Source organism: Thalia democratica, chromosome 4, assembly GCF_965202585.1.
Source record: "Thalia democratica chromosome 4, ktThaDemo2.hap1.1, whole genome shotgun sequence".
NCBI classification, from domain to species: domain Eukaryota; kingdom Metazoa; phylum Chordata; class Thaliacea; order Salpida; family Salpidae; genus Thalia; species Thalia democratica.
The window spans coordinates 42,448,662-42,519,426 of NC_139168.1; the positions used below are offsets into that span (position 1 = coordinate 42,448,662).

General features: G+C 24.2%; 3 protein-coding genes across 4 annotated transcripts in view; all 3 read right to left on the reverse strand.

Annotated features, from left to right (window-relative positions):
• The window catches only part of LOC145833872 (coiled-coil domain-containing protein 39-like), a 14,912-nt gene extending 8,394 nt beyond the window's left edge, over window positions 1-6,518 (reverse strand). Inside the window, exons 1-9 of the mRNA XM_082941108.1 lie at window positions 6,370-6,518; window positions 6,192-6,311; window positions 5,316-5,462; window positions 4,761-4,897; window positions 3,678-3,792; window positions 3,089-3,217; window positions 1,789-1,840; window positions 358-497; window positions 1-7 (exon numbers count right to left, since the gene is read on the reverse strand). The exon at window positions 1-7 is cut by the window's left edge and continues 97 nt beyond it. Coding sequence (XP_082797234.1) covers window positions 1-7; window positions 358-497; window positions 1,789-1,840; window positions 3,089-3,217; window positions 3,678-3,792; window positions 4,761-4,897; window positions 5,316-5,462; window positions 6,192-6,311; window positions 6,370-6,486 — 964 coding nt within the window. The 5' untranslated portion in view covers window positions 6,487-6,518. The remainder of the gene's footprint in view (window positions 8-357; window positions 498-1,788; window positions 1,841-3,088; window positions 3,218-3,677; window positions 3,793-4,760; window positions 4,898-5,315; window positions 5,463-6,191; window positions 6,312-6,369) is intronic.
• Window positions 6,519-15,866: 9,348 nt separating this feature from the next.
• Window positions 15,867-19,011, reverse strand: LOC145833371 (claudin-7-like). The gene is made up of 3 exons (XM_082940550.1): window positions 18,789-19,011; window positions 16,606-16,889; window positions 15,867-15,992 (listed from the first exon to the last, which is right to left on the reverse strand). The coding sequence occupies exons 1-3, from the start codon at window positions 19,009-19,011 to the stop codon at window positions 15,867-15,869; spliced, it is 633 nt and encodes a 210-aa protein (XP_082796676.1).
• A 12,128-nt stretch (window positions 19,012-31,139) lies between these two features.
• LOC145834118 (growth factor receptor-bound protein 14-like) lies at window positions 31,140-58,633 on the reverse strand. 2 transcript variants are annotated; one of them, XM_082941472.1, is made up of 16 exons: window positions 58,510-58,633; window positions 57,645-57,731; window positions 56,709-56,805; window positions 54,174-54,267; window positions 46,085-46,253; window positions 45,703-45,824; window positions 43,631-43,729; window positions 42,609-42,755; window positions 41,372-41,494; window positions 40,854-40,949; window positions 40,296-40,391; window positions 38,720-38,894; window positions 36,569-36,640; window positions 33,791-33,869; window positions 33,401-33,491; window positions 31,140-33,175 (listed from the first exon to the last, which is right to left on the reverse strand). In XM_082941472.1, the coding sequence occupies exons 1-16, from the start codon at window positions 58,547-58,549 to the stop codon at window positions 33,032-33,034; spliced, it is 1,731 nt and encodes a 576-aa protein (XP_082797598.1). In that variant the 5' UTR covers window positions 58,550-58,633; the 3' UTR covers window positions 31,140-33,031. The 2 variants fall into 2 exon arrangements, with proteins under 2 accessions (XP_082797598.1, XP_082797599.1); XM_082941473.1 differs by lacking the exons at window positions 54,174-54,267; window positions 56,709-56,805; window positions 57,645-57,731; window positions 58,510-58,633 and adding an exon at window positions 48,413-48,514.
• Between the last annotated feature and the right edge of the window lie 12,132 nt (window positions 58,634-70,765).

Here is a 70,765-nt window from a genome sequence, read left to right on the forward strand (position 1 = left end):
TGTCGAGCTGAAAATATTGAGAAAGTTGTTAATTAATGCAGCGGAAAATTTAGTAAAATTTATTAGATTATACAATTTTAATAAACCTACTAAAACATCTTAAAAACTTAAGTGTAGTTATAAATTCTTTACTAGTAAAAATACATCATTTCAAGTTATTGATTAGTAAATAGTTTTTTCAATGTAAAAAGTTTTATAGGTTTACCAAAAAACATTTGAATCTCATGTTTGTAAGCTTTAATGTATTTTTAGTAGTACTTAAAAAAAAAAAAATTATTAAAAATCACATCAAAGGATTATAAATAATATAAAAGGTTTGAACTATTTATATTTCATGAAAAAGAAGAAACAAAAAACCTCATCTTGCAACTGGTCTCTAGAATGCTCTTCATTTTGCAAGTCCTGTCTCAATTTTCCAACATGTCTCTCTTCATATGATATATTCCGTGATATTTCAGCGTTTTCAAGTCTTTCACGTTCTAGAAATGCTTGCTTTTCTGAAAGTTTAGAAAATTTAGTCAACAATTTGAATTTCCCGTAGCATGCATGATAATAATTCTATAATAAAGTTTTTTAACAAAATAAAAACAACCGAACGCAAAATTAACGTTATTCGTTAGTAATAAAGTGCTTCAATATCAAAAGGAGAAAATAAATATTTTTACAATATGTAAGTTTTTTGACTTTTTTTTTGCTTAAAAACAAGTATTTGTGCATAAGAAGTAGCAGTTCCGCTTTACTGTATAGTTTACTTAAAAGCTGGCTGTAGTATAGATTTGGGCCGCCCAACAAAAATTACAGCCCGTTATTCATATTTGGAATTAAAATTAGTTTAGTAAATAATTAATTTTAGTATTAACTAATTTTAATTTTAGTATCCGTGTAACATTTACATTAACAAATAAAAATAACAACTCATGGAAAAATCAATTGGCTTTCCAATAATATTTCTGTCAAAACAAAAAAATCTAGTTTAGACTCACAGATATTTGTAAAGAATCATGATGATAAGAACCTAACTTATATAAAAATGACTTAAGTTATCTAGTGTTTACGTTATAAGTACATTTATTTTAGTTCTCAAAGTAAACTTAACTTCATGCAATATATACAAGATTATATTAGAAAATAAAATAGAATGATTGTACCTAATCTTTACCAACTATGGGTTTGTGTAACTTTACTTCATATAAAATCTTTTAGGAAAGTATTTCCAATAAAAAACATGACAACAGCTTATATAAAAACTAAATGTTTTTTTGGTACTATAGCTAAGAAGTATAAAATTTTGCACTCGAAGTGTTTTTCTTTTTAACCCGAAAGAGAAGCACTAACATTAAAAAAAAAATTTAAACTTTGATATTTTAAAGAATTTATATAATTTTTCGATAAATATTATACAACCATATCGAAGAAAACTGATAAAAAGAATAGATAAACATAAATACTTAAGTTATTTATTGGTACTTTTTCGAGAGTATTTTCAAGAAATTTTTAAAACTTATGAAGAACCTTGAGTAATTATTGTAGTGAAAAGTAGCAAAAACCGGTTGCATTTATAATTATTTAAGTTCTGAAACTTTTGAAGCAGAAAGAAACAAAATTATTTTTAAAAACAACTAATCAATTTCTATCCAACTAAGTACAACACTTAGTTTGATTTTCTAGTCACCAAAACAGCTTAAGCTATAAACTATAATTAAATAGCGCTCTCTTTGTTCATATGAAATTTGACCAACGACTTTTTAAAGCCGACTAAAGCTATAAACTTTTTTTTAATTGACTCACCTCGAATTGTGATTTGTGCTGCTCGTGCTTCCTCTTTGACTTTTCCTAAATCCTAAGAATTGTATCACTAAACTATATTTGAATACAAATTTATTGTATTTTTTAAACTAACCACACTTTATAAAACATTTAATAGCATAAATTATTTAAAACAGACAAAAACGGTTTAAAATTTATAGCCTTATTTGGTATAACATGCACTCTATTATAACTTAACTATTTAAATGATTTAAAAATAATTAGTAATTAGTTATAGCAACAATAAAAATATGAATCAAAGTTAGTTTATAAGTTTTAACTGCAGATAAAATAGTCGAAATTAAATGTTTAATAATAAATAAAATAATAAATATTCTATTTAATAATACTATTATATTATTATATTAAAAAGCATTTTAACTATGATTTGATTTTTTACTATAAAACTAACAATTTATAGCCTAGTTTTAGCATCTTGTTTGTTTTAAATATATAAGGTCTTCCATTTATTTGTTAAACTTACAGTTTTCACATTTAAATTACAACTGAAAAGCCCTACAGGGTAAAACATTGCTGTAATTTTGAATTTATTAATACAAAACTGATAATTTGTCTTGAACTTTTATTGTTCATCTTAGAACTAAAACATACCATTTTTAATACATAAAGTAAGAAAATTATAAAATATATTTTTTATAAATTAAAAAAAAATATTTCAATTGTTTATATAAACAATAGTTTCTATGAAAAAAATGGTCTATAAGAAGTATTTAAGTCTAAAGCACGAAAATACCAATTAGAATGTTATTAATTCTTTGATAAAATATATTCCACTTCTATATCAATACTTTTTTTTAATTACATAAAAAAAAATGTTTTTTTTAAACGTGTGTCTTTAAGTTCTATTAATTTTTATTTATTTAGGTTTCACCATAAAAATTTAGTTCTTACAATTATCATTATTATAACAAAAAAGATAACCTCTTATATATTTTAAAATTGAACTTTTTTAGTGTTTTAATATGATAGTGCTTACAACTAATTTTACGAAACATTAAACTTCAAACAATTTTGTAAAAATTTTTAGATATAAACGAGCAAAAGGGAATGTGTAAAAGTTATATGAGCTTAAAAATGTATGTATGATTATCTGATCTTGGTACTTTTTATCTAATCTCTAAAAAAATCTAATACTTTAGTTTTTGAGTTGACGTTCTTAACAGTTTTAGATAAAGTTTTAAAATTTTACTCTAATGGAAAGATACTAAATAATAAATATACATTAATTTAAAAGATGAAAGTTTCTTCAAAAAAAACTCACAGCAGCTGCAGCATTGATTTCGCGGTCTCTTTTAAGCATGTGCTCAATTGTTTTCTCCCATTCTTCAATAAGACGTTTTCTGTCAGCATGTTCCAATCTGAACTCTTCTGCAGCTTTATCCAGCGCTTGCTAAAAATTTATGCACAAATTTAAATACTTTTTAAATAGCATAAAGCAAAAATTATTTAAATCCCATTTCTACGTTTCAATAACTTATAGTAACTTGACGTATTTAAAAGAAATATAGTAGTAAAAACTAATTGCAGCTTAGTCTCCAACAACATATGAAAACAAAAAATTTGTTAAATCAAAGTAATGAAACAAAACATCTAATTAATCAAATACTAAGGGATTTGGATTATAGATTTAAAAATTAAGTAAATATGGATTTTTGTTATTTTATCTTTAAGTGCCTTACAAATAATGAAATAAGTTAAATTTATTTCCAAACATATTTTATATTCAAAATCTTCAACACTTTTTCTACTTTATCAGCGTAATACTATTAAATTTAGAAGAATTCAGAAATATAAAAATTCTTTAAATTACTTTAAAAATAGTAATTTAAACTGTTGAAAGTTTTAATTACTTCATTACTGTGAGTTTCAGTGGCTTCCTGTTCAAGATACAATCGCTTTCTCTGGCATTCCTCTGTTAATTTGTCAATTTGTAGTGAAAGAGATTTTAATTTTGAGTTATCTGACCTGTTTAAGTTTTATTTTTATAATTTACCAGTAAATTATACACTAATTTATAGTTTGACTACAAATTTAAAGTTGAGTGAGTTTCTTTGTAATCTAGAGTAATTTAAGAAATTAAATTGTAATGAAGTTGATTTAAAAAAAACACTACAAGTTTACAGTTTTAACAATGCATCTACATTGACATTGAGCCTTAAAAAAATAAAAATTATTGCACAATTACTTAAAGCAAGACTGACTGTAGGTGGAGAAGTTTTCAAGGCAAATAAAAATAAAATTCAAAGGAAAAAAAATAAGTAAATTAAGTTTTTAAATTTATAAGCATGGTGTGTATAAGTAAATTTTCTTTTTCTTAACTTAATATTATAACATATTAGTTCAAGTGTAGGTTAAGTATACTGTAAACACTGTTTTTGCTAGGTTTAAAGTTATCAGCTAATTAAATGGTGTTTGACTGTAGCCCGTAGTAAATTACGATGTTTTAGAATAGTGTATAACTTACTTTGAAGACTTTCAAAACAAAGAATTTTCAAAACTAATAATTTAAGAAAGACTGTAGCAATCACATAATAAAATAATTAAACTGTTAAATGAGTTTAACAATTATAATATAAATTATCATTTACAAACACATTATTTTCAACAGAAGATTAAATTAAAACTAAAATTAGCTTGACTTAAAGAAAATATATATAGAGAAAAAGCTTGATTGAGCCTCAGTCAACACTATCTAAAATTTTGTTGAAAGAACATAATAATATTTTTATTTTTTTAATAACTCAGCTCTTCTAAAAATGTTGTAAATATATACATAAATTATTATTTATCACACAATTTTGATAAAAACTTAATTTTTATTTGACAAGCATCAACAGTAAAAAATGTAAAAATGGTTAGACAATATACTTTGTTTAATTAAACAGTTCTTTAAACTGAAAAAAAACTCTTAAACTTGACTATCAATAACAAACTTGGAATATTTTTTTAGTGTCAGAGCATCTTCATCTCTTCTTGCAGATTCTTCCAACCATGCTTCCAAAGCTTGTTGATCCCAACTAACTTGCTTTTTAACATCTTCTAACTGCTGGTTTAATCCAAATACTCTATTCTATGCACAAAATATACATTTATGCATAGTAAGTACAAAACTAAAATAAAATAGGTACCTTAAAAAGTATTCTTTATAATTTAATTTCAGAAAACTACAGTTTATTTTTATAACAAAGCTTTTGTTATAATTTTTTTTTTCTACTAAATCAATTAAGTTTAAAATGTTTAAATTAACTGGTAACTAAATAAAGCACAAGTTATTTCTTTTTAAGTAGTATTGAAATAAATTTTAAGCAAAACTAAACTGACTTACAAAATTTTTGATAAAAATAATAGTCTTAAAAAAATTATTCTTTTAATAATTTTCAAGTAATAAATGCATACAATTAATAACTTTGTTCAAACTACTACTACTTTTCTAAGCCTTATATTCTTTAAAAAAAACTAAAATAAGTATTTTAATGAAAAATAAGTACTTCTAGATTGTTTCTTATTTCATGAGTTAGTTCCATTTTTTTAAGAATTTTTAATTTTTCCTGCTTAAGTCTACCATCTTCTCGCTCAGCAATCATGAACATATGCTCCTCCGATGAAATTTCTTTACCATGAGCTTCTATGAGTGCCTAATTTAGTTGTATTAAATTTTCACAGCTAAGTTTAATTAAAACAGCATTTTAACAAATGGTATATGTTACAAATGAAAAAAATAACTACAACTTGTAAAAATTACAATGTAACTTTTTTTAAATCTAAAATATATAGCGAAGATCTTATAATCAGTTAAAAGTATTTTTGATTACAAAAATTAATTAGCATAATTCAAACTTTAAACATTACATGTATATGCTAGTATTAAAATGGATATATTTCTTGTGTTTAAGTTTATAAATTTTATGTTCTTTATCAAAGAAAACTATTAGTGTAAAAATACTATTTCATTATATACAAGTTGTGAAACAGATCTTTTTTGCAAAGAATAAATTTCTGGCGTGCAAAAAACTTTATATAAAGCTTGTTCATAGCAATGCTTTATATCCTTGTATCCTTAATGCGTTGTAAATAGCTTGTTCAAAACAAACAAAACTGTGATTTCTAGAATCAAATATTTAAATATATTTTCCTAATTTGATTATAACTAAACAGTGTGCTTGTAAATTGATCAATTATTAGAAACTTCTTTTTAATTAAGTTAAGTAGTTAAGTATTTTCTAATATAACTTTCAAATTTTCAGCAGCCTTCAAGGACTTTTTTATAACTCCAGGCGTAAAAGACTTAATCTAGTAAGTCTTGGCTGATTACTAATAAAATATTGCCAAACACTTATTTTAACAACAAAAATAAAATAACAAACTAGATTTTGCTTCAGTTCTTGCTCAACATTTTTCATATGATCTTTCATATGAGAAATTCTATCATCTAACATTTCTGAAGTTGAAGTGTTTGTTTGTAATTCTTTTTGTAATTTCATGAGCTACAGAAAAAAATATTACTTAACTTAAATTCCTTAATTAATTTTATAAAAATCCTACTTCTTGCTCAAGGGCTTTATTTTCTTCATTAGCAACAGGAACTTGTATCCCTTCATCCCAATCTAGATCTGACATTATACCAGGTGAAAACCCTGGTTGAGTAGCTAATGTGGCCATATTGTGCTTTTAAGTTGTTGTTTTTATATTTATTTTATACTCTGAATTTTTATAATAAATGCATTCTATTCAAAAAACTTTAATATTTGTCTTATTTATAAGAGCTACATATTAGAATATGTTTTAGTAAAGCTTGTTTATTTTTTAAAGTGATGTAGCATCTGATTTTAACTAACTATAAAATAAGTAAGTGTTCGATCTCACTCTACATGTGTTGTTGATTTAAAGTCTTACTTAATTTGTTATAAAGTTTCTTATTTTTCATTGATGATATTCTACAAACATTTAAAACTAATATACTAGTTAACTCTACCAATATCTTATATTACTAAACCTTTTTTAATATACAAAGCTGTGCAGTTCATGTCATAGTGTAAATAAACATTATCAAAGTTTAATTATTTTTTTTTAATTAAATTGTATACATGTATCTTTATAAAGTCATTTATTCATTTATCAGCACTAATAAGCTGTCAAGTTTTACAATATAACTAAAAAATCAAAATTTTATAGTTATCATATGATGATATATTGTTTTACGTAATTAAAGTAGAACAAATCAAACTTAAACTTAAAAAGCAAAGAATAGAAAAAATAAATCAGTGATAACTGACCAGAACATAAAAATGATACAAGTGATATTTTATCAGTTTAGTGCCATAACTTAACTAAATGGACTTGTACTAATTGAGAAAAGCAGATAAATTTGTGATGAGTTAATAAAACTGCATTAAGTTATTGAAGTTTTGTTTTAAAATTCAGCTATAATAATTCTTTTAAAACATAAATGTCATATAAAACAAAAATTTTGATTATAGTAATTAGAAAATAAGTAATAAATAAAGACTATAATACTATAACACACAAAATAAAAAAGATAACTTCGTTTCATTAAACTAGATGAAACTATTAAAAGTGGTATTTATTTCTATCTTAACTTATGAGTTCATCCATGTTAAAAGAAAGAAATAATAATACAGTGCTTCCACACTTATCCGGCTGATTTTGGTCAAGAAGTAGACTTATTTAATTTAGCTAAAATCAATGTTTTTGTGAATTTTTAAGTTATAAAGATTACAACAAAAGTTCCTAACTTGTAAGTAAAGAGAATAATATTCATAACATTAGATTCAATAGTTTCTATTAGATTAAATATTATTAAAAGCTGAAGATCTTGCTTAAATTGTTTAAACGAGTGAAACATTGTTTTGGTAGTAAAATTTCAAAATTTGAAGTTGAAATCAATGTTTTACTATAAATACACGATTATTTCAACTGTTATAACTAAGCAAGCAGTATATAGTAACATCTCCGCTCTAAAAATTTTCTCAAACTTAATGTTATAATTTATAGTTTTTGTGCTCAGTAAATTAAAAAGTTTTTTATTCTTCATTTCCAAACTTTCTGAGTTTCTTTTTGTTAAATTCTGGGTTGCTACTGGTTTTTGAGAAATTTCTTCCAGGTGTTCCAAATTTTTTTCAGGTTTTTGAAAGTAAATGTTTTTGGGTAAATTTCTAGTTTAAAATTTAGTTTAAGGTTAAAAACAGTGTTCAATAGTATAACAACACTGAAAAGATACTGTAAAGCTACTTTAAATATATTTTCTAATTAAAAAAAAGATTGATGATGAGAAAATTTTCTCGTCTATATGATAGATTTTTTGTGTTAAATCAAAATTTTACTACTTAACTGTAAAAGTTGTTTAAAATTCAAGGTTTTTTAGTAATTTTTGTTCAAATTTCAACGTTTTTTGTTCAAAATTCTAGGTTTTTTGAAAAATTTCTTAAAATCCAGGTTTTTTCAGATTTTTTTTGCTTAAATTGTCAAATTCCAGGTTTCCAGGTAAAGTGGCAACCCTAAAAATTACTTTTAAACTTTTTTAAGGTATAGTTTTTTTATTCGTTGATTGTATTAATATGTTGTTTGTATTGTTAAAAATAACTGAAACTTTAGTGTTTGTTTTTTTGTATGCATTGCATAATATAAAATAGGTAGGTGGTTAGAAAAAAAGTACAATGTTTGTGGTTATCTGGCAAAATGGCTTATCATGCAAAAATTACAAAAATGCTTGCCAAACACGGCTGGATAAATGAGGATGCACTGTATAATAAATATGCAAAAAATGTTTTAATAACATCACTATCACAGAAACATTAAAAAAATATTTTGAACATTTCAAAGCAATATTTCTCTATATAAAATTGGGACTTTAAACAAAACCAGGGTACAGAAAACATTAATGTTGTATGTAATAATATTAGCTATTTCTAAAATAAAACAATAATAAAAACTAAAATAGATAAATAAACATACAACCTCAGTACACAACAAGTATAAAACATTCATTAATTTATAAATATAAAATTTAGTCCAAATCTATTTTATAAATAATGACTATTACAAGTTGAGTAGCTTTTTATTATATGTTTGTAAAAGATTATCAGTTATATTTATTTTTTGAAACTAATTTCCCAAAAACTTTACAACTCATCAAAATAAATAAAAACTTAGATAGTTTAATTTTTATGCAGTAGTTTTATAATTACAAAAAAGGCTAACTATGTAGTAGTAAAATTTATAAACTTATTTTAAGTACTATTAATACTATACAAAACTATAAAGTACTATTAAAAGTTCATAAACTTATATATGTTATTACAAATGTTAAGTGTTTAAAGTAAAAATTGTATTTTTAAATTTAGAAAAATATCTAATAGTAAACAGAGGTAACATAAATTGATGTCATAGAGCAGCTGAATAATTCAATCTACTTTAAATATTATTTATCTGATTATAAAATTACAAAAACTTAAAAAATTGAAAACTTAGAAAAATAATAAAAGTCTTTTGTTTAAGTGTCTGTCCACTATTAGTTTTCAAAGTTTATGTCTGAGAGCTATTAAGTCTATCATAAGGATCCCTAAACCATCAGTTTACATATTTAAGGGAAAAGGAGGTCAAACATTTTTTTACAAAGAATAACACTGGCGCTTATATGAAGGCTTCGAGTATAAACCATATATTAGTTTTTATAGAATAAAAGAATTTTAATTAGTTTTTGGGACATGATGTTTTTGTAAAAAGATTCCAATTAAAACAAATGGACCACAATTTGCTCATTGTCAATTTTCTAGGAATTTTCAAAGTTCACTAAAAATCTATCTTCTACTTAATTTATTGAGCTAGAGACCTCAAGTTTTCATAAAATATTTCTTTTATATCTGTAAGAACTTTGAATTATGCAATCTTTAAAAATGTTATAATTTGAAAAATTTAGAAAAAACAAACAAAAAACGTAGGTACTTTTTTATTATTATTAATTTTATAACAAAATTTTTATATTTTTATATTAAAAGTTCCTGCATTCAATCAATTTAAATATTAGTTGTAGACTTACTGTAAATATTTGAAGAAGATTGGTTAAAAAATGAAGGAGAATATAGATTTTAGTAAAATGGTTTATTTTTGCGTTTTTGGTTTGTACCTTCTGGAGCTTATTGAGGTCACCAACTTTGATCGCTTATACCTCAAAAGTTACTTTGAACTTTTTTAGGCGGTCAAAAATATCTGATAGCTCAGATTAAACTCTACAAAACAAGATAAACTTGAAAAATCAAGAGAACCCCCCTATGCCCTTAATTTAGTTTATAGCTTGCATGTTCTATGAAGTTTTCAGAAAATACCACTGGTAGTTAAGACAACATAAAAATTTGTAGTATTTACAAATTGTAAATTAGCAATAGAAGCATTGATTTTTTATATAAATAAACAGCAAAGAAGCTCTCATAAAGTTTGGTTTAAGGACCTGGTATGCAAAAAAAACCTTTTGTTTATATAGTAGTACACCTTTTGTATACTTAAAGTTTAACATTATGTATCAACTAGCCTATTTCAATCTAAGAACATTGAACTACTAAAATTACATGCAGTGATTAGAAGCCCATACACGAAATTTCATATTTTAAGATATTTTTGATTTAAGTAAACTCAGTGAAAAGAAAAATAAAAAAGATACTTTGCTTACTAATAAAATAAAAAGCTATATATTTTTATATATAATAACTATTTTTACAACGTGTAGACACTAGCAACATAACGAATATTACTTATTTAGTTATGAAACTTTTTTTCTATATCTTAAATACTTTTTATTAGAAAACAATATTATTTAGAAAACTTCTGATATATTAATATAATTAGAAGACCATTTTGTACTATTTTGTTTGAAAGTAACCATAGGAATTTTCACAATATACTTTAATAACTAAACTTACCCTAAGTAGGAAGTACAAATTCTACGAAATTAGAGTTACTTATAAGTAGTTATAATTATAAAGTAATGCAGTATCTAGTGAACTTTTCGGTGTTAAAAAAAGTAATAAAAGAAGAAATATTTTTTTTAGTTTTTTATAATCCAGTCAAAACAATAAAATAAATGATTTTTTTTTCTTAAGTAGTTCTAAGAAAACTACTGTTTTTTAAAATTTAGTTAAATTAATAACGATTTAACACTTTTTTAACTTGTTTATTATAGTTTATTAAAGGACAAAAAATGACGCTCAAAACACTTAATCATAGGACTTGGTGCACGAAAGACCTTTCGGTTATCGAGTCGTACGCCACAGTCACGTCACGGTCCACGGATACCTTTTAACGTCTTGTCCAGAACTTTTTTTACGTTTTTGTTATAAAATTTAGCGATTGTTCGTCTTTTGTTTTTGCTAAAGTGCAGAATTTATTAAGATTTTTATTTAGTAAGACAAAAACTTAAAAATAATAGGCTAGTTATTAAGCTCATCTTTACAATTGAAAATTAAATAGTATAAAATGCCTTAAAACAGCTACAACTTTCGAGTGATAAAGCAAAATAAAGTAAAAAATAAATAGCTGGCAACCTTCTAATACAGTTTAAAATAATCTAACTAAAACTAATAAAGAAATGATAAATTAGTTTCGTTAATTTTGCTTAAACAGATTAAAAATTATATCAAATTTATATTCTTAGTATGTATTAAGTATTAAATTACTAGTTAAAACTTAACTTTATAACATTTTGGTAGCAGTCTTTGACTAAACTTACTGTTAAAAAAAGCTTATAATTTTATTGTACCAATTGCCAAGTTGTAAAAGAATTATGTGTATAGTAATAAAGAAAATAACAAGTTCAAAAACTATAACTTACTTTACCACAAAATATCTTAAGCAAATTTCTATAACTGGTCAAAACTAGTTTTATTTAATTATGTTAGGTTAGAAATTTATTACGTTTAACTACTAGGTATATATTCTAATACACTTCAAAAATATTTTTTAAATATATAAAATTTTACAAGGAAACAGTTTGGATCTGAATAAAAAAGCTTAGACACCTCATAAAAAATTAACATGTTATTAAAACAGGGGTCGGCAAACTGCGGCTCATTAAAGGTTAAAGTGCGGCCCGTGAGCCTCGTTATACTTTAAATGGGATGCGGCATTGCGGCCTACCTGTGGCTCATAAGCACGTAAATATCGTCAAAAAAAAATCTTAAAACTTACACTAGATATTGTTAACATCGATGAAAAGAGCAAAAATAAATTACAACTACTGCCGGGCAAAACTTTTATTTTCAAAATTCGTCACGCAAATACAAAATGCCTGCCGTTCCGACCCTTGTACTAAACAAATATATACAGTAACTATACGGTACGAAATTAACGCAAAAATATGTTACTTTAGTTTATTTTTATACTTAGTGATACTAAGTATTTATTCTTTAAAAGTTAACTTAAAAGAATAGCCTAACCGTTGATTGATTTTATTTTATTTTAACTTAAATAAGAAAAATATAACATTTGATTACCTGAACTACTAAGTGCATATGTGTATTCTAAATTGCTTTGAAACTTTTTTACTAGATATATTAGTTTACCTTAGACTTTAATGGTTCTATTTAAAAATAAATGTTATTATATATTAATATTAATTTTATATATTTATAATCAAAAATATGAATTCATCGTTCTATGTAACAGATACAGAATATAGTTTTATATAGTATAGGTCATAGAATGATACAGCAATCTAGTTTCGTTAAAAAAGCGTTTAAAAATAATAAAAACCTTCATTAAACATAAATACAAACACTAAATAAGTGCTGTTGTAAAACTTCCACGATAAGTTTTAACTTTGTATAACTTTTTTTTTCTTGTTTTTCCTTTACAAGATAGATCTTAAGATTCTAAAACTTAAATTAGAGCTGGGAAACTTCTCTAGTTAGAGGTGATTGTCTTTACAAAAAGGATCTAAATTATTAGACATAAGTTTTTACCGGTCGATTAAGTTTTCTAATGCTATATAAAAAAAAAACATTTGGTCACCAAGTTGTATCATAATAATAATGAAAATAGCTTGACAGCTTACTGGCATTCAAATTTATATCATACTGTATACATCTTTTTATCGACTAAATTTTTAGTAAACATATTTCTAACCAAAAAACTACCCGTATGTTGCCCTTCCACCTACTTTAGATAGCTATATTTTAAGATTACTTAATAAAAGCGTTAAACTGTAGTTCACAACTATGTTAGTTATTATGTTCGTTTTAATGTATATTGTTTATTTAACGATAAAAAAACGCTCAAAAAGTTTGGTCTAAGGACCTGGTGTACGAAAAAACCTTTCAGTTATCGAGTCGTACACCACATGCTTATAAAATTTCTTACGAGTTATTAGATTTAATTCGTTATCATTAAAATTTTTAAACTTTTAGTAAATAGATTTATGCAAATTGTATATTTTATTCGCGACCGGTTTCGGTGGCAAGAGATTGCGACCTTTTCAAGCAAAAATAAAATATGAAACTTGCCACCGAAACCGGTCGCAAATAAAATATACGATTTGCATAAATCTATTTAAATAAGCTCTTTACATCCAAGTAAATTGAGCATTCTTTTTTAGTTAAGGCAAATAACTATATAAATTTTTAGTAATAAAACAATTAGTTAAACGAAATGAAAAAAAAACAAAATGAAACTTAACTGAATTTTGTGTATAAATATGTACTTAAAAACTTGTTTAGTAACATAAGAACTAAAAATATATATAACTTTTAACAATTTATAAAAGGAGATAAAAAATACTTATAGTAAACATTTGAATACTTGAATGATAGGTTACGAACTCTTTAAAGAAAGTAAAAATGTAATACGCTAAAATATCTTTACGTTCAATTTTATCAGTATTTAGTGCTGAAAGTGCTAAAAGTGCTTAAAGTGATAATCTTAATTGAACAGTAAAATAAAATTCACATTTGAATAGACAGATAAAATATTGCAAAACTTTTTAATAACTTTAAAGAAATGAATTCTACCATAACTGAACTTAACTTTTATAAATGAAAATAAAAAGACAAGTAACATAAAATTTTAGCTTCTAATAAGAAAACAAAAAATATATAAAAATCATTAATAATATTAACAACAACAAATTTCTTTCTGTTTTAAAATATACTTTTTTATATTTTGAATACTTGTCAAAGTGTAAAGTTGAAATATAACAAGGCAAAAAATGTTTGTAAACATAAAAAAGAAGTTTTTTCTTTTTTCTGATTTTCTCAGAAAAAGATATTTTTCAACATAAGTTTTTAACATAAGCTTAAAACAGTTATCTCAGCGTACTTTTTAAATACTTAACTTTCTGTTAAATAATATACATCTATAACTTTTATTTTTACGTTGGCATGCTAAAAAAAAGTTGCAAGTATTCTGAACTTAATTCAAAATAGTAATTTAAAAAAATAATCTGCAGAATAACCAAATAGAAAATGCTGCAACCTAGACTAAACCACTGTTATTGTAACCGAACAGTTCAACTTTTCAGCATAAAAAAAAATAAATAAATAAAAATAAATAAAAAGTTGCTTATTAAATGACAAATACTATTAACTCCTTAAAAAAAAGTAAATAGACGAGTAGCAATGATCATTAATGACCTCGTCAATCACTTTTTAATAGACAACTTTAAAGTTTATCCTCGAACTTTCCAAAATGACTTATATTTTTTAAATATAATGGTAGCTCAGTCCAAAACTTACTTCTTTGGTAGGATAGTGATTTATGACCTATTTTGCTGTTGAATCTAGGAAGAAAAAGTTTGTTTCTGAAGACCTGGTATGATAATCATGGACATTTTTTACACTTATACAGTAATTTAAAAAGTTATCTGGTAACAGATTATTGTTAATTTTAAACATAAACAGACCTAATTCATATAGATACAGACTTTCAACATCTAGTATTTTTTCTGAGTTTATAATTCTGTTACACTATCATCATACTTCTTATAATGTATGCATATAAGTGCTCTGTTTATGAGAATATTGATATCATTTGTACATTTTTTATTTGCTCTTCCCCAGCACAACAAGTCATATCTAACATTGCTTATAAGCAAAGAATTAAAGATCAAATGTATTGCTTTTTCATTTAAGAAGTGTCTGGTACCCAATGTTTTTTGTAATTTTGTTTTTATAGTTTCTATGTGTTCTGATTATTTTAGTTTTCATTTTAAGTTTTTAAAAGACAATCGTCAAAAAAAGTTTCATAATTTATAATTAAGTTATAATCTTGTTATTACAACGATTGCTTTAAAATTTAAAAACATTTAGTTTAAAAAAACTTTTAAAACTACTACTTAAACTTTTTGATAGTGGTTCATAATTACTTCTATCTAAATTTTTTTTTAAAGTACTTGACTCTATTGTACACTTTTTGAAAAAAATAAGTCTTAAGCTTTTAATTTTACGCAGTACATGAATAATTAAAGTAGTTTACTTTTTACAAAATAATACACTAAAAATAAATTTACGTCAAATTTTAATACAAGTACAATACAAGTGTCACATACAAAATTGATAATAAAATGTTTTAGTTTTTGTTTTATTTTGTGCTTTAGTCAGTTTTTTGATTATCAGCTTGAAATTATGTGGCAAACGTAAGCGGAAAAGAAAAAAAATGCATTTAAATTTACTTACAAATCAATTAACACTACACTGAAATATTTTTCTAAATTGTTATTATACATGATTTTTAGCTATATATATTTTTGAAAAATTCTTTTATAAACAACCTTGTGCATCAGTTTTTTATCATATGTTAAAAGACAAATAACTTCCTTAATAGCAAACGAAATCACACAGGTCAAAAAACTTTAAAAAGATCATTGTTCAAAATAAGTTATCTCCTTGAACATTAAATAAACTAGTGAAGTTATGTTAAAATAAAAAAATCTGAATTAATAATTAGAGTTTTTAACTTTATGATACAATATTTAGACTTCTTTAGCAGCTCATACTTTTAGTCATGTACAATCAAATGCATTATATATAAGTTATAAATCAGACATATTCAATATCATTTTTAGGTTTTTTAAAATTTGATTGATAATCATAGCTGTAGACTTCGTTTTTTTCTACAATGCATGCGGTCTTTGCCATCAAAACTCCAACAATGACAGCTATAGTCTGAAAGTTTTGGTAAAGTTTAAAGTAAAAAAAAAATGTACAAAAAAGTATGAACTTCTTGAAATGAAAACATAAATGTTTAAGTTATTTAAGCACTCAAATAGTTGAATGGTCGACTTTATAATTTTTATTTAGTTGTTCAAACCTTTACCTAAATAACTAGAGTTGTTTAAATTAAAGTTGCATATCATTAAATCGTAATAATTCATATTAGCGTTTTTACCTTTTAGTATATATATAAGTATTTCTTAGAATCAAATAAAATTTTTATTTATTTCTATAAAAAACTAAAGCAATTCTCCTTATAACATGGATTCTACTTGAGTTTTAAAAAGACATAACTGTTTCAATAATTTAGTTTTGTTAATTATTCGACAAAATTAGATTTTTTCCCACCGAAACCGGTCACAAATAAAATAGTAGTAACACGTATATTATATAACTGATTTTATAAAAATTTGACTGAAGTTTTTTAGTATTAAGTTTATAAAAAGTCTTTTTTTGCTTATAAAAACGTTACTATTCCAGTCTTGTAGTTTTTTTTTAAGTTTTATTTTGTTGAATGTTATGTTAGTTATGATAAAAGTTTACAAAGTTTTATTCAAAAACTTACTGATGACACCCAGCCAACATACAAGGCAGCACCAAATTCAAAAACAATTGGAGCACGGATAATAATTTGTTTGTGGTAGTTTTGAACCACTTCAAAGGCGTACCATGACACCATTGACACTGTGAGCACTCCTGCTAAAAACGCCAACACCGAACTAACCATCCTTAATCTTTTATGTTCATCGAAAAGAGTGGAGCAAGGCAAAGATAAACCACACAAAATGAATGAAAAGAACATAAATATGCATGAAAATATCATCAATACTCGCTGCGTTGTCAAGCTCACTAAAAAAATAGTTAATTTAGAGATACTGTTTATAGTATAATTATAGTACTAAAATAGTATAATTAAAACACAACTTATAAAAATAGCATAGTAATAGAAATTTCAACGTTTAAGGTAAGTAATAAAGTTTTAATGCTCAACTATAACTTTATACCTTATTATAAGCTTTAACTGAAAAAATATTATTCTAAACGGTGTTTATTTCTTAATAGTGCTTCACTATTAAAACTATTAAAACACTAAATGATGAAATCTCCTACTAGTTAGTTTTTTAACTGACCTAGATTACTTTTTCAAAGGTTATTTATTTTACTAAAGAGTTCTAAACTTAGTTCAACTTAGACCTGATTTAAACTTCTTATTAAAAAACAACTTTTACTTGACAAACTTTTATGTAGAACATTATACGACTTTCAAGGTAAATTAGCAAAGTTTTTAGACCAAAACAAAAAAACAAAAAAAGAATAATAAAAAGTTTGTACATATATACTTTTTTAGTTAGGCGAACAAAGCAGTTATAGCAAAATTTATAAATATTTCAATTGTCGAAGCAAAGCATAAAAAGAAACATATGCAAACTAAAAGCCATATACGTAAATAAAATTTATATAGATTTTTAAATTAACTTTTTAACTTTTTTCTTCTTATAATTTATAAAAAAGTTCTAAAATTTTGTTGTACACATAAGGTATACTATGCATTAATATACATATTATTTGATAAGTATTTTAAAAAGAAATAACTATATATTGTTTATTGAATGATAAAAGACGCTCAAAAAGTTTGGTTTTCTAAAAAACTTTTCGGTTATTGAGTCGTACACCACCTATATGCTTTTTTTTATTTAGTTACAGTTTAAAAGTATTTCAAGGATGAATTGCAGCCATTTATATACTTAAAAATACTTCTTTTAACTCACTAAAATACTTAAAACTTCGGTAATAATACAAAACTCATTTCATTTTTAAAGTACATGATTAAAAAGTTTAAAATTTTCTATTAATCTATCATATTTTGCTTAAAATATAATTCACGATGATTTCGAGCTTTGATAAATGTGTCTTCCAACCTTATCAGTAAAGATATTAAAATATGTAGATGTTTATTTAGGTTAAAAAATATATTATGCTACTTGTAAAACTTTATTTAAAAAATTTTTACTTAATCAAAGAATTTAAAAGTTTTGTAATTAACTAAAAGATAACTTTTAAAAACAATTGTTTGATAAAAGTTTTTGTTTCACTCGTATTTAAGTCTAAAAAAACTTTTAAACAAAACACTACTGTTTGTTTTAGCATATAAATAAACTTTATTACTATAGTAAACAGCTAAGTAAACAAACAAAGTCTATATGTCGTTTAGTTTTATGTACACACAAGGAGTTTTCCAAAGTTTCGAATATCTTATAATGCTTAAAAAACTGCTAAAATATCTGAAGAAAATTAAATTACATAGAGTTATAATGAATTTACAAAAAAATCTTTATGAAGGTCCATTATAATAAAAAATTAGACTATTTTATAGTCACTAATAAAAAATCTATGTTTCAAGAATATTTGATATAAATAACTTTTAAGCATAAACTTTACAACATTATTTTAAGCTCAAGTTGAGAAAAGTATGTATATTTTATATATACAATATAATTAAGAAGTTTAAAATTTAAGTTGTAATAAACTACAGAAAAAATGCATTTTAGCTCATTATTTTACTTTTAAACGCAGTTTTTAAAACAGAACTTTCAACAATTTTTTTAATGATATTTAAAATAACTAAATGCTGTTTTATGCATCTGTTTAATTAACAGATTTTGTAAGATCAAATAAATTTCTTTTCTATAAAAAACATGTAATACTTTATAGTTAAAAACGCTTTCTTTTTTTTTTATTTAAAAAAACCTTCTAGTCCAAGAGTGGAGACGTCGTATTTATCGCAGTTGTAAATTCCATGTCTTGGAGATACACACCTCATCCAAAGACCCAAATAAGCGCGGATCTGACGCATGTTCGGTTGGGTGTCTTCGGCACTGCCTACTTGCCATTCGTTTGAGATGGTAGTGTACAAAATTCCAATTAACGCCAAGACACTTAACATCAATCCCGCATACGATGGAACTAACATTTTGTCAATTTAATCGGTAAAGTTTTATAAGTGTATGATTTTGAACTATAGTATAAAAATTGGTGTTACAGATTTGAAAACAATTACACTATTGTAGTAAAACTATTGTTTCAAAAGTTTATATATTAATGTTTATAGAAAATAAGCTAAGAAAGTTAGTTATTTTATTAAATGTTCGTAATGGAAACATTTTAAAACTCAATATATATAAAGAGCGTTAGTAAGTAGAAAGCTTTTTTCAAACACCAAATTAAGGTTCCATAAATTTAAAACTTTTAATTTTACAAAAATAAATTATAATATATAAATTTATTTTTTAAACTTTTAAAGCATTAAATAATTTATCGTGAAAACTAGAGTTTGTTTTGACATTTTTTTGTTTTTCTTCTTATCTAAACATTGAAACTAAAATTTTAAACTTTCAATTTAAAATTCTATAGTTTTTTCAATTTATTGTAACTTTATTCTTACGTTAATAAACCAATCTATTATATTTACTTTTAAAGCTAAGTAGATTTAAAAATATTTGATTTTATGTTTTTATGTATTTAGCAGGTTTAGAAACAAAACGAATCTGTTTAAAAACACTTTTATTAATAAAAATTTTTTAGAAAAAAAGTGTTTATTCAATTTTTAAACTTATGTATTTTTTTGAAGGCTTAATAAAACTTCTCTGTAAATGTAAAAAGAATTACAAACTTTAAAAAAAAGTTTACGTATTATACTACTTAGAAAACTTCATCAAAAAAATATGTTACGTTTTTTATTGTAGTAATTGTCAAAGAAAAACAGAACTTATGTCTATTTATTTTTATAACTAACTGTAAAACAATAACTTTAAACTCAAAAATATCTAGCATATTTTGATAACCCATTCTACATGTTTTTAAGAACATTTAAGTTTTAAGCACCGACACAAAAAATTACTATATACACTAAAGTAAACATTACCAAAAGCAGTTTGAGTTGTTTTATTTAAGCTACAATACAAAATTCTTTAGAAATACTTTAACTGCAAGGTAAATATTCAACAAAAACTAACAGCATATTATAAAAAAATTCTAACATTTCAAATTCGATACGTTTGAAATTAAAATTTAAATCGCTTCAAATATTAATTTATATGAAAATAAGTTTTACGACTAAAAACGCAAATGTTTATTTATTAAAACTATCATCTGCAAACAACCTCTACTTTTTACATGTGATTCAAGTAATTAAATATACCCTATATACTTTATAATTGACATATTCTTGAACATTTGTTTACTTTTTTTGTCCTTGAACTTTTGTTTGTTTAGTTAAAACACTTTGAAGAAGCTGTTGACATATTAGTATATTTTAGGAATTAAAAAAAATCTAATAGAAGATGCAAAGTTCCATAATAACGTTTTTGTTGTAAAATTTTTTCGATTTATTTTTACGATTCTCTTAGGTTTTACGACAAAAATTTTGTTTTCATAACTTAAGATATGTCGAGTTGAAACTTTCAAGTTTCTCTGTTTTATACTCCTTTTTGAATTGAACTTTGTTCATGAGTTTAATTTTTATCATGTAGGTAGCATTCGCCTAGTTTTAATAAAATAGAAAAATTTTAAATTAAGAAAAGTATTTTAAATCATATATTTATTTATACTTTGACATCTTCAAGTTTTAAAACCGATAAATTTTCCTATATTTAATTTTATAAAGCTTACATTTATAGCTATTCATCATGAAATAAGTTTTAAAACGCTGTTCTGTAATAGAAAAAGTTTGTAGGTTATAAAAAGTATTACACATGTTTTCTAAACTGGTTATAAAGTTTATGTAAAAAGTTTATTTATCAAGTTATTTTGTAAAAATTAAAAACAGAAAATAAAAAACTTAAAGTAAACAAAAAGTAAGCTGAAGTTTCGCAGACATCCAAAATCAGATATTCGCGTTTTTGAACACTTATTCGCAATAAAAATGTTTTCGTAAAATATTAATGGAGCTTACAATTCCTATCAAACTTAGACAAAAAACATCTTAAATGATTCGCCTTGCTTTGTAGATATGACATTTTTGGTTTAGATTAAATAAAAACATTAAAAATATAACTTTTTTTGACTTAAAAGTTCAACTTTTTTTTGTTTTTTATATAAAACAACTAAGTTTCGTAAAAAATTAATGGCGCTTACAATTCTTATTCAATATAGACAAAAATCACCTTAAACGATTTGTCTTGCTTTGTAAATATGACTTTTTTGGTTTAGATTAAAAAAACACAATATTTTTTTTTTTTTGATCTAAGGGTTCAACTAATTTTTCTTTTTTAAAGCGCTAAAAATATATAAAACTGCTAAAAAGTTAATTCTTTTTGACTAAAATACATAAGATACAAAGAGCTTTATTTCAGTTTGACGGAAGCTTTCTTTGTATTTCTAAGTTGATCAGACTCTATTGTTATTAAGAGATCCAAGATGTAGACTTTTTTAAATACTGAAAAAATTATTTCTTTTACATTAAGAACTGTATATAAATATTTGAACAAAACTGTTTACTTACATTACAAACAGTCTCCAGTGTTGGTAATTTGGTTGAAAAAATGACAATATTGCCTCGTGCATGTAGAGTTTTTTTTATGATTAAATGAATGTTTTTAATTTAAGATGTACATTTTTACTTTACTTTTAAAAAGTTTCTTACATAATTTATAAATTTAAGTTAATTTTTATCACAAGGAAGATCTAAAAATATATTTTTCGGTATAATCTCTTCAAAAATCCAATATTTTTTCAACTTTTTTTTCTATTAAGCGAATGAACGTGTTGTCAATAATCTACAAACATTTTATCAGTAAGCACTTATTTTAAAACATTTCACCAAATAAAAATAACCTACCGCGTTGTTTAAATAATAACTTATTGTTCAAAGATCTTATAACAAATTGTAAACTCCGTTAATTTTTTACGAAACTTAATTGTTTTATTTAGAATAAACAAGAAAAAAGTTAGTTTTACTTTTAGGTAAATTTTTTTTTAAATACTTTTATTTAATCTAAACCAAAAATGTCATATCTACAAAGCAAGACAAACCGTTTAAGATTTTTTTCTTTAAATTGAATAAGAATTGTTAGCTCCATTATTTTGTTACGAAACCAAGTTGTTTTATATAGAATAGACAAGAAAAAAATTAGTTGAACTTTGAGTTAAAAAAAATTTTTTGGTTCTTTTATTTAACTAGCATAAAGTTAATTTTATAAGCAAATTTATTAATTTTTCAAAAAACACAAAACTTTAATGTCAATTATTTTCCTTATTTTAAAAGCTATCTAAAAATTTTATTTTTTATTTTAGAGAACGCACCTTTGTGTTTAATTAAAAAAAAAATTGGTTTGGGGTTGGAATTATTTCAAAAAATTAATAAGAATGTGAATTACAACAAATTTAATTAAATCATTTTAGTTTAATTAAATTTGTTGTAATTCACATTCTTATTATTATTTTTTCTTTTTATCAGTTTTTTATCTAGGAAATGGCCAAGGCAAATGATAGTGTAATATACATCATTTTGCTTTGGGGCCAAATCGTAAAAGATATTAACATTATTTATAAAATAAACATTTAAGAGTTTAAATAACATGCAAACTAAGAAAAAAATATTTATTTTTGGTTCTAAAGCAATAATAATGAAAAAAAAAACCTTTAATTTTGGAGGGACCCCATGAAATAATTCCAATCCCAAACCAAGTTTTTTTTTTTAATTAAACACAAAGGTGCGTTCTCTAAAATAAAAAATTTAGATAGCTTTTAAGATAAGGAAAATAATTGACATTAAAGTTTTATGTTTTTTGAAAAATTAATAAATTTGCCTATAAAATTAACTTTATGCTCGTTTTTATTTAATCTAAACCAAAAATGTTACATCTACAAAGCAAGACAAATCGTTATTCATATTTTTGTCTGAATTGAATAAAAATTGTAAGGTCCATTAATCTTTTACGAAACTTAGTTGTAATATATAGAGTAAACAAGAAAAAATTATTTGAACTTTGAGTTAAAAAAAATTGATGTTTATATTTAATCTAAACCAAAAATGTCATATCTACAAAGCAAGACGAATCGTTTAAGATTTTTTTTTGTCTAAATTGAATAAAAATTGTAAGCTCCATTAATTTTTTACGAAAACTTGTTTATAGCGAATAAAAGTTAAAAAATGCGAAAATCTGATTTCGAACATCTGCGAAACTTCAGCCTCCCTAAACAAGATTAGAACTTTAATCTGACGAATAAAACGAATATTTTTTTAAATTTATGGTTTGCGATTAAAAACATAATTTAAAAATTTAAACTTAAGTTCTTGATCTTGTTTTTCTATTGAAAAAATGAATTTAAGTTTTTGTTAACAAAAGATCCTGGTGATTAACACACAAAAACATATGTCAGTGTAATAAAAGAAGGATACTGTATAATTCGATCTTGTTTTTCATGACTCGATAGTCGATAATTAATATTAGTAGATACCCGATTTTAGTCAAATAATTTCTTATGTATGCTTTATTTTATACAAAAAATGTATTGACTGTTAAAATTTTTTAATTTTTAGTTACTTAAATTAAAATTTATTGATCATGAAATAACAGTCTATCTCTCTTAATAAACATAACGATTAAAAACGATGCTCAAAATAAGTATGGTCAAAATAGACCTTTTTGAATTGAGCTAAATTATCATCTCTTTACTGTATGGTGTTGTTTTAATACAACCACATCAAAGAACAAAAATATCTTATGTTAAAAAATAAGTGTAATAAAATGATAGAAACTTTATTTCAGTCTAAATAAAATAAACTTGTACTGGTATTAAGTAATCTTTTTCCATGTATGCAAAAAATTTTTCAGCTATACGGTATTTTTGTTTTAAACGAAAACAAATTAAATAACTTTTCATGACTCGATAGTCGATACTAAAGAAAAGATATGAAAAAAATGTATCTTATAAATTGTTAGGAATTATCAACAAAAAATAAAAGAAGTTTCAAAAATATTCTGACTATGTGCAGAATCGTATAAAAATAAAAGTAGACAACTAATTACTGTATAATGTTATTATTCGTTTTTCTTTACTTTTTTGAATAATTTTGATAAAGATTTTTATTTAAAAATGTATGACTATCTATCACAAAAAGATGATTACAAGATAAACAGGTATAGTTTTAGCTAATATTTTATACCAGTTTTCAAACGAATTAGTTTCATAGTGACTAAATTTTAATAATTATACATAAAAAAGACTTAAAATATACTTGTTAATACTTTTTTTAAGTTGATATGTTAGTAAAACTACGTGTTCAAATTGACGATATCCATTGTATTTAAAGACATAAAAACGAAATAAAATTTTAGTTGTCTTAACTTGTATTAGATTAAGTACAACTTGTCCAAAACTGAAAGTACATTAATTCCTGATTAAGAAATGTATAGAATATACACCAGTAAAACTAGAGTAAAAAAAAAAGTTCTAAAGGACTCTTTAAAAAAAAATTGAACAGATAGATCCTTTGCAATAATGATTAAAACATTAGTGTCCTTCTTTTCTTTAAATTAACTATTTTTAGCTTTAGTAAAAATATTGAAAGCTCTAGTTTTATAAAGTGTATATTTTATCATTGTTTACTTACTTAAGGAATGTAATTTTTTGGCAGTTTACTACTATTTATAAAGTACACAACGTAAAACAAAAATACTTATTTTTTGCGAAATATTATTAAAAAAATTTATAAATGAATATGAAGATTGTTTTCGTACTACTTTGTAAGAGAACAAGGGTGTTGTTTTTCAGTATCTATTATCTAAAATAACACAACTTATATTTTACAAAGCTACGTGCGACTAGAACGTATCTAGTACACATACGAATTTTTCAAGATAAATGCGGTCTCAAATATTTCTGTATAATTTATTAAATTAACAAAAAACCAGCAGTAAACTTATTATTTTTAGGGACTTCATAGTTGCTTTAAAAGTAAACTTTTCAAAGTAGGTTTGTATTTTTTACAGCTCAATTTGACTTTAGTTAACTAAATTGAATAAATTTTGTTTAAAATAAAACAAAAAACCAAGATTTTGTCTTTTAATGTTTATAAACAATTATGCTTAACTTTAAATGTAGTAATTCCAAGTAACTTTATGATAAGAGCTCAAAAAAAAATATTTTGCTTATTCATACGTCATAATCTACTTAATGTAAAACTCTTACTAAATCTAGCATGGTAAATTGTATTACAACTGATAGTCTATTTAACTACAGAATATACAACCAACTACTAAAGCTTCAATAAAAGGTGAGTAAGTTTTATATTTTATTTAGTTAAATTTTCTCAAATAAATAGTTACATTGTTTAGAGTGTATAGCAAAATATAGTTAATAAAATTGCTTGTCATTAAGTTTATTTAAGTAGAAGACAAGTTTATATATAAAATTATTATTAGTTACTTATGCTACAGAATTTAAAGAAAGGATCAAAAAAAGATAACTATTTCTATGAAAAACTTTTTGTTTTATGCTTACTAGTTGGTAAAAATTTTCTTTAAAACAGAATTAATGTTATAAAGCTGTGTAAAAAATAGTAAAATAACAATGCACCAATGCTTAGTTTAATGAATAAAAGATATAAAACAGTGTGAAGAAAATTTTATAAATAAAAAAGTTTTGTATTTAAATTCTGATAAATTTTTGCTTAAAATCTAGATAAATGAAATTTGTAGATTAAGCTCTAATGAGTTTTTAGTTGTAATTTAAATAATTTCATGAAAATTTTAAAATAACTATAAAGTACATAGTATTATTTTTCCCGAAAGACCATTTTAAGGTTGCCACACACTCAGTATAGTTCGAATATTATTAAATCTCAGGTCAGCCAACTCATGCAAGGTTATTTTTTAAGAAACTCAAGATAGTTTTAAAATATTTAATAGACTAATGTTTTTTGTTAGATTTAAATAAGTTTGAGTTCATTTAGTTTTAAATATTATGATATTTAACACACAAAGTCTTTGGTTCTACTAATTAATTGCTGTTAGTTTTACAGTGGTAATTATTAGGCTGTTATTATTTATTAAACCTTCCGCCAAACAGCTAGCTCTACTTAAATTTACTAAAACTATTTTTCAAATCTTATTGTAAACATAAAGTGTGAAATAGTTGATTAATTATCCTAATCTCAGTGATTTTAAAATAACTTATACGTATATATAAGCTGAAAGCAGTGCTTCTCAGCATCTTGAAAAACTGCACAGAGAATCACTAATAGTTCATTACTTAAAATTTTATTACCAATACAATGTTTCATTTGTTTAAACAATTTAAACGAGATCTCCAGTTGTTAATAAAATCTTATTCGAACAGAATCTAAAGCTTGAAGTGATATTATTCTTCTTATTTATAAGTTGAAAACTTTTATTCAAATCTTAAAACTTCATTGAATTTAATATTTTAACAACTAATAGCATTTCTTTAAGTACTTGTTAAGTTTTTCCTTATTAAAGGAATTTAATTATATTAAGTTATCTTTACTTGATTATTTTTATAATTTTTACTTTTTATATATAGCTTTATTGTAAAACATTGTTGTTTAAATTTTGAGAATAGTTTTTGTAGTTAAAAAATACTAAAAAAGTTATACAGCTGTTTTATAATTTAGTTAAATTTAAAATTAGTTGAACAACAAACTAAGGTTTTATCATTTTTATATTCCTAATAGAAAAGTTAAATACTAATGTATACTGCAACTTTGCTAAAAGTTTTAGATAGACTGCATCTAGAAAGTTTTCTTTTAAATAAGTCTATGCTATTTCACAATCAAAATTAAAAATTTTGTAAACTTATTTTTTTTTTATTAACTCAAACTTTTGAACCTGGTTATTTAAATGTATTCAAAAAGGAAAAAAATAATTTTAAGATTGAAAAAGTTAAGTTTATTCAAATAGTTCACTACTCTTCTATTAAGTATACAAATTTATTGTTTTTTTTTTGTTTGGTATAAAAACTATATAAGAAGTACATAAAGTTTCAATTAACATACAAGTTGAAAAGTACTTGGTAAGTAATAATTATTGTCATTGCTTATTTTAAAGTACTAGTAAATGTATAATATTTTATCTAAGTAACTACTATTGTAGCAATGTTTTTATAAATACAATTTTAAATTATGAAAAAATATCTTATGAAATCTGATATTAAGTGTTTTGTAATTATAACTACAAAAACAATGAATAAATTGGAAGATGATTATGACTTTATTCATTTTATTCCGTACTTTTAAATTTTATGATATTTTAAATTTTATAACAATTTTTTAATTTTAAAAACTTATAGATTTAAAGAATAACATAAAATAGTATTTTTTTAAAATTTAGTCCATTAGAACCATTTTTAAAAGTTGATCTTACTTTGTTGATTTTGATATATAACTTTGATATATAAAGCATCTAAGTTAAAGAATATGTCAACCATTAATGTTAGGGAAAAGTTTAATTGTGTACAATTCTGGTAATAATTATTTGCGTCTTAATAGTAACAATAATTTGCACAATCTTAACACAAAGAAACATATGTTAGTTAAATTAGGAAAAATACAAAGCAAATTGTTGTTAATATAACATATCCCAAAGGACTTGCTTCGTTAGGATCTGTATTAACAAACTATTAGCTAGTAAATTTTGAATGTTTATGTTTAAACTATTAAAAATATAAATTTAAGTGTTTGTTAACAAAAGATCCTAGCGAAACAACTTAACTGGAATATATAATAATAACAAATTATACAGTATCCTTCTTTTATTACACTAACACATATATCTGTGTGACACACTTTAATACTTCGTAGAAACATGTGTTTGTGTTTTATAATTTAGTTTTTACAGTAAAATAAATTAAACTCCTAAAACAACTAAAATAATGAATATATAATTACCAGATAACGGCAACACAAAATGCAAGACGCAACAGTAGACAAAATGCAAAAATCTAAGTATAAAAAAGTGCAAAATAATGTCAGGATAGAGACTCCTCAGGAAAAAACAAATAAAAAAATGAACGAGATGATCAACAAGCTAAAATCATTGATACCAGGAATTCCGGAAGGCACGAAGATGACTCGAGTTAAGACGTTGACGTTTATCAACCAGTACATGATATACTTGAAGCAGCTCGAAGACAGACTGCAAGAGGAGTTTCCTCACATTGAGGTTAGGGAGTTCCGTCCGAAGGTGAAGCCTACCAGAAGGAGCAACAAAAATTTTCCGCTAGAAGAAAGTGATGGGGATGACGATGAGGTTGATAACGAGTATTTCCAGCACCTTTTGCAGCAGATCAAGAGTGATAAGAGAGCCGAACAAGGCAAAAGCGGAGGAAAAGATTTCAACTATTTTCCGTTCAACGACGATGTCACATTGACAGTTGTGAGCAATCCTAGCTCGGACAACGACAACACAACGGCTGATGAAGATACTGTCGATTTGCTGTCTGATACTGAACATCCCATTGATATGACCCAGGATCTTCACGGCTTTCTGAAAAATACCGAAGGCTTTGTAGAAAACTATAAGTTTTTAGTGAACTAAAAGCTTTAATTTATAGAAATTGTTTATATAATAAAGTAGACCAATTTTCTTTCATAAAACTTTAGTTTTATTATTTTGATTTTTCAAATAGGATAACAGTACGATACTAACATACTTTATTTCCATTTTCATGTCATTTTTTCACCCATTTGTAAAAAAATTAATTCTTAAGAATATCCCTTTGTAAACATTATATTATTATTTAAAGACTTAAACATTTTTCCCGTTAAAAATTTAAAATTTTAACAATAGCTGTATTTTAGTAGTCGGAATCCTTTATTAAGTAGCAGGCCTGTTTTATGTAAATAATGTTTTAATTTGTAAATAAAAAAAATAGTAACTAAATCAAAATGAGATGTTTATGCATCTGTTACCATAGCTTACTCCCTATTTGAAATAGTAATTTGGTAGATTTTGATGAAAAATCTTAGGTTTATATTTTCTCGCATAAGTTGTTTAAAATGTGTGACGGGTCGGATATCTTTTCTCGACAGCCTATGTTGAATAAAAAGATAGAAAACTAATCAGTTAAAAAATTCCCTGAAAAAAACAGATTGTTATTAACATTCTTATAATAACTGTTATAATTTACTAGATGTGACTAAATACGATGTTAAACCCTAAAGATCAAGGCAAGTAAAGGCTATTGGAAAATAGATTAAACTTTTTTTGTATTCAAATTAATCTTAATAATATAAAACTAAATACTGTGACCTTGTAGCTGCTTTTATTGTAGGCAGCGAAATGTTGTTGGTTGAAAAAGGACCTACTTTTCAAATACTATCATAAATGTAGTTAAAGGAGAAAACTTGTTATCAGTCCCAAATCGCGCTAACTAGAATAGGGAATGAAGTTATGTACAAGTCTTAGATGTTTATAAACATTTACAAAGGTAAAAGTTCTATTTAAGCTCAAAAATATATCAATTTATATTTCGAGTAAGCAAAAAACTCCCTTTGCAACAAAAGTTATCATACTTTAAGTAATAGTTTTTTTAACAACTTTTTAATGCATCTTTTTTATTATTAAGGGATAGCTTTATTTAAAACTCGGAAAAAGGCAAGTTTACTTATTGAAATTTATTTTATGTTGTGTTAGCTTGTAAATGTGAAAAATATGCTTTAGTAACAAAAGACACTTCTTCTTTACTAAAAAAGTTACATTAAGTTCTTTAGACAATTACTGTACTTAAAAATAAAGTGTATTTATTACAAAAATTTACGTACTAAAAGAGTTTCAATAAATTTACGTATGCATATGTTTGAACTGGGCTATCTCCTCACAATATTAGAGATTTAGGACCAAAAATGCGTAAATTTTATCTTTTTATAATCAAACAACACTTGATATTATCACTTCAAAACTGAAAAAAATCAAGTACTTGTATTATAAAGTAGAGTTTGAAAGCTTTAATTTCTTAAATATTGGTGAAATTTACAAGTTTAAAAATTTTATCAAACATCTTCAGACGGGTTCTCGCCACTCAGCATAATTTCAATTGTATAGAATTTTTGTAAATTTAGTATGAAGCTTTACTTAAAATAAAAGCTTTCTAACCGCCTATTTTCAAAAGAAAGTTAGTATTTTTACTATTTCTATTTGCTGATTCGTTGTGGTAAACATAATAGTGTTAGCTAAATATTGAAAACTTTTTATAGCTGTACCACTACAATTTACACAAGATGTTAGATTAACTTAAAGATATTTTTTTCAATGTTAAGTTTTAACATTTTGCTATTTACCTATTTGGGGCATGTTTAATACCGACTTAAAGATACATTATTTACTAGTTTACATATACCAAGTAAATATTATAAAAACTGCAACAGTATCTGAGAAAACTTTGACCGGTTTTGTCTCAACTAAGACTCATCAGGAAGGCGTAGTCGCGAGAAAACGCTGTTGAGATTCTCTTAAAACGGTTTCTCGCGACTATGCCTGCCTGATGTGTCCTAATAAGGACAAAACCGGTCCTAGAATGTCTTGTTGGCTGTTGTTCGGATGGTTAAGTTAATTATTTATCATTGATGGCGCGAAACATATCAATTTGTTAATGATAGCCGAAATAAATACCAGCTACTACATTTAAATTAGTAAAAAACGAAAATAACCAACTAGTATGTAATCTACAGACTTTTAAAGGCCAAACAGCTAATAAAATAAATGAAAACCTTCTTAAAAACACTATATCACTAAATACTAAAGAAAGTTGTCTTACCTTCTCAGATAAATTAAAAGCAACTTAAACTATAAAAGTAAATTAAATATTGTGTAAAAAACTTAATTTCCTAACTTCTCTAAAATGCGTAATACGCGAACTTTATTTGATATAAAATATTTCACATATCAAAAAAATTACAAACTTACCTGTCATATTTTCATATACCAACTCTCAAAAGGTACTGAATTATTAAACTTAAGTTTCTTAAATACATTTTTTTTACATAATTAAAAATATTTATATTATTCTTTAATATTTAGTAAAACAGCTGTAATATCAAAAAATACAGTTTATAAAAACATAAATGTTATTGATTCTCAAGTGTTTTTTATTGAAATAAAAAACTGATGTACAGTCACCTCTTGCAAATCTACGCACATTGTGTCAACAGCAAAAACGCGTAACTAAACGAGAGGTAGCAAATATACCTATTATATTAGGTATTTTCTTATAATGAATTTGATTAAGTACAGTATAGTGGCTTTCTTTTGTTTACAAAAAAGTTTTCATTAAAGTTGTACAAGCATGTGCAAAATTTAAAAAAAAAGTTTATATTTCAATACAAAGTATTTCTTTAATACTTTATTCATTAGCTATCTAAGATTAAACTTGTGTTGCATGGTGTTAAAGAAAGATCTTTCGCTAACATCATACAAGACAAGTTCAATATACAGTGGGAAAGGAACAAATCAGCTAAAAATAAAAGATTTATTAAGTTGAAATGAAACTTTACGCCATAAATATTGTGATTAATTGAACGTTCTACCTTGTTTGATTTTAAGGTACAAATCGGGGCTAAGACAATATAATATAAAGAGCAAAGCCATAGAGTTTGATAGGTTCTTTATGGAAGGCAAAAAATAAAAACGCAAAAATATTTTTTATTAAAAATCTTTTTTATTTTCTTCTATGATTTGAATTTAAAAAACAAAAACATTGTACATTGTTAACTCAATACTTACAGTAAATTCACAATATGAAACATTAAAAAAACTTTTTTGAGATTTCTAAATTGCGTAACCAAACGAGTGCGTAGATTTGCGAGAGGTGACTGTAGTTAAAAATGACAGCCTAAAAAAGTTTAGTACAAATATTTTTTATATCTTTAAAGCCGAAACCACACTTGCACACAAAAATGATATAATTTATAAATATAAACTATTTTAAAAAAAGTTAACATTTTGTTAAAGTATAAAAATCATAAATGTAAACTTTTTTTGGAGTTTATAATACTGTATATTCCAAGTTAAAAGCTTTTAAAAACTTTCTATTTCTCACAATTTTTATAACATCGTCTAATTTTTATTAAAAAAAACTTTATTACCAAAAAACTTAAGTACTGATTTAAATTTTTAAAGATTCAAAACTAAGTTTTAATTGTACACTTTATATATGTTTACTCTACAAAGTACTATTTAAACTATACATCAATGGGTATTTCCGTTCCAATCCGGTATTTTAACAATCGTTTACAGAAAGCTCTACAAGAATTCAGCAGGGTAAATTTTAAGTAAGCTTAGAAAAATAGTAGTCAAAGTAGATTAGTAGATAACATTACACATTTATACATGATAAAAACAAAACATTATTAAAAAAAAGTATTATATGAAAAATTCCAAGAAATAATTGTTTAATTAAAAGCATGGTTACGTATTACTGCATGATAAAAAACAGTTGTCGAAGAGTAATTTTATAAACGTTAACTAGTTAATTTACATAAAGTGTGTTTTAAAACACTTGACTCAAACTCTGCTTAACAGAAATAATTTACAAAAATATTGTCAGAATGTCTACTAAAATCTAAAAACAAGAGCAGACTAGTTTTAATTGAACAGTAAATAATATCACAGATGAGATTACAGAAGCTACTGATAGTTTACATTAAAATAATAATAAAATAGCTTTGTACAACTTTTTGAATTTGACCTTTTGAATAAAAAAAACTTTAGCGAAGACGTCGCTGATTTATAATACGACTATTCAGCTTATTTATAAAGTTAGTTTACATAAAACACTAAGTATATACATTAATTCATTAGTATTGCAGTACATACTTACTTATATCACCAAAATAATGTATAACCAAGTGTTAAAACAGTCATGCTAACACTATCTATTTTGTCAAGTCACTGAGGCATCAACATAGGCAACAATCAAGTTCATAAGACACAATTTACTTATTCTTACAATTTCAGATTTCAAAAAATTCAGATTTATATTTTATTGTAGGCGTTGACAAGGGGGCAAGGTAGCACGCCTCTATTTATTTTGTAGAAGTTGACGAGGCAGAGCACATTTTCAAATTTTGTCCTACCGTCGTCGATTGTGCAATATAAACCACCGCACGGTGTCTCTGTCTGTATTATTTATACTTTCTTTATTTATAAAAAAAATAATTTACATAATTTTTTTTTAAATTTAAACTTGAATTCAAACAATTGATCGAATTAGTATGATCAATCCTTTTGTTAAACTTGAGCTTGTCTCACGGCAAACGAAAGTCAAGGCTTCTGCTCTGCAGACTTTTGCCGATGTTTTTGTTGAATATAAACAAGTAATTAAGTTCATGCAAAAACACCAACCATGACTATTGGGTAATGTCTTGGCTTTTGGTTGTAGATCAAACTAAGAACGTTGCAGCCTGTCGATTTGCTGTCTCGTACTAAGTATGTGCTGTTGATTTTTATACATTGTTTATAAAAGTTATTCCTTTGTTTACCAAATTACACCCTTATATAAATATTCAAATTCATAAATTTATGATTTAAGAACAAATAAAAACAACGTGAAGTTTGTAAAAGTTTAGAATAAAGTGTACTTAAATACATTTCAAATATTTTTACAACCAGTTAGTAGAATAAACCAAAACAATTTTTTCCTCTCAAAATGGAACTAAAAAAAGTTTAACAGAAATTATTTCTTGCATTTTTAAACAATAGTTGAAAAAAAAACACTTTTTAAACATTACAAACCCATCAACACAGCCAAGTTTATTATTTGCTTCTTCTCTAGTGAGCTTGCCATGGAACCATTTTTGTCCATGATGAAGAACTGTTTGAATTTTTTAATTTGATTTCATATAATAAACCTTTACGAATTATAAATAACTTGTTAACCAACTGGTTATTAATAAAAGCTAGGAAATCATAAATCTAGTTAACATTAATACCTAGTTACTACAAAGACATTCAGATAAATTACTGATTTAAATGCATCTTAATTTTGAATTGACATCCATATTTTACCCTGTTAAAAAAAAGAAAATAAATAACTTTATAAAGAAAAATACACAAGTAGCACAATAAAATGTAACTTCTTGAGTTATATTTGTTTTATTACTAAGAATGTTTATCTTCTGTATGACTTAAAACATAATTGCCTGTTTGGTTACTTCTTTGTATTTGAACCACCTAACAATGATGGTTGTATGAGCAGTGAAATCATAATAAAAGTATACATTGACTACAAAATTTTTGTGTGACATAACCATAATTTAGGACTAAACTTCAAGCTTCATTATTCAGATTCTTATACCTTAAAAAGTTTTTAAAGAAATAAAAATAAGTCTGGAACAAGAAATCATATGATAGAAATGTATCATATAATTTCTTATACAGTATTATTTTTATATTTTGACACTGTCTTAAACTTTTCTACTTCAATTTTCAAATTTTTTTCTTCGCTTTTAAGTCTTGAAGATCCTTTACAGGTAAAACATTGTTAACTTAGTTACAATTTATTTAATACTAATTTATTGAGCTTCAATTAGATTATTTTCTATATGTTTAAGATAGAGCACTATATTTTCATGAAGCTTGAAAATATATTTTTATAATTTTTTATATTTATTTCAATCATAAAAAATTAAAATTATTTTCAAGTATGTACTAAAAAAAATTCCTAGAAAAAAAAACAATTTATACTACATTCACTACTAAAGATAAAATCAAAACTTTTTCAGAAAATTTTTAAGGTTATTTTATGTTTTAAATGGTTGCCATGGATCACTAAATGCAGCTTACAGAAGAGATAATACATATATAACTAAATTTTAATATTATATTAAGGCCATAGGGGGGGGTAGACCATGTTTTTTACAAGTTGATCTTATTTTATAGAGTTTTTACTAAGCTTCAAGATGCTTTTTACCGTTTTTAAAAATTCGAATTAGTTTTTGAGATATGACCGGCCAAAGTCGGGCCACATAACAGGTTCCTTATGGGGAAGGAAAACTAAAACGGCGAAAAAAGACTAATGCATTCAAAATCTATCTCCTCCTTCATTTTTTAAGCAATCTTCTTCAAACTTTCACAGTCTATTCTTTATACAATAACAAAAAAACGTTATTTGTGACTTTAAAAAATTTCAAGTAAAAATACCTTTTTTTTGTAATTTTATGACAAAAATTAAAAAAAAAAGTGAATTTTCATCAAAAAAATTTTTTTTTTACAAAAAAAAGGTATTTTTACTTAAAATTTTTTAAAGTCACAAATAACGTTTTTTTGTTATTGTATAAAGAATAGACTGTGAAAGTTTGAAGAAGATTGCTTAAAAAATGAAGGAGGAGATACATTTTGAATGCATTAGTCTTTTTTCGCCGTTTTAGTTTTCCTTCCCCATAAGGAACCTGTTATGCGGCCCGACTTTGGCCGGTCATATCTCAAAAACTAATTCGAATTTTTAAAAACGGTAAAAAGCATCTTGAAGCTTAGTAAAAACTCTATAAAATAAGATCAACTTGTAAAAAACATGGTCTACCCCCCCCTATGGCCTTAAAACTGTAAATTCCAAGTTAGGTAATGATTGTAAATCAAAAATGGTTTAAATTAAATATATGCCTTACATAAAATTTTGAAGCTTTCTTAAAATATAGAGTTCTCGCAATTTTTATTTAAAATTAATAATTTTTTTATTTACTCTTTGCAAGGTATAAAATTTGGCCGCACGACATTTCAAACTCAGACAATTTAAGTTCGAACAATCCGTGTTTTGTAAATTTTCAGTAATTAGAAACTATCAATTTTAATAATTAAAACAATACTTTTATAATCTTTATTAATTTTATCTTCTCGTACAGTTTTTTCAGTTTTAAACTATTTATTGAGAAATGGCCAAAATATTTTTTAACTCAATTAAATATAGCAGTTTTTACAGTTTATTAAAAATATACTTTTATTATTTTTCTTACCAGAATAATCATCGTTTTTTAGATTTTATAATACATGTATATTTTAAATTTAAAGTTATTTTTTGAGATATTGCCCCTTAAAAATTTGAATTTGAATTTCTTTATAATTATAAAACTCACTGATTTTAAACGATTCGTTTTACAATAAAAAATTTACTAATTGTTAAGAGTTTTGTGCAAAGTATGTAAACAGCGTTAATCTAAAAGTATTCAATCGTAATTATTAAAATAAAATTTATATAATTTGTAAACTTTGAATCAATTGTACAAAAAAACTTCCGAAACTTTTATTAAAACATATTTAAAACTATAATAAATGTTCTGATTAGCATATCTTATATTATTATAATCAAGTCTTCAATGATAGGTTAAAAAAACTAATCGTTACAAAATTTTAAAAACCATACTTTATATGTTTTTAAACTACCTAAACTTCTATAAAGTTTTAGTTATATATAATTAATAAACTTAAAAACAAAAAAAAAAAAAAGGAAAAGAAAAAAAGCATTCTATTAAAAAGAGAAAAGTAGTTATCTTATTATTACTTTGAAATTTAACATACCCCTGTCTATCCAAGCTGATGATTTTCGTATACTTCCGTTCTTTTTTCCATCAAAACTTCTCGGTAAAGAAGCTGTATTTTAAATATATTTGTTTTTATAGTGTTAATTTTTTATAAAAAAGAAAGGTATCTTAAAAAAGTTGCAAAACAAGTTAAACTTATTAAATTTAAATCAGTACTTATTACAAAATGTTATTTATTTACATAAGCCAAGCTTAAAAGATGAAACAAAAAATAAAATCAAGATTTAATACAGTGTATCATATTGAGTTAAAAATATAGTGTTTAATTTCTAGTTCTGTATCCTAACTTAATTGGCCGGTATTAGCTCGGATGTAAAATAATATTTATCAGGCGTTGGTAAACACAGGGTTCGTGCGCGAAATTTTTTTCATTTAGCCTGACTGAGAATTTAGCCTGACATTTTTTCAAAGTAAGGAAAATCCCCTTTAGAAGTCATTTTAGGTACTGGGGGTCTTGATTAGTACTATTGTAGTCTACGACTTCAACCAGCTTTATCTCGAAAATATTTTGAGCTTTAAAAATCTGCAAAAAGCAACTCATAGCTTAGTTACAACTATATACAACTAGACTATATTGTGAAAAAGGTGAAAACCCCCCTATGCCCTTAACATAACAAATTCAGTGATAAGTTTTAAAATAAGTGTTATATCTAATCTATTACTAGTGTAAAAACTATATATATATATATTACTAAACACAATTGTTCAATTTAATCAAGCACTAATTAAAAACGTTATAACCAGAAGATTTATAATAAAACGACGTGCATTGTCGTGTTTTATTAAAATTTAAAATAAAATGCTTACACACGAGTAATAAAATAAGTTAAAAAAAATATTATAGTATTTTGACTAATACTTAAAATTGATACATAATTATAAATCCTATACTCTAAATAAATACAGTGATTGTTGATGTCATTTCAGATTTAAAAAGTTTACACTTAAATTAAAAAAAAAACCTTTAATATTTTGTTTTTTGTAAAGAAAAATGAATTGTTCCTATAATTTGTACTCCCATAAAATTTAGTACTTATATTTTACGGCTAAGTTTTAGTGTTGTGAATATCTCTATTAATTTTAAACAAACAGTAAAATAGATGAATAAACTGCTAAAAGTTTTAATCTAAAAAGTATTTCGTATAAAGCCTTTAAATTATAAATTAAAACAGTTCAACCAATCAAGCTCTGAAAAACATAGCTGATGTAAACAAATTTAAACAAACAGCTAAGTTGTTGAACTAAACTTTAATGTTTAAACTGTTTTTTTTTATGAATTTTCATAATTATGACGTATATAATCTACTCAAAACAAAATAAAAAAGATTCTTAAAATTTTTTTATAGATTCAACAAAGCATTTATTTTTTTAAATACTGACTGACTTTGATCAAAAATGTTTAAGCATTTGAACTGAGAAAAACTGAGATTCTCAATTTTTTAAGTAAAAAACTGATTTAGACTGACGTTTTTCAGCTTTTTTCAAAAAAACTGATTTAGCCTGACTTAGCCTGACGCGCACGAACCCTGTAAACAGCAGCCCGCAAAGCAACAATCTGCGTTATGTACTTTTCAGCTAAAGCATGCTAAAAATGATAAAAACTAAAGTTTTCGAAGTTAAAACTTACAATTAGCCTCTAAATTTAATAACTATTGAATACTAGTGCTTATTGCTTATTATATCAACCTTTAAGTTTAAAACAGTATTTTATGATTTATTACTGAATTTGCTTTAAAAACTCCGGCCAAATGAATACGTTTTTTAAGTGTGGCCTGGCCAACGAACAGCCTTTTTATAAAAATTAGATTTTTGTTAATAAAAGGTCCCTGCTTTAAATGAGTGACAATGAAAATAAGATTTCTATATTGCTACCTAATTATGGTAAAAATACCATCTAGTGACTATTATTGATTTTAAAGTTGTTTTTATTAAAAAATTATAGTTAACAGTAAAATTGATTAATAATAGCGTAAAAGTTAAAATAAAAAGTTTTTTTGTTGACTGGCGGATGAAAAACTTTAACCAGTTTTACAAACTTTTGAAAAGCGATTTTCCTTTTCAACGAAACCAAGCAAGTTCGTTCACTTATCATTAACTTTAAGCTATCAAGCTGGATATAACAAACAACCAGGAAAACAGTTATTTCTTTCTATCTTTTTGCTATCCGTCTGCCTTCTTCCCTTTGACCAGTTCAACTTCTGCTCCATTTTGAAACTTTCTAGTTCCAACGGATCCTTTACAACTCTTCCCTTGCTCCCACTGAAGTCCATGCAAGCAAAATTGTCACTCTGACGTTCGAACCTCTGACACAAAAAGTAGTTGTGAAGGTTTTTAGATTAATAAAGTTTATTTGTTTGCTGTAATATATCACTGTTCTTTTTTTAAAGTTTTGATTGTGTTTGAATTTAATTTGATAAGTCTCATTATTGAAATGTTTTTCATTTTAAGTATTTTTGTTATAAAAAAAAGCTTGTTATTCACTGCCAATATCAACTTTAATATAAATTAAAACTATTATTTAGTACACAAACTTGTTATTTCAAGCTTAAAATTGATAATTAATATTTGTAGCTATAAAAAATGTAGAGTTTTAGTCTTTATTGTTGTTAAACTAATATTGAAACTTTATATGAGTTCCAATAACTACTAAGCATATATACATTTTAATAAATTTATAGTTTGCTGGAAAATAAAATTCAAAGTAAGTCCAAAATTTTTATATTCCATTAGTTATACTGAAAACTAACAAAAAAACTAGTAATAAAAAAACTGATTGCTTGCACAACACCATTTTTTACAATCTTTTAAAAAACACAAACAAAACGTGACTAAATGTGCAACTGGTCTTTAGTATGTTTGCTGATAAATTTTCTACGAGTATAAACACCGAGCAGTTATGCAAACTTTTAAACAAATATTTCAAGATATTATGTTTGTTGGTCATGAACCACTGATAAATTGTTTAATGAAAATTACTCCTTTTACTATAATGCATAATATTTTCATTCAAAGTTTTATTTCTTACTATTAATTTACTTTAGTTGGTCATGAAGCACTGTGACATTTTTCAATGAAATTTAATACTTTTTGTTAAAGTTTTTATAAAGTAACTTAATTCACTTTTTTTTTTTCTTAAATTAAACACTTTGTAAAGGTCCTAGCGTTTGCACTTGTTTTATTTTACAAACTTTTTTCATCACTAAGAGAATAGGCATGTATTTTAAACTTATAAACTTTTTTTTGTAATCTCACACTAGCTGAAAACCTCTAAAAGTTTAACTTCAGTTGTGTAACACGTGACCACACTTGTTAGCAGCCAATCTAAACGTGACTTCTCTTATGTAGGTTAAAGGTAATAAAAAACTAGGCCTTTCAAAAAGCCTTGAAGCAGTAAAGTATTGAGTAGAGGTTGTTCTTTTACTGTAAATTACATGATAATTGATTTAAAGAAAATAAAAATTTAATACAATTTAAAAAATTTCTTTGAGAGACAAGGAAGGATTATTGAGTTTAAAATAAGTAGAAAACTTAAGGATAATCAATAAACCGCATCCTTTTATCAGAATGCAATATAAATAGGCCATTTTTATACAGAACAAAGGTTGAATTAAATATTTTTTTTAATTTAGATTCGAAAAAATTTCCAATTACGTAGAACTTAACATGTTTGACTTTTAATTTTTGTTATATAAAAAAAAACTTACATATATACTTTTTTCGCTAATACTTCGGGTTAATTTACTTTTTGTATCTTTTTCTTTTGCTAGGTTGTAACAATTTAAAGTATAGTCCTTTCCAAACTACAAATATAAAACAAAACTTGTACTTTTTCTTGATTTACAGAAAGCTATGCTAAAAATAATTCAGATTTTTTTATTATTGAATATCCAAAAGTAGTGCTAAAATATTCGACTTATGTAGTTTAAGTATTGTGGTAAAACTATTTGTTACTTTATTAATCGCTATAATTCCTTGTTAGAGTGAAAATTATATTAAATATAACAATTTGGCATAATGATTGATATTTAATGTTTAAAAAACGTTGTTATTACCATGAACATATTTCAAAATGCGTAAAAATTGTTATGAAACTTAAATAAACTGTTTGATACTGTTTTAAGAATAAAACAAATAAAATGTAAAAATTTTTAAATCTTAGATAAATATAAAATTTTAGAACACCGAGTGAAAATTTTTTAAATAACTTAAGGTTTCGAATCTAAAATATTTATAAAAAAGATAGAAAACTTTATTTAACTGACAGACTTCATTCGTAAACAACTTATCCAAGCATTTTTGACTTTTTCATTTTCACAACAAAACCAAACTTCACTTAAATCTTCTATGTATTTTCTTGGCTATTTTAATAAAACTTTATTGTTATAGTTTTAAATGTTTTCACAAACTTTATATAAAAAATAAGAATATTCATGTTAGTTTTAAGTTTATTTTTGGCATATATATGTATTAAAAATGTTGAAGTTTTTTAAACATTTAAGAATAGTTTTATATCACTTTTAGAAAAACGTTTACTTTGAACCAACAGTTTGTCCACAAGAAAATATGTTCAAGACATTATAGCGTTAAAAATTTTTTTAAACTTATGTCACATATTTTTAATAAAAAACTTTTACTTGTTAAAAGTATGGTTTTTTAATTAGATTAAATTTTAAAAAATACATCATTTAGATAAAAATAAACGATTAAGGTAACAAAATATTTTAGATTAAATATGCTTCTTATAAATAAAAAATCTATTTTCTAATTTTTTAACACTTACCTTTATACAAAACTTTTGAATAGTTGGTGACTTTAATTGTTTATTACAGATTTTACTGTTCGAAAACGAGCTCCATATTTCTGACGATTCAATTGAGCAAATTAACTTTAAATGTTGAACTTCCTTAAAAAAATTAAATTAGTGATAGTTTTTGTTTAAATTAGAATTTGAATTATTGGTTTTTTATGGTACTGAAGTACTAGTAATTGCTACATTAACTTTTTACCTAACCTATTAATTATATATTTACCACTATACTAATGACTGTTAAATTATCACAAATAATACTTTTAAATTAACTTAAACAAAAAATACTTCTTAGTAATATAAATAAGTTGTATGTTAATTTACTAACTTATAGTTGAACTATTTATAATATTGTATTATAACTGTTCAAATTATAAGTGACACATATATAGTGTAAAAAATGATTTTATTGTTTTGTAGTATTTTATAGTCATAATAATAATTAAAAAAGATAAAAGCTTTAATATAAACAGTAGACACAAAAATATAAATTTTTTAAACAATTATTTACAATTTAGTTATATATCAAAATGCAATTGGTTTTAAAAATTTTTTTGTTGAAAAAACTTAGCTTACTTGGATAAAAAAATCTTTGAATTTTTCGGTAACTTTTTTTTTTAGTTTTAATTGTGAAGACTTAAATACTTCTAAGAATCTAATAAGAAACACTAAATTAAAAAAACTTACATGTACAAAATAATTATTAGCCATTAAGTAAAGATGCTATAGACTTAATTTTTCTATGAACTTTTTATTTTACCTAACTTGTTAATAATAGAACAGTGAATCATATGAAATGATTAAATGAAAAATAATCAAAGAAGGTTCAAACATCTAATAAAAAAATTAACGAAACAAATGATTAAAATTACAATTGAAGTCAATTTTCAAACCAAAATAAACTATATATTTAGTATATAATTTATCTTGTAAAACTTTTAAAAACTTTAGTTTGCAAATTTATGAAAATAGCATTTTTATGAAAAATATATAAAATTAATTACCTAGAACAGAAAACATTAATGTGCTTTATATATAACTTTAATTTTTTATGTATTACGATTACTAATTTAATTTTTATTGTAGCTATTTTTTTACAAAAAGTTCTAAAATTCTACCACTAACAAAATAAACTTTTGCTGTGAATACTCCGTGCTTTAAAATGTATAAACAGTAATTTAGATGTATGTTTTTTTAGGAATAGACTAACTAATGAATTGTTTTTAGTAGAATAATAGATTCCGGAATCTTGCAAAACGCAAAATAACTTTTTCCATTTTGACGAAGACATAGAAGAAGCGAAGTTATTTACATACAGAAGACCACAAAATTTTGAAGAAGTCTTTGCTAAAATGTGCTGAAACATTATTAAAGTTATGATTTAGTTAAATAACATAATAATAAAAAAGTTTACTAATCGAATTTTAAATTACAAAAGTATTCAAGTAATTTGTTAAAAAAGTCATTGTAACAAATACAACTTCTAAATCGCATGCCTTTATACTAAAACATGAACATATTTAAACTAAATAAGCATGAGCTTTGATCTAACTTAAAAAATTTAATAGACATAACCAGTTAAGAAAATAATAATAACTTTCCGAAGTTGATGGAAACAGAAATTAATAATCAAAAAATCAAAAAAAAATCGGCAAGAGTCTACAGAGTCTAAACAACCATACAATAACTCAAGTTAACATAAGGTTTGATCATACTAATTCGATCATCAGATCACAAGCCTTCAGTAGACTGAGACCCAGCTTTCGCTTCGACCCAAAAAGCTCTTTTTGATTTTGATCATGATAGACCGTTTGTAGATTGACGACTGCAAGCTTTTTCGGTTGCGGTTGACTGACGAGTTTTAATGAGAACGAAACCCGGGTCTCAGTTAACCGAAGACTTTTGGTCTGATGATAGAATTGTTATGACCAAACCTTTATGTTAACCATAAAATTAAGAATGAACTGCATTTAATAAAAATTTTTGTTTTAATTTTGTAAGGTACTTTTTTATAGTTGTTACAAATGTAACTTATATTTTTACTTTTTTCGTTAAACCTAAACTTATAATATATGCCCATATTAACTTCTCGTGCGTTAAAAACTACCTACTTGTGAAGCAATTAATTAAATAAAATGGTTTAATAAAAATTTGTTACACTAAAAGTTACGTTTTTGTAGAGTAAGAAAAGTAGTAAATAGTTTTTTAGCATAAAAGTAACAAACACCCTACTTGGTAGTTGATTCTTTTTGCAGATTCCGATATATTTCCTCCATTTTGTTCTAAATTGAAATTTTTTGGCATGATAAGCATTTTCGGTGGTAGCGTCAACTGTAAATTTATTATAAATGTAAGTTTCAAATATAAAGGTAAAAATAGTTTTAAATGGGATTGCAATGATGCGATAAAAAGTACTTGTCTTAGTTTGTAGATTTGCACCTTAGTAATTAGTAGCTTTTTACTAACTTTTAAACTCAGGGTATTTTTTTTAAGACTTAAGATGTTCTGTATGTTGATTATGTAAATGAATTATAAAAATTAATATTGAAACTATAATAAAATTTGCTACTTTCTTAAAATTTTAAAACATTGAAATTATTTTTTTAACCATTCGTTTGAAAAAACTTTAATTTACTTTTACATACTTGAAAAATAGACAAAATATATTATAAAACCAATATACTTTTATAAACTTGAAAAATCACTAACACTTAAAAAAATTATATAATAAATACTATTTATTTGTTTGATAAAATTCTATTTTTAATTTTGAATGTGTTATTTTGAAACATCTATTCTACTTAAAATAAAATAGTTTTAAATTATATAAACAGGTTTTAACTGTTATTAAACCCCATGTGTATCAAGCTTAAAAACCTGCATTAGCGAAAATTAGTACAGACAATCAATAAATTACTTTCAGTTTAAAAACAATCCCTGAGAGTATTATTAGACATACAACCTAACACAAAAAAAAATTACATTAAAACTTACTAAAAATTTAACATAGTTTGAACTTAATTTTATTAGCACTTTTAACAATATTGAAACTTATTTTAAAAAGCTTCATTCTTACAAAATCAAAGCATATAACACTACAGCACTTAACAGTGCAATTGTGCAACATAAATATTTTAAAACAAATCTTAGCGATAGTTTACTAACAATTGAAGCTTACTACTTGCAGATTTGAACTCATTTGAACTGAGTTCTAATATCATAAGTTTAAACTCAATTGCCCTCATTCTAAAACAATATGTAGGTCAAACGAGAGCGGGATTTCTAGGCTATAAGTATTTGCTTGTATCTAATAAAACATTTTGAAACTAAGAAAAAAGAAACTTATCAAATACATAGACTTATTATGAAGAAGCTAGACCATATTTAAAATTAAAAACTGACTTTCAAACAAGAGAAGTATATTATACAACACAACAACATTATAAATATATATTCTAAAGATGGTATTAAAAACAAAAAAGTATTTCATTATATTTATCTTATTATTTTACTTAAAAAGTGTTATACTTACATAATATAGATTCCTTTCAGACAAACAATTTAGTGCTGAGAAGAATTACTAATAAGATGTAGTTATTATTAAGTTTTGCTCAAAATTTTCAATTAAAATCATTAAAACTTTTTTTTTTATAATCTTAAATCTATAACCTGCTTATGCGACTTTTTTTTCTGAATTAAATAAAAAATAAACAACTTTTAATAAAGTATAGGTTATTTTTTGAAAATATTCATATTTACTTTTTTCTATTGCTTAATTTTCTTTACAAAACTAAACACAGTATAACAAGTTGAAACTTATGTAAAAAACATACTTTATTCATTTTATCTTTTCTCCTTTTAAATATAACACTTACATAATAAAGGTTTGTTATATCATTAAAATTTGTAAACTGATTCTTATTTTAAACTCTGTAATGATAAAGTAGATTTATGAAAAACAAAAAGTTCTTTTTTTCAACAAAAAAATAAAAATAAAATCTAAAAAGATTTTTATTTTTTTGTTGAAAAAAAGAACTTTTATTCTGAACGAAAGCTTAGGCTTAAACTTAAAATTATTCTGACCTTAAAATAAAATTTAAGATTTTTGATTTATACTCAAGTTGATTTTTTATAAAATATCTAAAACAAAATGGTTTGCGAAACTGTTCTAATATCGTTACTTAGAAATTTAATTTAGTTCAGTACAAAAAATTTAAACTATCACAAGTTGGATATAAACAAATGACCATTTTTTGACATACTACATTTATTAACTTCAGAAGAATCTTTATAATAAAACTTACTTCAGGATTTTTAAGCAGAGAATACTTATTGAAATTCTTTTTCAAGCTCAATCTATTTATATTTTCATGAGATTTTCCTACAACTAACCGTTCTACTATTTCATTGTCTTCTACTACTCGTTCTATAAAAAGAAAATTTAAACGTGTTTTAAGAATTAAAAACTTAGTGAGAACTAAATTATTTCTAAATACTTTTTAAATTAAATACTAAGATCGATAGTATTTTTTTTCAGTATAGTTTACATTTATTTTAATTACACGTTATTTAATTATCAGTTAAATAACCTACTTTATATGATTTTATGTAGGTATTTTAAAATAAACCCTACATACCCGATAAAATCTTAAATTATTTCTGGACACAAAGAAAAGCATATCTAACCAGTCATATTGTTTGTATCTTGTTCGAACAAGCACCACGTTAACAGGTCTTCGCATGTTTGCTTGCGAGTTAAAAACACTCGATCTATGAGTTTCGCGCATATAGACGACGTAGGAAGTTTGACGTCATAACACTTTGAAGTATCGTCGAAGTGGACTGTGTAGTGCACCTATTGTTTTTATACAAGATATACAAATGCATTTTAAAAGCTTGTAAACTCTATGCTTATACAGAGAATAGTATAAATTAGTCAGCTTGATAAAAAAAACATTAAGACAGTTCAGTTAATCTTTTTTGGGTTTTATGCGGTCTTGATTTTGTAAAACTTTGTCACCATGTTGAACAATTTTTATGTTAATGGTCAAAACAATTAAAAAAAAAAGTGCTCTAACCTGTTTGAACCAGCCTATTTTTTACAAAATTAAACTAGTTTTTTTTAAGTGAATATTTAGGATTTGTAAACTTTATTACACAAAAGCATGTGAATTTACTTAATTATAATATGAAAACTATATAAACTTTAGTTAGAGCACTATCATAAAACTTAAGAAACTATGTATATATATATACTTTTTAATAACTAATGCTTTTAAAGAGATTATTTTTATGTACAAATTTTTTAAAAAATCAGTAAAATAAAGTTGCAAAATAATAAAACCCTTTTAAATAAATGTATACTACATATGTCCGATATAGTTTGGTGTAGAATTAGTATACTTTACAGGGTTACCAAATGTTTTTGGTAAATTTTTCCAGGTTTTCAAATTACATGTTTTAGGGTTTATTTTTAGTTTAAAATTAAGTTCAAGGTAAAAAACTGTGTTTAATAGTATAAGGACATTGAAAAGATATCTTAAAGCTTCTTTAAATGTGTTTTTTGATATAAAATATGTTTGATGATGACAAAAAAAAAACTATCTTTACGAAAAAATTTTAGTGTCAAATAGAAATTTTATTACTTAATATGTAAAAATTTCAGGTTTTTTAGTGAGTTTTGTTCAAAATTCTAGGATTTTATTCAAAATTTCTTAAATTCAAAGTTTTTCCAGGATTCCAGGTGTTTTGGCAACCCTGACTTTAAAAAAAATCATTTTAATAAAAATACACAATTAATATTTAGTTGGGATTATTAAAAAAAGCCTTGTTTTAAACGTAATCAAAACTTGTTAGAAACTCTTTACAGTTAAATGTTTATAGATTAATTTATTTTTAATTTATGCCGTTTCTTTTTCATACTTTATGAATTTTAATTAGTCAAAAAAACTTTTGTAACACATAATGGATAAAATTATAAAAAAGCAACATTTTATTTTGTATAAGTTTTTATAAACATAAATAGTCTTTTTAGAGAAATGAATAACTAATTAATATCAAAGAATATTTTGATGCTAAAATGACTTTAGCAATTTAACATACAAAAAAAAATTGTAAGTTATATACTGATTAATCTAACAAATTCAGTGAGTTTTAAACTAAATTAGAAATGTATAAAAATGTAATGTTTAACCAAATCAGTTACATCAAATTATTTTACTAAATCAGGCATACTATCTACTAGAAAATAAAATCACTAAAAAAACAAGATAAAAATATTAGAAAAGTAACTGAACAGAAAATTAAATTAATATTTATACGGTTTATAAAATACATATATCTATAAAATATTGATGAGCTTACATATTTTTCTTTATTGGTAACAGGTTAAATTTAATTAATTTTTAATAACCACTGCCTTAAATCCTAAGTTAAACGCAACAATAAGTAAACAACAAAAAAGATTTTTTGAGACTAAAAACCATACTGCAATAACCCTTAAAACTGTTATTTAAGTAATAAGGTCAAATAAGTAACAACAATAAACCCGTTCAAATTATTGAATTTTAATAAGCTTAATATTTAAAAAATTGCAAAAATTTAAAAATTTATTTGTGTTTCATTCAATCTTATACTCGAAATTTTTCTTTCTATATTATACAGTGTACTTTTATACCAATTAGTTTACACATTTTCAGAAACTGTCTTTAATTAGAATTCATATTTAAAATAAAATAGTTTACGTTAAACTTAAAGAAGCAAGTTATAAAATTAGAATAATAGTATAACAATAACTTTAAACAAAAAAGTTTTATTTTTGTTTATATATAATATTCAAAGATACTTTAAAATACTAAAAATCTAGACTTCTTTATCAACTTATACTTTATTAAACACAATAAAAACAATTTTTTTAAGTTTTTTTTAATATTCATTTCTTGTACTAAAAATAAAAACGCGTTAGAAAATAAATTAAACAACAATTTTTTATATAATAAATAGCAAAATACCTACCTCTTTCATTGCTAATACATATCTATTAATAAACAGTATGTTTCAAAATTACATTTGTAACTATTTACTTTATGTACTTTGAAATTACTTAAACCTTTTCTTAAAAATTTTTAAAGAAAAAACAAACAAAAAAATAATTTTTTATAACTTAAAGATTAATTTTTTTTTTAAACATAAAAAAACTTATAAATAAAGTTAAACAAAACTATATCAACAACAGTCTGTCTAACAAAAGAAGACTACCCTACTTATAACGCAATGAAAAAAGAAAGCCGGTTTTAAACAAACAATAAAATGAATTTTTAAATAAAGCAAAGATAAAAAGTTCTCTCGTTTTAATTTCTCTTATTTTGTGTGACCTCATTTAATCTTTTATATTTAGGTCGCATAGTTTTTTTACTTTTGTGGTTTCACAATCTTTTTTTTAGTCGCATTTAAAAGACTTTTTTTTTTAATTTTTAATTATATAAAAACAATAACTTTCATTAACAAGTGCATAAATTTTTACAATTTTTTTACTATTTATTTATTTGTTTTTCTTTAACTAATAACTTTATAAACGTATTCATGAAAGATAAGATGTACATCAAAATAAATCTCAGTGAATAAATTTGTTCAAAATTAAATAACGTTTACTTTTTTATTCTAGTGTTTAATACAAAAACGTGCAAAAATTTAATTTATACTTTAAACTTCACCGTCCAGTTAACATTGAAGTTATATACTCATACTAAGACTAATAGTATTAAAATAATATAGAAAAAATCAATAGGAATATTATTGCGCTAATTAAAGAAAAAATTCGAATACTATAAAAAACTTCTCTTTCAGGTAAAATATACTCTCATTTGTTTACAACTCTTCACTCTAAAACTCTTAAAAGGATAGTTAGAATTTAATTAAAATAAAACTATGGTAAAATAAATACAGTGTATTTAAAAAAACAGCTTTTCAAATGTACACCAGTTCAATATTTTGCAATAAGACAACATGCAACTTTTCAGGAAGCCAACTATAGAATAAAAAAATTCAAATAACGACTAGTTTTAAAATATAAAACTAATTTTGTACTAAGTTTATGTATTTAAAAAATTACTGAGACTTATAAAAAAGTTACATTAAAACTTTTAGAAAAACAAAATATCAAGTTATATGACTTCTTTTAGTAAAAATATACAACCGGGAAAAAATACCCTAATAAACTAAATAGATGTTTTTTACATGTTTTTATAACGGTAAAGTTTAAATAACACTAATGAATTAAGTGGTATAAAGAAATATCTTAAAACTATGATGTTATTTAAAAACTTGCTAAAACGAGTTAAAATTCAAAGGTTAAATGCGTTGAACTTTTATATAAATTTGACAAAAACAATAGCTACAGCCTGATCATTTTTATTCTTACAGAGCAATAACTATTTATAAATGTTATTAGCCCTGATTAATTTTATAAAAAATGGACAAAACGATTCTAAAAACTTTAACTAGGTAAAATAATTGACACAGTGTTTCTAAGTTTTTACTTATTAAATCTGTATTCGCTGACAAACAGAATAACAGACTTATGTTAATTCTAAATTTTGTTTGCAAAACATTTATATAGCTAATCATTAAAACTGTATTAGATAGCCTTTTTTAATATACAAAGTTGTTTTTAACTAATTTAATCATTTTGTTTAAGCTATCTTTTTAAACTTAAAATCAATGAACTCATAAAAATAAGTTTTGTATTCTAATTTATATTATAAAATTAAAGAAATAACTAATTTTTTTTTACTTAAAAAGTTTTAAACAGTTAAATTACTTTAACTTTTCGTCTCTTTATTACTGATATATTGCATATAATAGTATAATAAGCAAATGTCAAAATGTTTCCAAAACATATTGTATTACAAACAAAATTAATTTTAGTAAATAAAAACTAAAAAAGGAACACCAATTAATAAGTCTGATTTGATTGAGCTCTAACCAGAGGTAACTAAAAACGGACGACATAATTAAACAAGGTGACTTTTAAATACATTTACTTTATTTGAAAACAAAAAGATATTCTTAAAGGTGCATTTAAGACAATAATTTTGTTCATATAACTTTATCAACAAAACTTAAATATTTTATAAGGAAACAGTTTTAAGTTTTATAAAGTCTAGTGATTAGATGATTTTTTTTAAGTTATTTATTATCTAAACGTAAAAAAAAAATTCTGCACAGAACACTGGTATAAACCGATAATTCAGAAAAAAATACTATACACACTAGTTACATTAAAAAGGGTTCGAATCCAGAAGTTCTTTTTTTGAAGAGCCTTATTTCAAATAATTACTTTAATTAAATAAAAAAATGTAGCAGTAGATTTAGTTAATATTATTACAATAATATATTAGAATTTAAATAAATCAATTGAAATAAAAAACTTTAAGTTATTGAATATAACCTTATTTTTAACAACCTTTTAAGTTTCTTTTAGTTGTATATAAGACATAAATTTAAAAACATTGTACCAGAAGGTTTAATTCAAATGATTATTGTGGTTAAAAAGTTTGAAAAAGTGTTTGTGAAACAGATGTTTTATAATAACTCAAAATTATAATATCTTAAAATATCATAATTTGAATCTTCGTGCACCACTGAATAAGTATTTTTATACGTTGAAATTATTGCAGGTATTTAGAAACTAAAAACTAAGTCGTTTTATCCATAAAACAATTCTAATTTGTGTGTCTATGAAAAATACTTGCAGTATGATATATCAACTTTTAAATTAAATAAAATTTATGCTTAATGTCAACTACCACTAAAAACATTGCGCACATAAATGTTCATAAAAAAACGTTTCAAAATATCACTGATATAAAAAATTATAAATTGCAATAAACTTAAAAAAGTGGATTTTTTAAAAGCATATCTTTTTTACCTTGTTCCGAAAAAAAATAAAAGAGTTTATGATTGTAAATGCTTACATTAAAGTAGATTAAAGTTTACTAAGCAGATAGAAAAGTTAACAGAATTAGATTTTTTATTACATACTTTATTTTTAGAATACTAACTTAAGATTTTGGATTTTTAAAATATATCGTCAAAAAATAGTTTTTAGTACTTTTCTGAGTATTAAGATTCTAATATTGCATAATATACATAGTATTTATTAATTTAGTATGCATACCTATTTTTACTTCATTTAAATCATTGTATTTTAAAAAGGATCTTAATTTCTAATCATCAGCAAAAGTATTAGATTTTTAAAGACTAAGTATTTCGAAGGAAAGTGTTAGATTAAAATTAATAAACCTTAACTTAAACTTTTGTTTTAAATTTACTTTAAACGTTTATTGCATTATCAAAACTTTCACAGACCTCTGTTTAAAAAGTAAGTTCATTTTAAATTAACATATTTTAAATAAATACGCATTTCTTGATCAACTGCTAAAAATAAAATGTTATGACGTTAAAAAAATCGTTTGCCATTTGTTATGCGTTAACAACTACATAAATACAATACTACAACGTCTAACAGTAAAAATAAGTTTCAAAACTCGTTATTGCAACTTATATAAAACAAAATATAGTAATAAAATACGGATTATAACTACTTAAGTTTAAGTAGAATTTTCAAATAAAGTAGTGTAACATAAAGTATGTGATTTTATTTTACAACTTAAGGTTATCAAACAAAAAATTTTGTTTAACTCATCACCTAAAATTTATTAATTAAAAGTTAATTCATTAGTGTATTAAGCCATAAAATTCTAAATGGAGCTTCAGGCTAAGAAAGTGCAATAAGTTAAACAACTTTTAAGTGTGCTCAAACTAACACTGTATTTAATCGTTTATAAGCGCATTCAGTAAAGTAAACTATTTTAAACCGTAAAAACAGTTTTTTTAAGCATTTAATTACAATTTCAATAATTTACTTACTAAATGGCTCGTTATTATTAATTTTCATTAAAAAGTAACAAGGTTATTAAACGAATATTATGCTAATACAAAAATAAGTTGCTTAATAGATTATAAAAAGAATAAATAAGAAATACCAGTTATTAATACACATAGAGTTCATTATTTATTAGAATACTCCGTTTTAAATTTCCCTCAGTCGTTGTGAAGCGTTTATACTAAAATAATAAATCAATTTGTTATAGTATAAAAACTATTTTTATAATTAGGACTGTGATTTGAAATTACTTATTTTTTTTAGAACAAAAAATAAAATCAATAAAACAAAGATATTTGTAAATCAACTAAAACATCATTATCTAAGTAAAATGAATCTAAAATTGTAATTAATTCCTTGTTTCATAAAACGCTGATTCATACTTGGATTATCGTTTTATTAAGACAATCTTAGTTGTATATGTTTCTAATTTGGTATAATTTTAAACTTTGAACTTATTGATATATATCTGGGTATTTTTACAAATACTTTAACTTTCAATATGATCAGTAGCTGCTGTTTTACCATTAAGATAATCTTTTACTTGCCAACTAATAGTCTAGAAAGTAAACTAATGTAACGGATACGTTTTTATTCAAAACATTAAAACTTATATTTTATTTAGATTTCAGTTCATTTTATCTTTATTGATAAACTATTTGCTAACTGTTTATTATGTATATATAAGTTTATCGTCTTTAACTTGTTCTGACAAAGACTTTTCTAACTTTTTTGTAAACTATACATTTTTTTTCAATTAAAAGTAATTCTGAAATGTTTTTAAACTTTAATTTTTCTTCGTAACTTTTATTTTAATTTTCGAATTATCTATCATCTTACTTATGAATTCGTCAGGACAATTACTTATTTAAAAAAATATATTTGTTTATATATTTTTTATGTAAACGATTCAGTGATTTTAAGTTTATTCCTAATCTAGAGTTTTGCAGTGTTTAAACTATCTCTTCAGTTAAAATAAACCTAATATGAAGCTTATTATAAAGTGTTTTTAAATATTAGATTTATTATCTAGAAATCTAATTTTTGCAAACTTTTCTTGCTCTTGTATTAACTACCAACAACTTATTTATTTCATCAATTTAGAGCTACTAAAATTAAAAACTACTCTAGTGTCAACTTATATTCTGCATAACTCAGATACTTTGAGTTTTTCAACTTATTTTTTTATCAAAAAAATATTTACCTTAATAAGTTTTGTTGTAAGTTTTTAAGCCTTGGTAAAATTTAATATTCTATTTAATCATACAGCAAGTTATAATTAAAAAGGTCTATGTTACCCTAATTTGAGTGTTAAAGGATAATATTAGGTTAAAATAATTGCTTAAAATTTTTAAGTTAATCTTTTTCAAAATATACTTGTTTAAATTTATCTATATTAAAACCGTTTTCTGTTTTAAAACTCATTTAACTTCTTTATAATATAACTAGGCCAAGTTAAATATTAGATGAAAATCTATTTTAGTTTTATTTCAATTAATCTCAAAGAAAATAAGTCAAGTATTTCAGCTAAATATTTATAAATAGAAAAACAATATCATCAGATTTTCTTACTTTAAACAAAAGTTATAGAATAAAACAATGCCACACGATTGATAATAACAACTTAATTTATCAAGTTAAAAAATTTATAATAAGTAAAATCCATAAATGCATTTTAAATAGAAAATTGATAATTAAGTTTTTTATATTAAAACTTTAATCTAATAAGTATACAAAAAAACTCTATATTTTTGTTTATCAGAAAGTTTACAAAGGCTTAACTTGTAGAAAGTAAACTTTTTTAAAGCTATTGCTTAACAGTAAACTAACAAGTGGAATGTCAGATTCATATGCTTTGTTAATTGTTGGTTTAGGAGCAGAACTTGAAATATGTAACTCATTTTTGAATCTTCTACGAATAATGCTGTCATAAATTAAAATAGTATTTAGTTTTTAAAACACAATTTACAAATTTTATTTTAGCTATCTAAGTAATATAAAATACTTATACTAAAATATTGTTATTATTATTATTTAAGTAACAATGGACCCAGGTATTAAAACATGAGCCATTTAAACAGAATACACACGAAATAAATAAGAGTAAATTTTAATTACTACAAAAATTACGTCACTGTAAAATTGACAAAAGTAAAATCATAAAGTATTGTTTTCTTTTTGCCTTGAAACTAATTAGAACTTGTTAAAAAAATAAAACATAACATCTTACAAAAGTTAAATATTAATAAAAAGTACACTAATATCATTATTAATTCAGTAAAGGTAATTTTTAAGTTAAGTAGTCAAGATATAGTCTAATTAAAAACTTTCAATATACTTTAGAAGCTTTAATAGTACAATATATATTAACTTTTATTTTAACATAATAAGTTTTAAAACAGATATATAGTTAATCTAAACTACTTAGAGCCATACGTTTTTAATAGTTCTAGTTAAAATTTGAATATAGTTTTTATATGTTCAAGCACAGTAAAACACTTAATATCAATATTATAGCTTTTTAGTTTTACACTGAATCTTATATCAAAAATTTCTAGATCTGAAAAAATCACCTTTCTTGTAAAGAATGAAACTTTTTTTAATTAAAGACTACTGTTAATCAGTTATAAGCATAACATAAACAAAAATAATGTTTATGTGTATGTAAAAGTTATTTTTTAAATTTAATCACTACTTTTAACTGATCTTTTGGCTTTATAATTTGCTGCTATTTATCTGTCTTTAATTTAACTAAAAAATATTATGTAATAATCATTGTTGTATCTATGTGATCATCATTATTAGTTCCAATGAGATATTTCGTTTTTTTAAATATTTGTTAATGTTTGTTTATATTTTTTCAAATGCTGTTTATAATTATTTTTCTACTGTTCTTTTTTTATTTCATCTATTCTGTGCTATGTTACTTCCTAAATATTGTATTTTGAATTAAAACATTATTTTAGTTTTATATTATATTAATTGATACTTGCTTTACATCTTTGAGATTTTATGAAAAAGCGCTAACCAACTGTTTTCGCTAGACTGTGTGTGCTGTATAAATTTCCTTCTAATATGCTTCACACATAAAATTACTGAAGAAAAAAAACCTGTACAAACTAAACACTTAATTTATTTTTATAGCTAAGACTAAAAATGCATTATTTAATTTATTTTACTTGAAAAAATATGTATAACTATGTAATTAGTAGTTGCAAAATTAGTATTATAAAAAAAAATTAGAGTAGATTACATTTATACTTGATAAAATATATACTACACATCAAAACTAAAACTAAACGTAAAACTGCACACTTTGAATACCACTGTGCTAAAAAACAACTTTGTTGCAACAAGTTGTATGGGCTGAGTTTTACTTTAAGGCTCCTTTAGCTTACTTTGTGCTTTTAAATAAGCTTTTAAATATATAAATAAAATTATATGAAAACTAAACATAACAAGTAAAATTTTATTAACTTTTTTTTGAGCATACTTAAGTATATAAATCAAATTCTAACTTTATATTCATGTTAAAGTTTTTATTTATAATAAATGGTTTGCAAAAACTAGTATCTTTAGTTATAAAAAAAGTTATAACGCAAAAAAATTTTCACTTCTATAAAATTTATCAATGCAGTGCTTACAAAAAAAAAGGTTTTGCAGCTGTTAACTAATAATTACTTACTCGAAGTACACAACTAGATTTTTTATTAAATTATCATAATTCTAATTAAACTAGTATAAACTTTTTCTCAAGTAATGCAAATAAATGGTTTTAAAATTTTCAAGGCTTTAGATCAAGGTTTTTAAAACTCATTTTAATTAACGCCCCGTTGGCAGAAATTTAACAAATAATCATCTTTATTTATTAGATACAGCCCCTTTACTAGTTTATTTCAATTTTACTTTTTATCCACCTAACTAATTAACGGCCCAAGATAGACAAAATACGCTCCTAAAGGGGTGATTTTGCTAAATTTGGGAAAATCCTACTTTTTATTAAGATTCAATCATCTTCTAAAATTTTGTTTTGTAAAATTTACAAAAAAAGAAGAGTATAAGAATAGTTAAATTCAAATAAAATAGAACTTGTCTTTAAAAGATTGTTAAGAAAAATATTAAATTTGTGTTAAGTAATAAAACTTATATATTTTTTTTTATTAAATTTTTCTAGTTTTCTATAAAAAAACATAGTTTGTAAAATAACCAAAAAGTTTCAAAGAAAAAAATTAAATTCATCACATGGCAAACAAAAAATTTGAAAAGTCATTCACTAAAATAGTCAGTACAAAAAAAAAAAGAAACAAATAATTCAAGAATTAAAATGATTTTTTTAACTAGTTGTATTTAACAAATTTACATTACCTTATTGGTGAAGAAACAGAATTTGTTTTAAAGTTGCTTTTTTCATTTTTTTGATGTTGTGAATATAAGCTTGCATTTTCAAAAGAGTTGCTTAGATCTAGAAAATAATTCAAGTGTCAAAATTTTATAAAGTATCATTATATTACACATAGTCAAAATTAAAGTTAAAAGTACTCGAACCTACCAAACATAATTAATTACCTAAACATATTTTAAAATAATCATATTTTGCTACAAAACAAAAACTATTAAACTAAAAAAAATATCTAAAACAATTTAAAATGCTAATTAAATACTACTTGTATAAAGGTTGCCACTCTTTAGATCATAAAACTACCCTGAGTGATAAAAAACTAGTCTAAAACCTCTAGAGTTAAAAAACTGTATATATATATGCTTTTTTTTTCAATGTTTACTAAAATTATAGGAAAACTGTTTACAAAGATGGAATACTTAAAGCTTAAATCATTTAAGATGACAAAAAAAGAGTGTGAATAATTTGACTATTCATTTCATTAAACTGTTTCTATTTAACATAGATTCAAATCATGATAAATACTAACTTCAGATTTAAAACAACAAATACAATGGTATTTCTAAAGAAGTATCTAAGTAAAGCAGCAAGACTTAAAAAACTAAAAAAACCTATAAAATCAATAAATATAGATTTCTAGAAAAAAAATGGTTATAAAACAACAAAATTTTGAAATTGGACAACTAAATCCCATTCAAGATGGAGAAAAAAATTAACCTGAAATTTTCATTTACAAAAAAAAAACTAATCTGATTCAGCATGAGTTTAAAAATTTATAAACTAGTCTGAGTTATCCAAAGTCATCTTAAAAATTTAAAAAACTCATACTATCCTGAGTTATACCCTTAGTTTAAAGAGTATCCTGAATGTGTGGCAACCCTGTTTTAGGAATTAAAAATTACTTTCTGTAGAACTGCTAATTGAGAGTTCATGATGCTGACAAATTAAACTATCAAGATCAATGTCATCTTCAGTTTTTTCTTTGGAGTCTAAAAAACTTAAAAGTATTTCATTTCTATAATAACAAAACTTCAAAACTATTAATACTTAAAATACATTTTTGCTGTACAGTTTTCAACAAGTAACAAAATTTGTGAAAATTTTAATTTAAAAATAGCAACCTAATACTATCATAAAGCTTGTATTTATCACTGACATTGTATGAACATGTTGTTAGCTTAATATCTAAATAAATGTTTAACATAATAAAATTTACAATGCACATTTAAATCTAATGTCCTTATAGTAATAAAAATATTTTATAATTATTCAAACAGATAATATTTAGCTTTTTATCTTAATTTATACCTGTTGGGAATTTAATAAATATATGTTTAGAACAGTTTATAAAAGGCTTGAATTAGGTATGTTTTTAAAAACAAAATAGCTATATTTAATTGGTTAAGTTCTAAATAAAAATATCCAAATACTAGAAGTAGTAATAGTAGTACTAGTAGCTACTAGAATAAAAAAAAATAGCTTGAAACTAATTTAAAATGAACTAGTAACTTTTAATTTATTCTGATAAACCAGAGATGCATAAAGAAATTACAAAATTATGGAATGTAAGACCCTTTAAAAATACAAAATCTCAACAACCTTTTAACATAAAGTATCAAAAATTAAACTTACTTCAAAGGCTGCTAATTATTTTATAAAAAACTTATTCAACTATAATTTTTTATAGTTGTAAAGGGAAGAGTAAGACTGATATTTTTCTACCATAAAAAAAACTGTAAATATTCTGCTCTTAATAAGTTTCTTTACCTCTATTGTTGTAATCTCTTCTATCATACAAATCATTCATTTTAGTTGAAAAATTTCAAATCTTAGAAATTCATTGGACAATCAAAATGCACTTCATTAGTTTTTGATTAATTTTAGACAGATATGAGAATAAATCTTATTAAAATATTATATGAAAATAATATAAGTTTTTCTTAGTTGCGTGTGTGGTAGTTTCCCTAAAACGTTTTTATTTGGCAGCTAAGCTCAACTGCGCGTCGGCTGCAGTTTTAAGGTCGCTTCTGATTGGCTAAAATTTTACTTTTATTTTATTTTTAATTTTAAGTCATAAACCTTCTTTTAGTGTATTTTTTATTTATTGGTTAGGGATAAGGATGTAGATTAAAACTTTTGGGTAAGGCGGGTTAGAGATAAGAGTATAAACTATAAATGTTCTTAATATTCTGTTGTATTATCAATTTACCTCATTTGCATAAATTTGCATAATGTTATGAATGAAAACATTTTCAAAAACTTCTAACTGCAGCCGACTCATCAACTGCTAACTAGAAATTAGTATCAGGGTTGACTATTTAAATTTGTTTAACTAAAACCAAAATATTTTACACCGGGAGCCCAAAAATCATAAACAGATCTGATCATTGCACTGGAATCACAGAAAAAAAAGCTAACTATAATTATTTTATTTTTTCACTATAATATTTAGTTTTTCATATGAAACATATTTTACATGTAGAGCATGCACAATGCGCATATACGCCAACGAGAGTTGCTGCCCTTCTTTTGGTGTGTAAACGAAAAGTTGAAATACGTTCATTACCATCAAATACAACTTCAATAGAATGGAAAAGTATTTTTCACAGAAAATTGTACACCAGTCATGTTTTCTGCATTCTTCATATAAAGGTATTAGTCATTTTCTAAATAAGCCTTTATTAAAAAGACGTGTTTGCTAAAGTGGTGCGATATTAATCTTAAAAACAGAAAATTTCCTTGCTTATAATAGCCGTTTTTCTTGCATCAGTGGTGTTTTTAATGGCAATACTTTTAATTAAACAGTAATCATAATAGGGACGTTTCATTTTCCAGAAAATAAAAGTTAGTATCTTATTTTGTTTTTGTGTGGTGGGTGACTCATTTTGATTTTTTTTGTTAAAGCTAATTTCTTTGCGTTCACTGAGGCGTGTAAAATAGGGTAGAAGATTACTTAAAACTGTTCAGCTCAAGGCTTGCGGTGGCTGTTTATTGGGATTTAAAGATTGTTTTTACTGCCGTATCAATATCTCTGACGCAGACATGTTAAAAAGCTCTGCTTTGTTTACTCAAGCGTGAAATTAATAACTTAAAACAAACTAAATTTTATACGCTTCATTGCTGAATTACCATAGTAATAACTAGCATTTTAACAAGTCTGCTCTGACGTTTATCATTTTACCAAATTTGAAACTGATATCTGTCGCGTTCCATGTTTTAAATTCTCAAAAAATCTGCGGATCTTGAGTGAACTCTTCATGCACAAACCCAGAGTAAAAAATTCCAGTTGTTTCTCATGCAGCAAGATCTATTTCAAAAAAATTTTGAGCAGAAAATGAGATTATCAATATTCTTTTAAGCTACGGAACGACACAGACCGTCTACGCTGCTTAAACTACGGATTTTTTTTCAGAGTTTACTAACACCTGGAAGCAGAGTTGCTAAATTTTTTGAAATTTCAAGTAAACAAATATGTGTGTTGAATCAATGTTGATTTAAGCTTATTAAAATCTAGCAACTATGCCTGAAAAGATTGAAGCACGAGTCTAAAGTGTTTTCTCTACAGTAGTGTAAAAGAATTATCCTTGGATCTTTTTGCCTCAGAGTTTACTCCCGAGGCCTATACTTAACTAAAGTAATCTAAAAGGTATGAAAATGCTTTTAAGATCTAATGTTAGCTTTAATCATTAAAGCAAAAGAGTTATTTTATATGTATTATATTATATACCACATATTTAAACAAAACATATATGTACATTAATGTCAATTAAATATGTTAAATTTATAGAAAAACTCTCGAAAATTATTTGTATAAATCTCTTTAATATAGGTTTTTAACTACAAAAAATTTTTTGAGTAAAAGCAAATTTAATACAATAAAATCATCATTTAATAATTTTATCTGCAATCAGCATACAAAAAGATATAATAAAAGATTGTAGTGAACTAAAGTAATGTTTATTAAACACATATTGAAAACATCACTAAGTACAAATCTTCGTAGCAATTACATACAGTGTTCAAAAAAGTTGGTAGTTTTAGTTTTGTTTAGGTTATTATTATACTGAAAAACAAAAACTATTGGCAGATATCTCGATTTTAAATATTTTTAAATTGCTGTAAGTTGTATGTAAAGATAGCTTGAAATTTTTGTTAGATTACACAAAATCATTAGAATAATTTTTAAACAACATTGCATTACTGTGCAATGCAAATCAAACTAGTTGTTAAAATAAGTTACATTTATAAAAGACCAAAATTGTTGTTTTATGCAAAAAATTGTTTTGAATTTTAAGAATTATGTAAATTGTGCGATTAGGATGTGATATAAAAAACATACAATCTGTCATTTGTAAACTAAAAAACGAGTTATTTGTTTGTAAACTATAGACGTAAAAAAAAGTTGCTTTAATTTATACCCTAAAAATTAAAAAGCAAATCTATAATAAAATCAAATAAATTCTTTGAGTCGTCTTTTTTGTTAAATAGTTTATGGCATATAAAAAAAGGTTATAAATGATTTAACAATAAAAAAACTTAAAAATATATGCTTATAAGAAATAATTTAATCGCGTTTTTTTTCATTATCGATCTAAAGTAATCAAATACTTGTTTTAAAAAAACATTAAGTTTAGTAAGCTAAATAATAGTCGAAAAAAAAGCATCTTAACATAAGTAATTTGACTTATATGCAATTTAATTTAGTTTTTAGTTACTACTTATACTTTAAGGTTAGTTTTCATTTTGTATATACTTTATATTTTATGTATCCTAACTCTAAAAATTTTTCTCATCTTAATTTTGTTTTTAAAGTTCAAGTTTCAAACATTTCTCGTTCAATCAAAATACATATTTCTATCCGATCGACTTAGATCTAAATTTTCAAACTTGAAATGCTATCAAAACTGATAAAATTAGTTTTGTAAAAATCTAAAATAAATAAATCATTTTAAAAGACTACAATATTTTCAAAATCTTACGTAGGTGTTTTAGTTAGCTTAACACTATTGAGTTTAGAGTCTAACCTACCTGTTTTAGTTTTAACTATCTTAAGTTTAAGCATTTTTATTTGAGTCTATTGTAGCAGAGTACAAAAATCAAACCTTATCTTATGCATAAACTAATTTGTTATAACTGTTAAATGCTTTATAATTATTTAGCTTTTGATCTGGTTAGGGGCGTGTCTAGACTTTTTTCAGTGGGGTAGCATAGTTTTTTTATTTAATAATAGAGTAACTTTAATAGTTGCTTTCAATAATGCATTTTAGAAAATTATATAAACTTTTATTAGATAACTGTTTAAAGTTTTCTCTGTTAGAAAAAAACTGTTTAAACTTTAGACAATTTGAAAATACAAATAAAACAAATTGTAGAATCTTAATAGTAATCGATTTTTTTGACTTTAAGTAAATAACTATACTATAAACACTATTTCTGTTATTACTGACAATGTGAAAACTTTGCCATACATTGCGAATCTAACATGTTAAAGAATTCTTTAATACGCGAAGAAACTAAAAACGAAGTGCTAATCAAAGTTGTTAATTAAATTGTCTAATTAATAAAATCAAAATATTCAATGATATATAATTAATTTACTTAAATAAACATTTCCAGCTAAATTAATTTAGCTAAAATTTTAGTTTAAATCAAAAACAAACTTATTTTACAAAAACTAACTTATAGCAGACGTAAATACTTATTTTAAAACTTAATAAAAAACAATGTTGTGAAATTACGGTTATTTTAAGGTTTTAAAATAAAACAATATGCAAATTGATCAACAGTTTCTAATTTAAAAAGGAAACCCTTAGAAGAATAAAATAATTTTAGTAGTTTTTAAAAACACTGTTAATTGGTTGTATTTATGAAATATTTATGTAGTTTGTACATTTATCTACAAAAAAACTTATAAAACTACATCATTTTTGCAAAAAAAAAACTATATCTTACTTGATTGTACAAAGTTAAGAGATATATATATGAATTCTTAGTTAATTATTTGAAGAAAAACTATAACTAATCGCTTTTTAATTACTTATATTCCAGATATTTCACATGAGTTGCACAGGAAACAGGAAACCAGTAAATGTATTCCCCTGGTTCTGGTCTAAATAAAGTACAAATTTTAAACCTGAAACTGTTTTTTATGAAAACCGATAGTAATACAAATGAATTGGTTGTTTTGTTATGAAACGTATTTAGCGTTTTGATTTTAGCGTATCGCCTCACAATTACTTGAAAATATAATTGAAATTAAAACAAATATTGTGTATGTGTGTTATCACTGCATTAGACAAGAGTTTCAGTTTGCCAATATTTCTATACTATATCAACACTGAACACTTTTATTTTGTTTATTTTAGTTAAAAAATCATACTAAAGTACTTTTTTGAACAATTGTTATTAAAAACAGCTTCCATGAGAGAATTATTTTACTATGATATCCTCAATTCGGATTGAATCAATCGGTATCGAGATTATTTCGATTGTAATTGTTCGAACTAAGACTAATTTGATGTCAAACAGTTTGCAAAGGAATTGATTGCATATTAGTAAGAAACAGTTGCCTCCTTGCTATAAATAGAGATTTTTTCATTAAATGGCAGTAAATAGTATTTTTCTTTTACTTAGATCATCATGCGTCTAGTTATGCAAAACGTATAAAATTAACAAAAGCTAGTTATAAAAAAAGTATTTATAAAATAGTTTTGTTTAAAAATGAACAGTTGGCACCAGAGTTGTCAGACTAAAAAAAAAATAGAAAAGAGTTCGTAATGTTGAAGTAATTTTTTTATCAATTTATTCTTTCAAGAATTTCTTTTACAAACTAAGTTGCGGTCAAAGACCTCATCAGTGCTAAAATAAGTCTAAAAAGATATGTGACAGTCATGGAAAATAGTATTTAAACAATTAATTTAAAATAAATACATTTTACTCAAAAATTTTACTTAAAAAATTGAACAAGTTAAATTTTAATATTAAAATTGAGTTTAAGGTAAGGTTTAAATTTTAGTTAAGTTTTAAAATCAATATAACAGCAATAATAATAATAAAAGCTGTATGTAGATTTTTATTTCCTTAGTTAGATTTTAAACTAAACATTGCTTAAGCAAAAATGAAGTTACTAAAGTGAGCTAAAAGCTGAGGTGCATTATAACGTAGCTTAATTTATACGTGACGTAACTATTGAAAACTTAAGTAAATTTGTGCTTGTAACAATTACGAAAATTTGAAATTTTGCTTGAATGATTCAAAAAAAAAATTCAGTTTGAAGAAAATAATAGCTACACAAAAATTTATTAAAAGCATGCATAAAACATGTATTACGGGCAACTTAAGTTTTGAAGTGGAGTTTTCGGAAGTGCGGGCAGGAATATAAGAGATTTTACCGTTTATTTAAGTTGACCCTTCCGTCTGCTTTGGCGAATCTAATATGCAAGTACTGCAAATGCTTTGTGGGTTTTTGGCTTTGCCAATATGGTGGATAATTTCCCAATCTATTTTGTAGCCAATGTTGTTGTTTTTAAGATTCTATATATACTTTGATATTTCTGTTCCGTTCTCTTTGTAGTTTTCAAAGTCACTAATATGGTTGTACCATCTTTTTTTGAAAGTGCCACCCGTTGAGCCCAAATATTTTTTTTGTTTCCCAAATAGTGATTTTTTTTATAATGAAACACTCTATGCTGAAGTAATTGTGTAACAATTTTCAAACAGAAGTGTGGCAAATATAACAAAAACCCGATGGCAATAAAATTTCTTATTCACAATTTAAGGATATAAATATATCTGATGTACATATTTTTTTCTAAATAAAGCGTTAGTATAGTATAAGTTTTACATGTTTATGCAAAAACTCTTTCGTTGTTGTGCAAAACGTTTGTTTTGTTTGTTTTAACTTTGAGGCTTTCAACTGATTAATATTGGCAACTATGCGCTCAAGTCTTGATGTGATTACTTAGTAATTCTAAATGCTTAAAAGAATACAAGTGGTAGATTACATAAGGGGTAGGCAACGTACGGCCCGCGGAGTGAAATTGATTAATTATTGTTTCAAACTTAAAATTGAATTTGTCCGCAAAAAGTATAACTGCGGCCTGCGAACAAAAAAACACTTTGAAACATGCACGAAATTTTCTAACATTTGAAAAAAAGTTCAAAAAAAAGTCTGAGGTAAAATTTACGTAAGATTTTAAACTAACACGGCTACTAAACTTAGAGGTCAGTCTGAGCTGAATTTTTTTTTTCAGTCAGCAAAAAACAGTTTTTCATGATTTTTTTATTTTGATTATCAAAACTTTACTTTTTAGTTTAACTTTATTATCTTTGGGAAAAGAGGGTTAGGGAAAAGGGTATAAATAAAAAAAACTTTTAAAAAAATTCCTGACTCAGCAGTCAGCTTCTTTTTTTTTGCAGATCTTTAAACATACTTTCCAACTAACACTATTTATAGAAAAAAATCATATAAGTTTAGTGGTTTGTAGAAACGAAACGGATAATCAAGTAGTTTTTGAAAACCAAATGCTCCGGTGCGCCCAAGACTAAGTTTTTCCACATCTAGCTCGCCGACTAAAAACGTTGCTCACCCCTAGGTTAGAACGTTAAAGATGTTACATTAGCATGAAATTTAAAAATTAAACAAAAAAAGTTTATCAAGTACACAGAATTAAAAATTAACCTTGCTGACGAGAACGAGTAATTTTCAATTTTTTTTATTCGGTCTGATTATTTCCAAAAAATACCTGGTTAAAACTGAACTGTTATAAATTTAGTATTTTATTAGCCTAAATAATTTATAGTCTTTACTAAACTACCTTTTTGAATATTCAGAGCTAGACCATCATCTAGAAATTGCTGTTATATTGATTTTAAAACTTAACTTAATGAAACTGTTCTAAGAAAAAAAGAAAGCTAAAATTATTTGGTCCAAGTACCTGGTTACTAACATTTCTAATCGTTTACGCTATAAATGGCTTCTGGCAACAAGGTTACTACAGTTTGAAATGCTAGATTTAGAAAATATCTGTAAATAAAAGCTCTGTTTTAAAAAGTTCACAAAAAGCACCTAAATAGATTCGCTAGGAAGTTATGTCATTTGTACAATATACAGTGTACTGCACAACTAGACAAAAATTTGTTTGGACTAGACAAAATTTGTCTATTTAATGGTGTTTTAATACATTAGATAAAACAATATAAAACGAAAAAGTTCAAGACTGTAAATATAGTAAGTGTCTGCAAAATTTGAAATGTTTTTATTAAGGATTGTTAGAGTTCTTTTTCTGATTTTGTGGTGAAAGAATAACTATCCTGATGGTGTAGATAGGGACTTATTATATGTTTCAAAACACACAAAGTTAATTATTTCAAGATTTTAACCCTATGATTGACACATAAACAAAGTAAATTTTTTTTAAATGTAGTACTACTAAAAATCTAAGCACCTCTCTAAACCTCCTTTTTTTATAGTAAAAAAACATCAGTCTCAAGCTCTACCCCTTGCAACGATAAACTTTTTCTTGGGAAAAGTGAGTGTGTTACACATTGTGTAATTTTACCTGCCCCATTAGAATTTAACTTAAATTATTTAAAAATAAAATAAAACAAAAAATAATTTTTTTAAGTATGTAAAACAACTATGGTAATTACCTAGGATGCTGTTGCACCAATATCAAGCTGAAATTATATTATGTTTGATATCTTTTATAACTATAATTTTAGAGTAAAAACCAATGTTTTAAGCCTAATATGTTCAATCGAAAAATATAATTTGTTTTAAACAAGCTATATAAATATACAAAAGAATAAAACTTAATTGATATTTACTAAAATATTTATTGATTTTATTTTACAATATTGTAATCAATATCAATTACTGTATTGATATAATCATTTAATATTGTAAAATATAAGTGATTAAATATTTAAGTTTTATTAGTTTATGATAATTAAGTACAATTTTATTTTTGTATTAATAATATACAAAAATTTAGCTTAAAATTATGGTCAATTAAGACATCAAATATAATATAACTTCAACTTGATACTGGTGCAACATCATCCTAGGCAGGATTGCCACTTTACCTGGAAAAACCTGGAATTTTAACAATTTTCACATGTTCAGTGGTAAAATTTTGATTCGACTCAAAAGTTCTATAATAAAAATAAAAAAAATTACTAATCATCTAAATTTTTTTTTATTAAAAAACATATTTAAACTAGCTTTACACTATGTTTTCAATGTTTTTATACTTTTTAACACAGTTTCTTACCTTAAACTAAACTCTGAACTAAAAATAGACTGGAAAATGTGTACTTTTAAAAACCTGGAAGAAGTTTGGAAAACCTGGAAACTTTTTTGAAAAAACAAGTGGCAACCCTGTCCTAGGTAATTACTAAAACCCTTGGTGACACTCTATTTGGAGAGCACTCACAAGGCTAAAATTTTAACACTTTGAACTACAAAGTGTGGGAAAGTTATGAAGCTCAAATTCTCAAGTAAGTGCTCCCTGGTGCTTCAACAAAAAATAACATTAACAATCCAACCATGTGATCACTGCCACCAGAGTGAACCACAATCAGTTGTTAAAAAAATACATTAAACTAGTATTATTTAGTTCTATTTTAATTTGATTTTATTCAACTGATGATCTCACTTGACTAGTTTCAAGCGAGTGAAACATTGTATTGTTAACAAAATTTAAAATTTATAACTAAACTAGTATTATAATGAATAACATAAGCATTAAATAACTAAAAGCCTATTACTAAAATCTTATTCAAAAAAAAAACTAATAAGAAAAAAAAATTAAGTCTCTAAAACTTGTATTGGTGGAAGAAATTTTAGTCTAATAAAAGTAAGAAAAAAAAGTAATTATCAGGACCACCAAAAAACCTGGAATCCAGGAAAAACCTAGAGTGTGACAACGTGGCTAAAAAAATCTGGAAGTTATAAAAAAAATCACTTAAAGTTAAAAACCTGGAATTCAGAACAAAAATCACCAAAAAACCTGGAAAAACCTAGCATTTTAAACAATTTTTATATGTTAAGTAGTGAAAATTTAATTTAACACAAAAAATCTATCATATAGTTAGCAAATTTTTGTCATCATCAAAAATATTTTTATTAAAAAACACATTTAAAGTAGCTTCCAGTATCTTTTCAATGTTTTTGTATTACTTAGCCAAGTTTTTAAAATTAAACTTAGCCTTAGACTAAAAGTAGATCCAAAAATGTGTACTTTTAAAAACCTGGAAGAAATTTTTGAAAAAAAAGGCAACCCTGAGTTTTGCAATAGTAATTAATATAACCACTTACAAATAAATTACAATAACACTGGAAAATAGCAAATAAACATTCATGCACACCCAAACAAATGTCTTTCCCATCGACACACCAAAACCAGCCAACCATAAATCAAAATAAACACACACTGACACAAAACTGACCATTCATATATTAAGATAAACAGATAACAAGTACCAACCAAAAGCATTTAAGCAATATCTGCATGTAACACAAACTACTCAATCAAAGCACTCTAAACTTACTCAGTATACTGAATTTTTGCTACTGTATTTAAACTAATCCTTTTTAAGGTTTTTAAAAGTTTCTGGAACACTAGACCACAACTTGTGGCCAAAATACTTTAAGAAGCTCTAGGTCTTTCAACTACAAAATTATTATTTTTTGAATGTCTTGTATCGTGTGTATGAACAATACTTTATGGAGTAAAACAACTGTAGTCAACCTCAAATCCTCTCAAAGTATTCAGCTTCAACTTACAGACTTGCAAATTAAACACCTCATTAAATTTCAGAATATCAATTTTCACAAACAATAAGTTTGTTGGAGGCACACAACAAACATATCTTACAATTCTTTTTTGCATACTAACAATTGGCTTCAAATGACAATTAGCAGCACCACCTCAAGCAGATATACAATACTGGATATGCGGATAGAACTAACTTTAATAAACCATTTTCAAAATACTTGTATCCAAATATTATCTTCTTCTTATATCAACTTCTTGAAAGCTTAGATTTAAGGTATTTTAAGGGCATAGAGGGGGTAGTTTATTTTTTTCACAATTTAGTCTTATTTTATAGAGTTTTAAATAAGCTGCAAGTTGCTTTTTACAGATTTTTTAAACTCAAAATATTTTTTACCACAACTATGTATTTAATATTCTCACTCTGCTCAATAACAAAACCATTTACCTTAACACTGTTCTTTAAAACAGCAAAAACTTTGTCTTTGAATAATTAATAAACAATCTATTTATACACAGCCATTCATCAATTTTTCTCAACTCCATATTTATAACAGAATTAACATGGTCAGAATCACAATGTTGATAACTCGGACAAGCATCCATTTAGTATTTGTAGCTGAAAATATGTCATTGTATACACAAGAAACAACAATGGACCAAAACAAGAACCCTGAGGTATCCCAACATTCAAAATTTCACGCCTAAAAACAAAATTATTCTAACAGTAGACTGACTTCTATCTTTTTTATAACCTTCAATAAAATTTAACATTGAGCATTACATATTATAACGTTTAAGTTTTGATATCAAAATTTTATGATCAACAGTATTAAAAGCTTTATCAAAATCCAAGAACACAGGGCAACTTTCTTTTATTTAGCAAGCCTCAATTAGTTCCACATCATCTGATTTACTGCTAACTGTGTTGTACTATTTTTTCGAAACCCATATTGTTTGCAGTGCAGTAAATCATTTTACAGAAAGTAACCACTCAGCCTCTCACACACTAATGATTCAAAAATTTTAGGGAGTCAGAAAATGTATACTTTTGCACTAAGCTTCACAAAACAACACCAGAACGCACACTCTTATTAGTGTTTATTGTTTTGATGTAGTTTTCAATTTCATTTGCTGATAAATTCTTAAAAATAAAACCATTGTTTACAGAATCCAAAGAAAATTGATCATAAAACACAAGCAACATGTGTTCTTTTTTTAATTAAATCATTAGCAATAGACAAAGTTTTTATTCATTACATAATCAATTTCTTTTGGTTTACCAACAAAATTACCATGCACCTTAAGCACACCATTGATTTTAGAATGAAAGATAGGCATAGTAGCAACAATATAATTAATTATTTTCCATAAATTTTAACTGTTTGTTTTATTTTTATTTACAAACTGTTTAAAATAAAGTTTTTTAGAGCATTCAATAACTTGATTCAGCATATTTCTACATTTTTTAAAAGTAATTGAAAGTTACACTTTTTGTTAGTTTTCTTGAAATTCCTTTTTTTGTTTCAAAAAATCAAGAATTCCTTCCATGAAAAACTTTTTTTTAGGTTGTCTTAAGTTGTTTGCAATATGTCTTTGTGATAATTGCCACATTATTAACATTTTTATCTAAAAAATCCAAGGTCAAATTTTTTAGTTCCCATTCAGTTTGTATTTGGTTAGTTTTCAAATAAATTGAATGGTGCCGGCGTGAAAGTTTCAAGTTATCTAAAATTTTGCACAGAGTGTTTTTGTGATATTTTTCAAATGTAAGAAAAAATTGCTGAAAAGTCAAAGTTCACCATTTTTATGAGCACCCTATTACATACATATACATATAAATATTATAAATTAAATTTAATTCGATTAAGTTTTTTAGGAAAAATACTTTTAATTGTACTAGTTTACCAAAATCTCTCAAGACAATGATGTTATTTAGCTTCTCAAAAAAGTTACACTAATTAATATCTAAGTAAAATAAAAATCAGTCAAACTTAAAGCTTTACAATTCTCCATAAAAGATTAACTAGTAGCAATATATTGGTTATTGTCAGCATAGCTGAGATTTTTTTGCCATCTTACAATGGGGAACAAGTCAGAAAAGCACAGTGTCAATTTAGCATAGACTGACACTTTAGCTAACTTAAACATAGAATTCATTTTGCATTTTTTTCTTTACTAAATTAAATATCTACTAATATGTTAATAAATCTAAAAACAAACTATGCAACATGTAAACTAAAAGT

Excerpts from the sequence above, each read along its gene's own strand:
- LOC145833371 (XM_082940550.1), bottom strand. The coding sequence starts at position 19,011 with ATGTTAGTTCCATCGTATGCGGGATTGATGTTAAGTGTCTTGGCGTTA. Across the intron at positions 16,890-18,788 it reads CTCCACTCTTGGACTAGAAG|TGAGCTTGACAACGCAGCGA; the intron begins GTTTTTTTAAAT and ends CTATTTTTTTAG. Across the intron at positions 15,993-16,605 it reads ATGTTGGCTGGGTGTCATCA|ACTATAGCTGTCATTGTTGG; the intron begins GTAAGTTTTTGA and ends CAAAACTTTCAG.
- LOC145834118 (XM_082941472.1), bottom strand. The coding sequence starts at position 58,549 with ATGAATGATTTGTATGATAGAAGAGATTACAACAATAGAG. Across the intron at positions 42,756-43,630 it reads CAAAAAGAATCAACTACCAA|CACATTTTAGCAAAGACTTC; the intron begins GTAGGGTGTTTG and ends ATAATGTTTCAG. Across the intron at positions 33,176-33,400 it reads GACATTACCCAATAGTCATG|ACAGAGACACCGTGCGGTGG; the intron begins GTTGGTGTTTTT and ends TAAATAATACAG.